This window comes from Humulus lupulus, chromosome 3, assembly GCF_963169125.1.
Source record: "Humulus lupulus chromosome 3, drHumLupu1.1, whole genome shotgun sequence".
Classification (NCBI taxonomy): Eukaryota; Viridiplantae; Streptophyta; class Magnoliopsida; order Rosales; family Cannabaceae; genus Humulus; species Humulus lupulus.
In genome coordinates, this window is record NC_084795.1 from 260,935,138 (window position 1) to 261,007,226 (window position 72,089).

The 72,089-nt window shown below is 37.2% G+C and overlaps 1 protein-coding gene and 2 non-coding genes across 3 annotated transcripts; 1 reads left to right on the plus strand and 2 right to left on the minus strand.

Moving 5' to 3' along the window:
* Positions 1 to 8,586: 8,586 nt before the first annotated feature.
* LOC133828142 (small nucleolar RNA R71) lies at positions 8,587 to 8,694 on the minus strand. Its single transcript, XR_009890780.1, has one exon. It is a non-coding gene; the product is annotated as a small nucleolar RNA R71 (small nucleolar RNA).
* Positions 8,695 to 23,884: 15,190 nt separating this feature from the next.
* Positions 23,885 to 23,991, minus strand: LOC133827695 (small nucleolar RNA R71). The gene has a single exon (XR_009890346.1). It is a non-coding gene; the product is annotated as a small nucleolar RNA R71 (small nucleolar RNA).
* A 16,441-nt stretch (positions 23,992 to 40,432) lies between these two features.
* LOC133823869 (vacuolar protein sorting-associated protein 55 homolog) lies at positions 40,433 to 43,434 on the plus strand. Its single transcript, XM_062256720.1, has 5 exons — positions 40,433 to 40,656; positions 41,662 to 41,713; positions 42,247 to 42,286; positions 42,370 to 42,454; positions 42,993 to 43,434. Exons 2-5 carry the CDS (start codon positions 41,681 to 41,683, stop codon positions 43,174 to 43,176), a joined length of 342 nt encoding a protein of 113 aa, XP_062112704.1. The 5' UTR covers positions 40,433 to 40,656; positions 41,662 to 41,680; the 3' UTR covers positions 43,177 to 43,434.
* The last annotated feature ends 28,655 nt before the right edge of the window (positions 43,435 to 72,089 follow it).

Consider the following 72,089-nt stretch of genomic DNA (forward strand, 5'->3'; position numbering starts at 1 on the left):
CCTCTTCCTCGTCAGTGTCCTCAGTGGCTGGCAAGGCCTCTTGAGAAGAGGGAGGTTCGAGGATAACTGGGAGTGGAGCTCGGGTCTTCAGTGCTACTATTTGACCCTCACTGATCAAATTACATGCTAGGATCGTGACATCATTCACAACCTGGCAATAATCTTTTTCCCCAGGGTAAAGACTGGACTGTTTCTTGTTCTGACCCCCGAGGGTCACAAATTTGCCTGCCCTTGCAAATATAGTTGCACGAGGAACAAACTCAATCAGAGCCTAAAAAAAGAATATTTTTTAAAGGGACAAATTCACGTGTTGAAATTACAAAGATAGAGGAATTACGAGGATGGTAGAAGTACCGATATTTGCAGTTCTTGAATCCATTTCACATAAAGAATAAATTCTTATAGTCATTTGGATGGTTGGGGAGCTCGATGACAGAGGTGGAATTTGGAAACCTCGTAAGGTAGTAGAACCCATCACCTCGCCCTTTCTGGTCGGGGCTTGCTTTGTGGCAAAAAAAGTACAAAATATCTGTCGGAGTAGGGACCTCCCACTCATGCCTCAGAAACAAGTACTTTAGTCCCGCCAGAAGTCTGTGGTATTTCGGGGGGAGCTGGAAGGGAGCCAATTTTACGTAGTTTAAAAAATCTACGAAATATTGGTCCAGGGGAAGAAAAGCACCAGCCTTTACGTGCTCGTTTCTCCAAGCCCCATAATTGTCTTGAAAGGGGGCACAGCTCCGCTCTCCTTCAAAGGTAGGTCGTGCGAGGAGACCGTCAGTTCCTAGCTCAATGTTATGACCCAGTAGAATTTTGTTTACTCTCCCCTGAGTCGTTATCTTAGAGACTATGTGTTCAGCCTCGAAGAAAGCATTGGGATCGATGATGACCTCCCTCTCCACAACGAGACCAAAATGTGGGATAGGAGATTCGGAGGTGATCTGTTTGCCTTTGTGCTTGCGCTAGGTAAAGAGCTCGCGGCGATCTTATTTGGAGGCACCATAATTTAGATTGTTTGACGATAAAGCGGCCTAGTTATTATGAGACCTAAGATGGTCTATAACTATGTCATAAAGGTACGAGGGATGAAATGGATTATTTTCGTTATACGAGCTAGAATTAGCCTTAGCCTCATCGCGTGATGCCACGTGGTATCCTAGGCTACGCGCCTCGGTTTCTTAACAATCCCTAGATACTTCGGGATCCGCGTGTCAGAAATGTTAGACCCACTACTTTCCTTGGGAAAGCGATTTAGCGCAAAACCGCCTAAGAAAGCGTAACCCCTAAGCTACCTGGTATTAAAGCTAAAAACCCTTCAGTGTCTATACCCCGAATGGGAATTCTTTAAACCAATTTTCCATTAGGGTTACCCAAGATTAACCCAGAAATTTGCCAAGTTTTAGGATGCCTTATTTCTAAAACATGTTTGGGTTCACTCTTTGAGCCTAAACCAAAACCAATTTCCTATGAGCATTTAGAAATAGCCTAACGGTAACAAACAATGAGCGTTGTTAATGAACATTGTTGAGAACAGAAATCTCATTGGATAATGACGAACAAAAAAAAAAGAAAACTTTTCAAACCAGGGGATAAGGAACTTACAGGAAATATGTTCGTTTCGTAAAAAATGTAATTGCGGCCACAAGAAGCTCCTGGAAAGCTTCTGAAGGTCTGGAACACGATGAAAGTTCTAGGATTTTTGGAGAAGAAGAATGGGAGGTTTAGTGTTTAAAAAGGGGAAATTTTTTAATACAAAGTTGGTGAGGTTTGAAGACTGATCACCCTATTTATAAGTATACTATAGAAATTAATCTGGGCCATCCAATTGGGTTAGCTCGAGATCCAAGGGCTAAGATTAAATAGACCAGATGGCGGTAGAAAGTTGACAAGACAATTATTTCAGTCCTCGAAACCCGAACAGACGCCAATCGCAGAAGGCCACGTGTCCAGTACTCGAGTAATAGGCAGGTACGATTTTATATGACAGAAGTCTAAAAGCCCCTACTATGTATGTAAGAAGATGAAGATGTCAAACACGAGCAGAAACTTGGGGGGCAAATGTTTTACCCTAATTTTAGCACGAGTTCACTCACTCAGATTGGATACAGCTGGCAGGTAAATATGTAGAAAAGATAACCAAGTAGAATATCTAATCATTAACCACTTGAGTAACTCGAGGTTCATGTTGGTCAGACCCAATATTGGGCGTCCTGGATCATTACGAGCTAGGAGTCAGATAGCTGTCAAGTTTGAGCTCGTATGAGATATTCAGCTCGTGAGGACCCAGATATAATGCATACTAAATGATCCTAAGAGACTCGGGGATTCGTTATACGTTCATTAATGATTAGGCTGCATTATATTTATGTCACTTATTACCCAAATAGCGGGAACATTTTTATTATGTTATCTGATCATATCCCAGTGTAAATGGGAATAATTTGTATTAATTATATACCATATATGTAATTAAGTAGTTTGTTTACACGGTTACCCAAACCTGTCCATGGAATTCCTCTATAAATACTGGGAATGTTGGACAGGAAAGGGGACCATTATTATGTATTACTAAAACTCTGCCAAAATAGAGAGAGAAATAGTAATAATATTGACTCGTGGACTAGGTGGATTTTAACCACTGAACCACGTAAAAGTTTGGTGCTTTTGAGTGAGTTCTTGTTATTTCATTACAGTTTAAAACTAAGCACTAATCAGCCATTTTAACTTCTTAATTTCTCGTTGGTGAAAAACTGCGTCAACAATTATCATTTATACTCATTGATGAAATAATTGGAACAAGTATATTTAAAAAATAACAATTGAATTTATTATTCAAATAAATACTAACATGTTCATTCATCAAATAAAGGAATCTAAAAACATAGTTTCTAGAAAGAATTCTAAAACTACTTTAAAGAAAAAGAACTTATTACAAAGTTGAAAATGAAAAAAACTGATTTTCATGTCAGTTATCTCTTGGTCTACCAATATGCAATTCTTTTCTTGTTTTTCTTTTGCATTCTTTTCTTTGCTTGAATAATGCATTCCTGAAAACAAGACAAAAATATGGTGGCATAAAAAATTTGAATCAACTATTGAAATATATTAAAAGGAGATGAGCAAATCATATTTACCATTTCTTCTTGCAAACCTCTTAAGTGATCAAAAGAATCTCTTTTGATCATTTCCCATATCTCGTATGTAGATCCAAGGTTCTCATATCTCGATTTAATATCGTCAGGTATAGTCTTTAGTATACAATGACGAACCAAATAATAATATCTCATACAATCCACATATTTTTTATGACTACCATAATCAAATAAAGTTGATGACTCATCTGGATGCCCATCAATGATTGCATCATACACTTTTAGTTCACTCAGAATTATGTTTATGTACCAAACATCTAGATTGTTGAAGTCTAAATGAAAAGTACTTAGGTGGCCATCATGAGGATTCACTGGTTTTTTCTCATTTTGAGGCTCATGATTAAGAGAATTAACCATTGTTGCTGGAAATAAATAAATAAAATATAATTAATTAATACATATAATAAATATCATATTTTATTTAGAAAAGTAAACATGATGCATGAATGCAACATATAAAAAACACATAAAATATATACTAATCCACAATAAATTAATTTGAAAATTAATGGACCGCCTTGGGGTAGGTCAGACTAACTCCAAATTAATTTTGAGACAAATCTCAATTTCATAAGTGAAAACTTAAAAACGCACTTTTCTCTTTTGACTTATGAACTACCGCTAGTTTGGTTAAAATGCACTAGTCGTGCTAGAAAGCCTAGATACATCTTTGGAGTGTAATCCATTATTTTCAATCAATGACTTAACTCAAGAGTGTACCTTAGGGTCAGTCAAACTTGAAATACATCACTAATTATATTCTCATAAGAGAAGTCAACCTTGAGATAAAATAAACATATTCGGAAGCCTTTCCTTAGGGAGGCCGCAAACGAAGGCGACACGAGGCCCTTACTATGCCTCTCGGTGTTCAACTAATAATGGAGATCATGAGACTTATTGTCATAACTCCCTCTCCCACTCACTATTTTGGAAAAGTATGTTTTTCACAAAATCAATATTTTTTTAATTTAGTTGTAAAAATAAATTTAATTATTTTTACCAAATGATATTCTAATAATAACTAATCCAATTAAGCAAAACAAAATTGTGCCCTTAATTCTAATTTTGCTTTAATTTAGAGAATATCATTTTTTTTATTTTAATAAAACATTTTTCATTAAAACAACAAATTAAACAACTTTAATTTTGATTTACCATTTTGAATAATTAAGACTAAATTTATTATTATATGAATTATCATTTATAAACATATAACAAAAATTATCTATATCGGACGTTCCTAATAGCATGTTTCTACACGAATGTAATACATGTTAGTTGCATACTGTGTGGGTATATGAATGGCATGTTATAGTGCATGACAAAATATTAAACACTTTAATCACATTCAGACATTTATAATAAGTAAATAAAAGCGGGTATGATAACTTTTGGGTATTTCTAGAAAAATTACAACATTTGCAAAAATATACATGAAAATGTAACCTAGACTAACTAAGGTTTGATTAAGAGCACTTTGATCTTCAACCTTGAGATGTAGTCTTGTTGAGCCAATGCCACTCTTTTCCATATCCATTTTAAATTATACAACTTTTTAATTATTTTAAACAAACTTTTTAAAATAATTAAATTTTGGGTTTTAACACCCAAAAGTTTCTAAGGGCCCAATTTGAATTTGGGTAATACAATAAAATTAAACAATTTAATTTTAATAAATTAAAATTCAAGATAATTTTGATTTTGGATATTTTTAATTATGGAAGATAACAATTAAAACATTTTTAATTAAGGAAAATAATCAACATTATTTCAATTAAAGAAATTTCCAAATTAAAACCATTTTAATTTAATTTTTTACTTTTTAATTAAATGAATAATTAAAAAATAATTATGGTAACAACACATTAGGGTTTGTAAACCCTAGGTTGTACCAAGTAAGGGGCAGCGACAGGAGGAGGCTCGGCTAGGTGCAGGGGCACAGGTTGGGAGGCACTAGGGCGCGGATCTGGGCGTGCGTGGCTAGCAGGGGCGCGGGCAAGCCCACAGGGTCATTGGCTAGCATGCAGGGGGTCGCGTAGGGGCATGAACATGCGTGCAGGTAGATGCGTGGCTGGCTGGCGCACGTTGGCTGGGTAGCAGCTCGGGGCTTGGGCTCCATCAAAATTTTTAACCCAAAATTTTAAAACAAAAAATTACAAAAATCCTATGCCCCAAAATGACTTACATATTACATCTAGAAATTTTTAGAACAATTCCTAAACCCAAAAACACTATTATAAAACAACCCTTAAGAATCTATCATCATGAAAATAAACATCCATCCATTCAAACATATATTGCATATAATATAAAAATACAATAATCTCACACAGCAATTAATAATATGTATAGATTAATGACCTGCTCCGGTACCAATTGTTGGAAAAACATTCAGAGCACGCAGTGAAATGAGTCTGGTGGGCCCATTGTTTAGGAACAACAACAATCAAACTGTATTTTGACATCAAAGAAACTTATATGTTGAAAAATCAAAGAAATGAGAAATTCCTAAACATTCAATGCACTTAATTCCTATATTACTAAGCATAAGCCAAATATAATATTTCTTTCAGAAAGTAAACTTCTCAATTTTCAAACTGAGAGTATTCGTGATTGTCTAGAGTTTGCCAATATCTTTGTTGTTGATAGAATTGGTCGAAGTGGAAGTCTATTGTTAATGTGAGATGAAAACTTTTAAGTATCTATCAAATCCACATCTCAATTTCATATTGATACGATGGTGTTGGGTTTCCACTATTTTCACATGAACAATACTAGATTGTGCAAACATCTCGATTATAGTCAAAGGATGCTTTTATGGGAGCTCCTAAGGAGAATTAGTAAGTCCATTAATGGGCATATGGATAACTTTATTCTAGAGAAATCAATCTGCTATTTGGGAAATGTTGATTGATTGAATACTGAAAAATATTATTTTATTAGTTTTAAAGTTTGAAATTAATTAATTTTTAATTAATAGTTTCATAAATTTATTGTAATATATTTTATATTGAAAAATATTAATTTGTATTCAATTTTTAAGAAATAAAATATATTTTGACACAAAGAAAAAGAAAGAAGAAAGAAAGAATTATAATTGAAGAAATGATAAAAAAGTGGTATTTTTGAAGGTGAACCAGACCTAAACCGAGCCCAAATAGCCCAAGCCCAAAAGCCACATGTAGCTGACACGTGTCTACATCAGATTCATCAAGCCAAGTCTAGCCGCCTACAACCTCCTGACGCATGTTGCCACTCGCTTGACGAAGCTCCTGCCGAGGTGACACGTGTCCACGCGGGTCCCAGCTGCTCCCTGCCGCACCTAACCGAGCCATCCTGCGCGCAACACATTGCCTATCGGTGTCTCCCTACTCACCAGCAAACAATGCCACTCCCCTGTGCACCCTCTCTAATCGCGCCACATGTCCCAACTTGTCTCTCACTTGTCCCATTTTCCATCATATTTTTTAGTCATTCTTCCACTTCTTTTGTACATGATTTTGTCACATTTTGGGTCTTATCTTCACTATAAATAGAGACCCAAATCTAGTGAAAATGACATGAGATCGTAGAGAGCAGATTAGAGAATAGAGTTAGAGATAAATACAATCATTCTCTTATTTTTCTTTTATTTCTTTTATATTTTTTTTAGTGAAAGCAATGTCTATTTATATTTTTTTTTAGTGAAAGCAATGCCTATTTTAGGCTGAATTCTCTTGTGGAAAAGCTAGAGTGGAGTTCATGTTTCACATTATATATATTTTTTAATATTGATTCTTTTTGTTCTTAATTTTTATATATTGTTACAATTAAATTTCTTTTCTTCTAATTTTTATTCTAAGTTTATTTGTGTCTTTTACATAAGTCTAGTCATACTCTTCTTATGTAATTTAGGGTATTGATTTAATTTAGGATATTTGTTATGTTATATGCTTTTTACTGTATTTTGTCATTGGTATTTTGTCGCTCTGCGGTATATAATATGATATATTTTTAAATTAGAAGTTAGTGTAAATTTAAATAAGAACATATTTTTAGGTAAGCTTTATTATATATATTTTCCAACTATAATTAATGGCGTAAAATTATAGTTGAGTAGAATGAATCAATTTTATTAAAATATATATGTTTGCATGAATGAAACTTGTGTCTTCCATGTTCTCTTTATGATTCTAATTCTTCTTAATTTAGTGTTTAATTTTACAAAATCATTTTTTTTCCTCAAAGTTACAATAGTTTCAAGTTTCTTACTTTTAATTTACTAATCTTTCTTTTTACTTGTATTTTGCCTCTCTGTGGATACAACATAGCCCATTTACTACTGTGACCACAAGGTGAATTATTGGGCAATATCAATTTTTGGCGCCGTTGTCGGGGAGGTAACTTTACAATTAAAGATTTGCATAGTGAATTATTTTTCTTTTAGAAAAAAAGAGTGTAATTTTTTTAAGTTCTCTTTTAATTTTTTTCTAAGTAATTTTTATTTTTAGTTTCTTTTTATATATTCATTTTTGTTATTTTATTTATTTATTTTCTTACTTTTAGGTTTAGAAATTTATTTTCTAAATTTAGGTTTTTTACGAAAAAAAAAAAAAGCATAAAGCTTTGAATCATAAAATTTTAAAGCATAAAACTTAAAAAAAAAAGTATTGAGAACATTTGTGTAATTTTGGGAATCAGTACAAACCAAACTTGTTCTGTCTTAGAAAAATTGGTTGTTAAATAAGGTATGTGTTAGCGTTACCCTCCAACATTTTCTAAGAAACTTGGGGAGTTCTAGAAAAGCTCTTGGGCCTAAAGTGGTACCTTAGCAGCCTTCCCAATTGGCCTGAGAATATTTTTGGTGTATACTTATTACACTATTACACACTTGCGCTTATAATACTTCTGAAAAATAGAGATATAAAAAAATATCAAAAAAGTTAATGTCACGAAATAAAGATGCACTAGGGAGATTCATGAGACAACTAGTAGAAGCTTTAGAGAACTCTCCTAACTCCTCATCTTCTTCTATTCATTCTCATTTACCCAATTCACCAAGACTTTCTGAACCATCCACGATGGCTCTTAAAGATGAAGTCCAACCAAGAATGCTACATGATTATTTACATCCTACGCGTACCACACCTTCATGCATAATGTATCCCAACAATATGCCAAATTTCAATTCCAAACCCAAAATGATTCAACTTTTACCAACCTTCCATCGCTTGGAAAATGAGAGTTCGTATGTGCACATTCAGGAATTCAAAAAGGTGGCAGCTACATTCAACAACTGAGTTGATGTCACCAACATTGCGAGATTGAAGTTCTTTCCCTTCTCTCTCAAAGACAAAGCTAAAAGTTGGTTGTATTCTTTAAGGCCTAGATCTATTGGAACTTGGGACGAAATGACATCTACTTTCTTTGCCAAATACTTTCCACACCATAAGACTAATATCCCTAAAATAAAAATTTCTACCTTTACTCAAAAATAACATGAAACTCTTTACCAATCATGGGAAAGGTTCAAAGATTTGCTCAATCAATGTCCCCACGACGAATATGAAAGTTGGCACCTATTCAGCTACTTCTACAATGGCCTCACATATCATGAGCATAAATTCATGGAGATGATGTGCAATGGCGAGTTCCTCCAAAAAGATCCTGAGGAAGCTTTCGAGTATCTAAACACTATCGCTGATAGAGCCCGCACATGGACTGGACCAAGTGCTACTAAAAGCACAAGTAGATCTCGACAAGCTGGAGTCTATAACTTAGGGAAGAGGAAATCCTTAAAGCCCAAATTCAATCTCTAACAAGACAAGTTGAGGCTCTTACAACCAAAGAAGGTAGAGGAATCCACATGGTTTCCAAAGTTGAGTCATGAGAGCCTTGTTTTGTTTGCGGTTGAACTGAACATCAAGCACCAGATTGTCCTACCTTTAGCGAAATGAAAGGTGTGTACGAGTAGCAATGTAATTCTTTATACAATAAGACTTACACTCCATACTCAAACTCTTACAACCCTGGTTGGAGAAACCACCCAAACTTCAACTAGAATGACTCAAACCAAGCATCTGGAAGTCAATGGAGACCAAAACCACAAAATAACTCATTCTCAAGGAACTCTGTTGAAAACACTCTGCATCTATTTATGGAGGCACAACATAAGACGAACCAACAAATGGTAGAGGAAATCAAAGACATGGAAAGCTAAATAGCACTTTGGCTATTCAAGAGCGCGGTAGACTTATCGCTCAACCTCTAGGGAAACACATGGCACAAACCTCCACCTCTACAGATACAAATCTCAAAGAGGTTAATTCCATCACTACTCAAAGTGTTCAAAGTATGGTTTCACCATTCACTAAGACAACGAGTATGTCAATGCCCGCTCCAAATGTTAATGTGTCAATAAGGATTCCAGTAAATGTGCCATTTCCTCAAGCTTTGAAATGTAGGGGATTTGTGAACCGTCAAAATAAAGCAACATGTCAAGAAAACTGCATTCTTGACAGAAAAGCTAGTGCGGTAATTAATTGCAAGACACTGCCTAAGTACAAAGATCCTGGTAGTCCCACCATTTCTTGTCAAATTGGGGAATAGGAATTTGGCCAAGCTCTTCTAGACTTAGGAGCAAGTGTAAATCTCATGCCATATTCAATACACTTGCAATTAGGGCTAGGAGAACTCAAGCCCACATCTATGGTGCTACAACTGGCCGATCGATCAGTCAAGAAACCTCGGGGAATAGTTGAAGACGTCTTAATTCAAATTGAAAAATTCTATTACCTCGCTGATTTTCTCATCTTTGACACACAATCTAAAGTGAGTATAGAGTCCAAAATTCCCATCGTTCTCGGAAGACCTTCTCTCGCAATAGAAAATGCACTCATTAACTGTAGGAATGGTCTCATGAAAATCTCTTTCCAGAACATGACTCTAGAAGTGAATGTTTTCCACATTGGCAAACAACCACCTGATAACGATGAGTGTTTCCGATCATATCTGATCAATACACTTGTTGTGGAAGAGGTCGAATCGAAATACACTTCATTTTAATCACCACTTCCGCATTTCTGAAAGTTCTGAGCACAATGATTTTGAAATCAACCATGAAATCATCAAACACTCACAGGCTAAAAGAACCATGTTTTGGAATCCAATCTTTTAGGAATTCCCTCAAGATCGAGAAACACCAAAAACCCTTCATTGAAAAAGCTCATCAACTAAAGTTGGCTCAACTTCTTGAGGGCTTAAAACATGTCGTCCTAGGAACCGATAACATTTTTCTAGTCATAATATCCTCCAAGATTAATGCAAAACAAGAGCAACAATTAATCAACGTGTTGCAAGAACAAAGAGATGCATTAGGATGGACGAGAGTTGACATCAAAGGTATTAGTCCTTTGATTTGCTCCAATCACATTCAATTGGAAGACGGAGCTACAACCCATTGTGACCCTCAAAGAAGATTAAACCTAACAATGAATGAAGCGGTTAAGACTGAAGTCTTGAAACTTCTAGATTCTTGGATGATCTATCATGTTGCTGACAATAAGTGGGTTAGCCCAACTCAGGTTGTTCCCAAGAAATCGAGAGTAACAGTGTTACAAAATGAAAAGGGGGCACTTGTGCCTACCAAGGTCACTACTGAGTGGCGCATGTGCATTGATTATAGAAAATTAAATGCAGCCACCCGCAAAGACCAGTTTCCACTTCCATTCATCGATCAAATATTGGAACGTGTGGCAGATCATCATTTCTATAGCTTTCTCAATGGTTATTTATGGTATTACCAAATCAAGATTGCCTTAGAAGATCAGGATAAGACCACATTCACTTGTCCTTTTGGTACTTATGCTTTTCGGCGTATGCCATTTGGATTGTCCATTGCTCCAGCCACTTTCCAGCTCTGCATGATGAGCACATTTAGTTATATGATGATAAATGCATGGAAGATTTCATGGATGATTTGATAGTCTTCAAAGATTCCTTCAAATCAAGCCTTCTAAATTTAGAATATGTGCTTAAACGATGTAAAGAGAAAAGCTTAATACTCAACTGGGAGAAATGTCATTTCATGGTGCCATCTGGCATAGTCTTGGGTCATGTCGTGTCGGAATGAGGAATTGAATTCAATCAATCAAAGAATGAACTCATATCAAAGCTTCCCACTCACAAAACTGTTAAAGACATTTAATCTTTCCTTGGGCATGCAAGATTCTATAGGATATTCATACAAAATTTCTCAACAATCGCTCACCTTTTGTCAAACCTCATAGAAAAAGACATCGTGTTCAACTGGACACCCGAGTGTGAAGAATATTTCCCAACACTCATTGCAAAACTCAATTCTGCCCTTATCACTCAGCCACTAGATTGGAACCTACCGTTCGAAATCATGTGTGATGCTAACAATTATGCTATAGGGGTCGTCCTAGGTCAAAGAAGGGAAAAGAAGCCCTTTGTTGTCTATTATGCAAGTAGAACTCTTAACAGTGCTCAAATCACCTGATCAAGATGACCAACTAATTTTAGGAAGTTGAACTACATGGAGCAATAATAGATGAGGAGACTCAAGTCAGCTTAATCCTCAACAGTCTTTCTCCAGCTTTCCTGGCGATCACCACAAACTATGCGATGAACAAACTCAACTATGGTGATGCAACTCATGAACGAGCTTCAGACTTTCAAGTCAATCATGGGTGAACCAAGTAAGGAAGGAGAAAAGAAGACTATTGTTGCTGCTGCTGATCCAGCTAAGGTTGAAGCTAACCTAGCTTCATCTTCGAAAGCTGGAAACAAGAAGAAAGGTGGACAAAACACCAACCCCAGGCCTGCAAAGGCTGCAAAGAAAAAAAAAAGGTAAAGGTAAGTTCTTTCACTGCAATGAGAATGTGCATTGGAAACAGGATTGCCCCAAGTTTCTAGTAGTGAAAAACAAAGTTAATGATTATAGCTCATTTATCTTAGAAATATGTGTTTTAGAGAATGATAAATCTATTTGGATTATTGATTTTGGATCTACTAACCATGTTTGTAACTCTTTATAGCTTCTTGAATCGTGGGAGGAAGTGGACGAAGGCGGCTTAAAGCTTAGAGTTGGGAACAGAGTGTTCGCTGCGGTCTAAGCTAGAGGAAGAGCTCGCCTGGAGTTCATAAATAAATATTCAATTTTGAAAGATGTATTTTTTATTTAGGATTTTAGTAGAAATTTAATTTCAGTTTCCATGTTACAATTAGAATGATTTATTATGACTTTTACAAGTTCTAATATATATATTTCTTTCAATGGATCATAGTTGTGTATTGCATGTTTTGAAAATGGGCTTTATATTCTGCGACCTAAAGAACCCCTCGTGCTTAATAACGATTTATTCAAAGTAGCTAAACCTAGGACCAATAAACATCAAAAGATCGATAGCGATAACATGACATATTTATGGAATTTGAGACTAGGTCACATTGGCTATGATAGGATTCAAAGACGTGCTAAGGATGGGCCTTTGAGGGAACTCACCTTAGGTGAATTACCTGTCTGTGAATCTTGTATAGAAGGCAAGCTGACCAAGCATCCATACTCTTCAAATGATGATAGGGCCAAAGGACTTGTTCATTCAAATGTTTGAGGACCTTTGAATGTCAAAGTCAGGGGTGGTATTTCGTCACTTTCATTGACAATTACTCTAGATACTCATGTCTTTTACCTAATGCATAGGAAATCAGAAAAAAAATTCAAAGTTTAAGGAATTCCTAGCTATGCCTTAGAACTAATTAGGTAAAATGTTAAAGATTTTGCAATATGATAGGGATAGAGAATATTTGGATATGCAGTGTCAAGATCATTTAACTGAACTTGAGATTTTATCACAACTTACGGCCTCGGATACTCTGTAACAAAATGGTGTAGCGGAAAGCCAGAACAGAACTTTATTGGAAATCGTTAGATGCATGCTTAGTTACTCAACTCTGCCAACTTCATTACGGGGACATGAAATTAAAATTGCGAATGACATTCTAAATTTTGTACCATCCAAATCAATCTCCAAAACGCCTTTAGAACGTGGAATGGTCGTGAACCTAGTATATGTCATTATAGAGTTTGGAGGTGTCCCACCCGCGTCCTGAGGAAAAAGGAAGGAAAGATAGAACCATGAACTGAAGTTACCATGTTTGTTGGATATCCCAAAGGCACTCAGAGTGGAATTCTCTATAGTCATTCAGAAAAGAAAGTGTTTACTTCTAAGAATGCTACTTTTCTAGAAAATGACTATGTCCAAAATTTCAAACCGCGCAGCAAATTATTTTTAGAGGAGATGGTTGAAGAATTTTGTAATGACCCAAAATTACTAATAAGGCTTAAGGGCCTTGATTATTGTGTCGGGAGGGCACAATTGGAAGTTATATGAATTAATGGTGAAAAAGCATGCTTGTATGATTATTTGGATAAATGTGATGCATGACTATGTGTATTAGTATGCATGTAGGCCCTGATTAGGTTATAAGGGTAAATTCATAATTTAGGCCCTTTGAGGGCATAAATGTAAATATTTGTGATAAAATGTTGAGACCACATTATTATGTGGATATATTTGTAGCTTGTGACTTGAGGTGATCCTAGTGAGCGGTTTAGCGGAAAAGTCACGGCAGGGATTTATAATCGGCTCGTGGGAGTCTGGGGGTATTTATGGGAATTTGAGAAGTATATTGGAGATTATTTGATATTAAGGAATATAATTGGTGATTAATTAGGTGTCGGGATGTAAGTGGTAAATATTAGAGACACTCGAGGAATTAGCGGGAATTGAGAACAAATGACCAAAATGCCCTTGGAGGGATTAAGGGCTTAGATTTAATGGGAGGGTAATATGGTCATTTTGTCTAAGAAGAGGATAAGTCATACTCATCCTTTATGGACTTCGTGGAATGTGTAGAATGAAATAGAAGCTGAAAGAAACAGAAGGAGGAAAGAAAGAAAGAAAAACTGAAAACTTAACCTCTTCCTTTTTCTCTCATTCGGTTCCCTCTTGATTCACCATCTCTTGAGGAATTTTGGAGCTTTAACTCAGGAAAGCTTAGGCTGAAGCTTAGGGTTAGGATATTTGGTGAAGCTAAAGGTTTAGCAGAAGTTAGTCACACAATTGAGTTAAGTTTCAAGGTTTTCTTCAATTTCTGGTTTTGGTGTTGAAATGGATTTCTGAGCTGAGTTTTAATGGGAATTCTAGGGAATTAAGGTTGAGGTTTTGAGGAGTGAAAGATAAGGAGGTGTGGAGGATAGCCTAAGGTCGAATTTCCCCATTGAAGGTAAGAAACTCTAGACTTGGTCACTTGAATTCTGGACTGCTATGGTTTCTGTTGTGTTTTTGAGCTTCAAGCTCAATCATGGTGGTTTCTTTATTTTGGGGTGAATGTGGTTGAGTTTTGTGTCGTTGGGTCATATGGGGTGAGTTATACATGTTGGTAGGCTTGTTTTGGTGTTTGGTTGAAGTTTGGAAGGATTGGTAGAGGTTTGGCTCGGGGAAAATCGAAGGAAGAAAAAACAGGGTTGGTTGTGCTATGACTAGCGCTGTAGCGCTAGCCTTTGGGTGCTACAGCGCTAGGCCTAGTTGTCTGGGAGATTTTTGGCTCTTCTTGTAGTGCTATAGCTCCTTCTTTGTAGTGCTGTAGCGCTACCCTATTTCCAGAAAAGGATTTTTAAGTTATTTCTTAGGGTTTTTGCCCGGGGGCTCGGGGTTTGATTCCACCACCCCGTATGGAGGAATTAGGGCTTCACGAGGGCTCGAGATTGGTCTTGAGGCTAGGGTTTGGAATTGAAGTTTAGTATGGTTCTAATTTGTGGCTGTGACTAGGTGTATGCTAGGGCTCGGATGAGATCGTGCTTGAGAGTTGATTTCATTGAACAAAGCTAGTAGAATCAAATGTAAGAAAACTAGACCCGGTTATGTGATTTTATTGGGACTAAGAGCTCCCTATATCTGTATGATGTCATAGATGGTATTATGCCATGGGACATGTGATAAACGGTCTAAGAGTGCCGAATTCAATATTTGCGCACAGGGCGCGGCTCGACCACTGGTAGCTGAGGATAGCTTGATATTCACTGAGCTCAGTTTAAGCGGGCCGGAGTCAGTGGGATAAATAGGGGGTGCGACCTAAGGGCGTCGACCCTGGTTATTATATGTGAACTGGTTATTATATGTGAATTGGTTATTAATGTGAGTTGATGAGCTTAGTATGTTGAATGCATAGTTATGTGAAAAGTTTGGATTGTTGAGTATATGGTTATACTGTACGAGTTATCTGATTGTTTGATTGTTGATTATGCTCTGTTATTGTGTTTTCTTGCTGGGCCTTGGCTCACGGGTGCTACATGGTGCAGGTAAAGGCAAGGATAAGGTGGACATGCCTTGAGTTGGAGAGCTTTGGGCTGAATGTACATAGCCAGCTAATCGGCCGCCACGGCCGAGGAGTGGTTCAGGACGGGAAAAGCCTAAATGTCTGTTTTTCTTTTGGAGTGGCTAGTAGCTGTACTTTTAACCTGAAATTTTGTAAACTGTCTTTTAAACGTTATTACTTTTGGGATCCCATGTAAAAGAATGTTTGAATATATGAAATGTAACTTTTGTGACCGAAATATTTTTACCCTAGTTCAACTATAGTCTCAGTAACACGTTTCTAACTAAATGACTTGATTAGCAAGTCTTGCACCTTTATAAACACACAGTGTAATGGTCTTGGTTATCCAGGGTGTTACAACTTGGTATCAGAGCGTCCTAGGTTTAAGGGTTCCTGAAGACTGGCTGGACATGTACATTAGCCGCGAAAGACAAGCTTGACTCAGAGTTGGGTAATTGTGTATACATGATTACATGCTTAAATGATTGGAAATGAATATGAATGCTGATATATGTATGATTAATAGGAAGCATGAGATAATGATAGAGTCTGGTCCTTGACTATTGTGTGATGAGATTGAAGTGTGCTAATTAGCATTGCTATTGTATGTGAATGAATATATGGATAATGGTTTGCATACTAAGTGTATGTGGTTAACTGCCTGAATTGAATTCATATATCGTATCTGTTTATTGGCTTGTAGGAAGCATGATAAAGTATGAGTATACTTGGTTGTAATAAAAATTTGGTAGCTAAATGTATAGTATTGTGGATCTGTGTTTAATATGCTTTATGTGTGCATAATAAATGTGGTTATTTGAACCTGGCTGTGGAATGGTTCTGAGTGTGAACCTCAGGGCTGAGGAGTTTAGTCAGCAGTGGCGAATGAACTCAAATTGTTTGTGCCCAAAATGGTTAAGTGGACTTGGCGTTGCTTTATAAGGGGTTACAGATGATAGTTGGAGTTGGAAACCTCCATCTACCCCTGAAAGCCGCAACATATGTTTGCTAGTATGTGAGTAAGTTGTGGGGTTTAATAGTTGAGACTAGATGGAGAAACAGTAAACTTCTCTGGGGAAAGAGCTGCTTTGCATGCTTTGATAGTGAGGTAACCAGTGTTGGTTTAATGTAAGGGTATAGACAGATAAGGGTATTATATGGAAGGCCTAAAAGGCGTTATCCTCTGGTTTTGAGGAAAGTTTAGATTGCCTAAGAATTGGTCGGTGGATGGGCAAAGTTAATTCCATCCTTGGTTATATGAAGATGAGAGGTCATGACTAAGGGGTTGTGCTAAGTATTTGTGGCAGAAGGATGCCTGGAAATGGTACTCGGGTCGAGACATTAGCGTGATGGGTTGGAAAGAACTCAGATAGTGAATTGATGAAAGAGGTTATAAAGACATAGTTTAAGCTGCGAAGACTGGTAGGCTCATAAGCTTGATTTGGAATGATAAGGTAACAGCAGTGTATGTCAATGATTTTTGTGAGTTGGGTAATTCATTTTAGAAAAATTGATACAAATGGATGTAGCTGGAAGTGATGACCCATTTAAGGATTAAACTCTAGAATAGTCCAGAGCATTTGGGTCGCTCCGATGTAAAAAAATCATCATCTGTGTTTAGGTAGCAGAGAGGGCCATGTTATTTAAGATCTGTGAAATGAGGTATAGAGCATGAGTGCCGGAGATGCAAATGATAGTATTTCCATTGGTGGAATTTAGTAAGGATAAATTCTCGGTAATCGAAGCAGAAGAACCTTGGACAGTTCTATGGCTCCTGGTCTGGTCAGAAAGGGGAATCTGATTTACAAGATAGCCGTCAGGATAGTGATGAGAACCAATGAGGTTATTTATTATGCACCAGAGGTAGGAGATGCCACCTGGGGGAAATGTCAGGTGAGGGCACGACTTCTACATGGAATGATTCGATATGTTAGGATGAATTTCCCATGGTTAGGGGATGGAAGGCTGGAATGCCTTGTTACATTTGAAGCCCGAGGCTAGTTCCTTGGAGCTGATCAGTTAACTGAATAGCTCACATTTTTGGTTATATAACGGACTGGAAGAGTTTGGTGTTGAGAATGTCCCAAGAAATATTCAAACATAAAGAATATGCCTCATGGTATTTTGTGAGGGGCTGGAAATACTAAGAGGAATTAGAAACTTTTGGAAGAGGAACTGGGACACAAGTAATAGAGAGGTTCGTGGTGAGAGCAATAAAGCTCGTCATATGGAAGCCTCGATATGAGTCAGAGTGAGAGTTAATTTGTTAAGAAACAACCATAGATTGTAGGGAATATCATTTAGAGTACTTTAGTTGGACTGAATGGAAACTAAGCTTACTAGTAGGGATTCAGATAGGTATACAAGGAAAGATTGGGTACGCTTCATAACTCGGCTACAGATAGGTTCGGTATCAGGGACATTATGGAAGATGATAATGGTTTGACCAACTCAGGTAAGTTCTACAGGCAGAAGATATAGGAATGGTATGGACAAGTCTTCTTCAGGGTTTATTGCCGGTATATTGGGCTACTTTCCAGTTAGAAGTGGAATGTGAACAATTACTATGATGATGATGTTAGTACTAAGGAAGCAGGGTCTTAGGTAAAGCTCTATGAAGTGTCAGTTTGGTCTTGCCAGGGGTATTCAGAATAATGCTACAAGAAGAATAGAGAACAGGTATGAAGAGGTTTGATCTGAAGCCACAGAGAAGCTACTGAAGAACGTCTAATAGATAGGGAGCACAACAAGACCGGTAAATGCGTCATCTGCTACAAAAGTATCTTTGCAAGCAGCTACACCAAAGATTAAAAGGACAGTAAAAATTGAAGTTAGACCGAATGAATAGTGTCAGATTGGAAGTGCAAAAGACAGAGTAAGAATTGATTAGCGCTTGGTGAGGTAAGGTTATGCGTGTATGGGTGAATACAGAAGGGAGGCATAAAGGACCTAACTTTTGATAAAGATATGAAACTGTGAAGGTTGCATCACAGGTTGGGGCACGCCCAGGCTCAGACTGATGAGAGAATAGTTCGAGCCTCGCGGGAGGTGAAAGAATGGGAACATGGTCGATATACATAGTACGTTTAGTTGGCAGTGTATGCATAGTGTAACGTATTTGAGCGTTTGATCATTCGTAAGAAAGGTAACCTTGAGACCAGGATTTAGTGAAACATAATGAATGGATGCATGGTTGGTGTTAGAAATCCTCGACTGTACGAGGAAAGGATCTAAATGGAGGCAGATCTCTTACTTGAAAGGTGTGTGTCAATTAAAAGAACGCCATAGATTGCAATGGAGTGGACAAGGTAACGACTGGGATTGGTATAATGTTAATGTGTGGTGATGAACAGGTATGTATTCTTTGGACAATGGAATCCAAATTGTTGGTATTAGTGGAGACAGGCAAGAACCCTGTAAAGGTAGCACAAGTTAGGGCACAAGGATCAGATGAGAGGTCCGATAGAAACTTGGCGTGGAGGTGGGAATTCTAAATGGATATCGACCCACCCCCCAGGGTATGTTGTATCGGGAAGTTTGAGCGGGTGACAGAATCTAGTATACTTGGATATTCAAAGGTAAAGTGATATGGTGGTGGGTCATAGGAATGGACCACATTAGATTATAAGTAAGCTAATTGGACAGGGAAAGTTATAACTCAGCTGAATGAGTTAATGTAATTAGTTTAGGTGAACTGGTAATGGGGCAGAACAAAGATGGTGCTGAGTTGAGACCCTATAGTTTTCCGAGTTTTAGAAAGGAACTAGAGAACGAAGAGAACAGAGTGGGAACCTGGAATTATCGGTTGATTGCAGATGGAATGGCAATCTAAAAGCTTAACAGTTATTTTAAGGAATTAAGCGTTGAGTATGCGAATACTTGAGATATTAAGGAAAGTGTATCTCACATCCCAAATTTCCTAATGTGGTTTAGTGCCTCGATTAGGGGGTCGGGAGGCAATAGTTGAGCTATTATGTGAATTATATTATAATATAATTATGCTTGCATGTTAGAAATATTAAGTATGTGTATGTGGGCCCGTTTCTTATAAGAAGGGTATTCTAGTAATTTGACCCATTCGGGGTATAAATGCAAATATGTGTGTTTGTGTGATTGAGACCACATTACTATGTGGATATACTTGGGTTACTCGACGCGAGGCGATCCCGAAGAGCAAGTTAGCGGAAAAGTCACAACGAGGTTTTATACCCTGCTTGGGGTGAGCTTGGGGGTATTTTAGTAATTTAGTACATTACCGGGAATTAGTGGGTAATGGGAAATTATTGGTAATCATGTGGGATTATTGGAAGTAACGAGAATCAAAGGACGTAAATTGTGGATAGCGGGGCTGAGGCAAAGGACAAAATTGCCCTTGAGAGCATTTGATGAATAAGCTAATGGAAAAGGTTAATTTAGTCATTTTTGTCCAAGTTTTTGGACTCAATTGGCTGGGAACTCCTTAGATGATTTAGGAACCTAAAGGAAAGAAAAGAAATTCTCATCAACTCTTATTTTCCCTCTCACAATCTGTTGTTCACCCTTGGAGCTTTGGTGGGTTGAGTCAACTTGGAGGAGAATTAGCTTGAAAGGGAGGCTTGAAACCAGGGATTTTTTGGGAGATGATTAAACCTTGGGTCATATTGTTGAGGTAAGGGTTTTAATTGAGGTTATTATGCTAGTTCTGATGTTTCTTTTATGAGCTATGGTGTTTTGCATGTTTGATGGTTGGGAAGTTGAGTTTTGAGATTTTTGATGAGTTTTAATCTAGTATTTAGCCGGGTTAGGTTAGTGAGAAGGAGTATATTGATTATGGGAATTGAGTTGGAAGGTTGGGATGAAATAAGGTGGTTTTTAGTTGGGTTCGAGAAGGGAAAAACCCAAAAAATCTGGGTTCAAAGGGCTGGGTCGTAGCCTTGTTCTTAGTATGTCGCGGCCCTATGGAGCTAGAAGGAGCCAGGAGGGCTCGAAGGCAGAGGTGGGCCACGGTGCCTCAGGGGAGCGCCACAGCGCGTGTTGTTTTTCCAGAGAGGTCGAGCCTCTGACTTAGAGGCTGGCCGCAGCATGGGTCTCTAGGACCACGGCCCTTAAGGGAATTTTTGGCCTTAATGAGGTTTTTAGATCGGGAACTTAACCATTTGGGCTCGGGGTCGGTTCTACTTCCTTGTGGAGTGGAATTTGACATCCCGGAGGCTAGGATTTGGTCTGGAAACTCTTATTCTCCAATTGTTGATGGAATTCTTAATTATGGTTGTGACTAGGGCTACGCTAAAGGCTCGAATCGGGGATCGTACGCAAAGGGCGTCGCTAGTAACTTGCATTCGAATTGAAGGTAAGAAAACTGCACCCATTACGTGGATGTGTGATTAGAGTTTAGTCAATGATGAACACATACATGATTAAGGCTTGGGCGATGTTGATTAATATCGTTACAATTATGCTTGTGGATAGCTGATTAGGCACACTGGAATGCGCATAATTATGATTATGCCTATGACTACTGTTTGGATGTATTATGATGCATGGTAATCATTGATATGTATGTTTTATGAGTTATGTGATTGTCTGTTGTGACTGGGAAGCTTGGTTTATAAAACAGAGGGTTATTAGGATGTTAAACGGGGATCGACTTATTAGTCAAGGCTTTATTGGACTTCGCAAGGCTCGTCTTATAAGTCGAGGGTCCTAAAGCTTCGACTTATAGGTCGGGGGCATGTGAGGCTTGACTTATAAGTCAAGGACTCAGTTTATACCTGAGATTGGCATTGTGCACGTGGAGTGCAGGCCACCATGGCTGGGCCACCCTGGCAGTGCAACATGCACTTGACTGGCTCAGATGCCAACAAATTGAAAGGAAGTGCGACACACACTTGCGTGACCCCATGGTTGCCAATTTGTATAATGGATACGCCAATTTCAGTTATTACTATTTGATAGTTATATTACACTGTGAACTGTTCAATATGTTTTCTTGCTGAGTCTTTTGGCTCATAGGTGGTGCAACTAAAGGTAAGGAGAAGCTCAGCTAGCCATGAGTCGGAGGGCAATAGCAGTGACATGTACATATGCAGTCCGCTCGACCACCACGGCTGAGATGTTTATGGGAACTAGGTGTTAGGGTCATTTTAGGTTTGTTTTAGGGATCATTTTAGGTTGTGTTTTTAGTTATTTAGGATTGTTTAGTGCAGATTTACGCTTGTTTTCTTTTTGTTTCAGGTTTTAATAGTCAAGTGCATATTATGGCATGAGATGAGAAGAAACATGTTAAAAAGGATGAATAAGATGGATTGAGTGTTGATTGTGGAGTTTCAAGACATCATGTGTGGAAGATACAACATTAAAGAGGCTTAGTACATGTCGTTTATATTCTATAACGCAAGTCTGAGACTTTATGCCACATTTTGACAACGATTTAATCACTTTCTGGAAACATGTCTAGAAAAAGAAGTTGCAGATATTTCTCTTAGCTTTCCACATATTTTTGAATCATTCAATTCGGAGTTATATTGAAGGAGTTATGATCAAAATACGATGAGCTGACGCTGCAAGCTGTTCAAAACGAGTCAGTTTTATTCTGTGCAAAGTAGCGCCCCAGCGCTGCCGAGAAACAGAGAGCACATTTTGATGCAGGTTATAGCGCCTAGGCGCTACGTTTCAGCGCCCCAGCGCCATCAATTTTCCAGAAACGTGTTTTGAGACTTATTTACAGCGCCTCAGCGCTATCCCGTAGCGCCCCAGCGCTAGGGTCCGTACGGAAACACAATTTAGGGGAATTTTCAAGGGTAATCTTGTATCTTCATGCAAAAATGAATTAGGGTCTATAAAATCTTCTTTATTGACGTTTTTAGAGGGGGAGAGAAAAGGGATTAAGCAAGGGAGGCTAGAGAAGAAACAACAAGAAAACTCAGAGTTCTTTTTCTTTTTCTTTATCTTTTGATTCTATGTTTATGTTTGATTTAGTCATGTTTATGAACTAATTTCTGTTTACATTTTCTAATTGACTCTCTTGAAACTCTATTATGATTTAATGCATCTATCTATTTCTTCTTCATCTGAAATCTATTCAATTTGTGTTTATTGTGTATGTAATTGACTACGCATCTTTTACATATGATTTACGAATTTGAATCAAAATCTGAAAAGTGAGATTTGAATATGCTAAAATTGAATAGACATAGATTTCAATTTAGAACGAGAGTATCAAATTGATTTATGTGATTGAGGGTTGTATTCATTGCTTCCTATTGTTTGAATTTACCATAGAAATATAGGGAATTCACACTAGGTCGAGTTTTCTATTTCTTAACTCGAATAGTTAACACTTTTGCAAACCTATCATTTCAATGAGAAGAGTTTCAGTAGTAATTGCATTAAAGATTAATAAAGTGGATAGTAGAGAAGATTAGGATTCCTAATTGTTTTACAGTGAATTCAATCCAAGGTTTTGTTATTATTTGTTATTTTATTTTTAATTATTGTTTCTGAATATTACAGTTTCTTTTGTTGTGTCTAAAAAAATCAAGAATTCTAATTGATCAAATAGAAAAGAGAAATTAATTGACTGGTAATTGAGAATTCAGTCCTTGAGGATGATACTTGGTTTTTACCATATTATTACAAATTGCGACTGTGTGCACTTGCATAGCATATAATTTCGCAACAAGTTTTTGGCGCCGTTGCCGGGGACTGAAAATAATTGTCAATATCAGTCTGATTAATTTTTATTCTAATTTGATTTTAATTTCTCTTGTTTCTAATCTGTTTAGTTGCTTAATTTGTCTATCTCAGTTGAATTGTGTTATATGCATAGCAGAAGAGGAGCAGACAATCTTGTTCCTTTGAATCCTGAGATTGAAAAGTCTTGCAAGCAAAATAGAAAGAACAAGAGGGAGGCCCAGAAATCTGTGAAGATGGCACAGAATAATGGGGATGGCATGAATGTTTTAATTCCTGGAATTGTACAAGGGGGTCAGGCTCAGAACAATGCTGAGAGGAGCCTGAGAGACTATGTATTGCCCACTCTGACGGGAGTACAAAACAGTATACGCCCACCAGCTGTAGAGGCTAACAACTTTGAGATCAAGCCAGCTATTCTACAAATGGTGCAATCCTCTGTTCAATTTAATGGGTTGCCTTCTGAAGATCCTCACACCCATTTGTCTAATTTTCTGGAGCTATGTGGAACTTTCAGATACAATGGGGTGAGTGATGACGCTATTAAAATTAGGCTTTTCCCATTTTCTCTGAGGGATAGAGCTAAAAGTTGGCTGAACTCTTTGCAACCGAACTCTATATTTACCTGGCAATATTTGGCTCATAAGTTTTTGTCAAAATTCTTCCCTCCTTCCAAGGCTACTAAATTGAGGGGAGAAATCAATAATTTTTGCCAGAATGATGGAGAATCACTATATGAAGCTTGGGAACGGTTCAAGGAATTTTTGAGAAGATGTCCTCATCATGGCATTGAACAGTGGATGTTAGTGCAGAATTTTTATAATGGTCTATGTCCTACTACTAGAACCATTATTGATGTTGCAGCGGGTGGTACTTTTATGAGCAAGAGTGCAACTGGTGCTTATGAGCTATTGGAGGACATGGTCACAAATAATCATCAGTGGTCTGAGGAAAGATCATCAGGGGTCAGAAAGGTAGCTGGGGTGCATGAGCTGGATGCAATCACTGCTCTAACAGCACAAGTAGCCTCCTTGACAAAACAGTTACAACAGAGCACTATATCTGCTAATGCGGTTCAAATGGCAGTTAGGTGTGAAATTTGTGGTGGTTCTCACTCTATCGATCAGTGCCCTATCAATATGAATAATAACACTCTGATGGATCATGCTCAGGTTCAAGCGGTGGGAAACTTTCAGAGGTCATTCAATAATCCATTTGCCAATACTTACAATCCCGGGTGGCGAAAACATCCTAATTTTTCTCGGAGGAATAATCAGGGCCAGCAACCTCAGTTTCAGGGTCAATTTCAGAATAATATGCCTCAGCCACCAATGCATCAAGCCTCTTCATCACAACAGCCTAGGCCCCAACAATCAATGAATCAAGCTCCACCTGAAAGGCCTAATGAATTGCAAGCTGCATTATTGACCCTCACCAACACTCAAACTGAGTTTATGACAGAAACTCGCTCATCCATCAGGAATCTTGAGATGCAAGTTGGTCAATTGGCAAATATGTTACAAAGTAGGCCTCAAGGAATTTTTCCAAGTAATATAGAGGTGAATCCTAAAGAGCAGTGCAATGCAATCTCTTTGAGGAGTGGGAAGAAGTTGGAAGAGCCAGTCAAGAAGTCTATAACTGCACCAAAAGTTGAAGTTGAGAATGAGGGTAAGGTAGAAGAAGAGGGTATTGAAGACCTTGAGAAGAATCAGTCACCAGTGAGTTATGAGCACCACATCAAGATTCCATATCCTCAACGACTTCAAAAGAAGACTCTTGACAAACAATTTTCGAAGTTTCTAGATATTTTTTGAAAACTTCACATTAACATACCTTTTGCCAAGGAACTTGAACAAATGCTAAGTTATGTGAAGTTTATGAAGGAAATACTGTCCAAGAAGAGGAAGATGGAGGATTATGAGATGGTGGCGCTCACTGAAGAGTGCAGTGCCATTCTGCAAAGGAAGCTTCCTCAGAAACTGAGAGATCCTGGGAGTTTCACAATACCCTGCACTATTGGGAATTTTGAGAGTATGAATGCTCTATGTGATTTGGGGGCGAGCATTAATCTAATGCCTCTTTCTGAGTTCAGAAGATTGAAGCTTGGGGAAGCAAGACCTACAGCAGTGACTCTTTAGTTGGCAGACAGATCAATAGCACATCCTCGGGGTATTTTGAAGATGTTTTGGTAAAAGTGGACAAGTTCATCTTCCCAGCATATTTTATTGTACTTGATATGGAGGAGGATGCCAACGTCCCAATCATTCTTGGAAGACCATTCTTAGCCACAGGACGAGCTTTAATCGACGTACAAAAGGGGGAGTTAAGGTGGCGAGTCCAAAATGAGGAAATAAGTTTTAATGTTTTTGCAGCAACTGAAATTCCTACCTGTTGTAGAGTTGATGTGGTGAATGATTGTCAAGATTCAATTGGTAAAAAGAAGAAGAAGACCAAAGAACGATTTCGAACAGTTCAACGTCGTATGAAAAGATTATTGTGTGGCAAGTTTGAAGGTTTCGATGACATTGGGGATAATTTCAATATTCTCAACAGTGGAAGGGAATTCTCCTCGTATGACATGATGGCTCTCAAGGATGCAAGGGGTGGACTTGACCCAAGTTAAAGATGTAGAGAGTTCAGCGTCCGGCTAAATGACGTTAACGACAGCGCTTTTGGGAGGCATCCCATTCTTTTAGTTGTTTTGTTTTAGTTTTGAACAATTTAAAGTGTTGTTTTGGTTTTTATTTTGGACAATTTTTGGATTATTTTTGCAAGTTAAACCGTGAAAAGCGTGAAAATAATAATAATAAATAAATAAAAAAAGAAGAAGAGGATTTGTTTCAGGAGGCAGCGCCTAGGCGCCATAAGGTAGCGCCCCAGCGCTGCTCAACTCAGAAAGTGCCCAGAATTTTTTTTTTCTTATCCTCCACCATATCCTCCATCTCCAGCTCCTCCACCGCCTCCTCCCTTTTGACGCACGTGTTGTCGTCCTGGTAAGTTTCTTCTCTTTTCTTATATTTGTACATTGGGGACAATGTATTCTATAAGTTTGGGGGAAGAGCTTTGTTGCGTTTTTATTGCGTTTGTTTTCTGTAATAGTCTTTGTTTTTTTTATTATGTGGTTTTTCTTATAGGATGTGTTGTGTCTAGGGTGTTTAGAATGTTTGATCAGTCGAGTTGATAATAATTAGCTGATGATAATGAATGAATGAATTGCTCATATAGTTGATGAAATGAAAGCCATAAAAACTGAACCAAATCTGTGTGCTTGGTTGAATATTTCTTTGAGTTACTTGGGTCCATGTAAATATGTGAGAGCTTGATCATGATTTTTAGATAAATTTTGTGCATTTGATGATATTTATGTTTGCTAAATTTTGGCTCAAGGAAAGATGGATGATTATGCTTAGAACTTGCTTGCTTGCTACTTGAGACGAAATCCTAGATAATGCATGTGTTAGGAAGGTGATTTAGGCCATTTTTGGAACGATTGAGCCTTTCAAGCCAACATTGATTAATTTAATCCCTAGTGTCCTTCTTTTTGAGCCTTACATTAAATTTTTTGTTGTGACACCTATTTCGAGCCTACTTGAAAGACGTTATAATGTTTCTTTCCCAAGAATAATTACCATGAGCATATAAGTGAATGATGATTGGGGAGTGGTTTTGTAATGGTATGTATTGTGGATTGGGTGTTATCAAAGAAAAAAAAAAGAATTTGAAGAAAAATAGATTGAGAAAATATTCTAAAAAAAAAAAGAAAAAAAAATATATCTTGAAAGTAGATTACACTCTTTTTGAACATGCACTGGAAAAAAATTTGGGGGAGTGTAATTTAAAAAAAAAATTGAAATGTAAGTGTGAATTTTCTCAATCTAAGAAGAAAAATATATATATATATATTGGGATTGTCTTTGGGCTGTAATGTGGATATCAAGTTTGGTTTGTATGGTTTGTATGCTTATGGTAATTTTGAACTTAAATGACATTTCATCTACCTATGCCTAAGCCCATTGTTATAAGCTATAAAAGTCCTATTGATTCTTGGGCTTGTGTTGTCTATATTAGTGGAGAGTAGTCGGTGAAGCAAGCATATGAGATAATAAGATTTGATGGTTTGTGGTGAGAAATTTGGTAAGTTTAAATGGATTCAAATGCATGTTATTTATCTATCATGATTAGGAGAGCATATATTTGTTGTGATTTGAGTGAGTTGAAGAAATATTTTGATCAAAATTCTAGATTATCATTATGGTTGTATTCTTTTTTCTGAAAACTATACGAGCAAGACATACATAATTTGGAAGCTTAATTTGTTGTTGTCAACTTGATTTGTTTTTGTTTGGTTGTTTAGGGTTTTTAGGATTGTTTGGAGTTCTTTACTCGAGGGTGAGTAAAGGTTAAGTTTGGGGGAATTTGTTAAGGTCATTTTAGGTTTGTTTTAGGGATCGTTTTAGGTTGTGTTTTTAGTTATTTAGGATTGTTTAGTGCAGATTTACGCTTGTTTTCTTTTTGTTTCAGGTTTTAATGGTCAAGTGCATATTATGGCATGAGATGAGAAGAAACATGTTAAAAAGGATGAATAAGATGGATTGAGTGTTGATTGTGGAGTTTCAAGACATCATGTGTGGAAGATACAACATTAAAGAGGCTTAGTACATGTCGTTTATGTTCTATAACGCAAGTCTTAGACTTTATACCACATTTTGACAAGGATTTAATCACTTTCTGGAAACATGTCTAGAAAAAGAAGTTGCAGACATTTCTCTTAGCTTTCCACATATTTTTGAATCACTCAATTTGGAGTTATATTGAAGGAGTTATGATCAAAATACGATGAGCTGACGCTGCAAGCTGTTCAAAACGAGTCAGTTTTATTCTGTGCAAAGTAGCGCCCCAGCGCTGCCGAGAAACAGAGAGCACATTTTGATGCAGGTTATAGCGCCTAGGCGCTACGTTTCAGCGCCCCAGCGCCATCAATTTTCCAGAAACGTGTTTTGAGACTTATTTACAGCGCCTCAGCGCTATCCCGTAGTGCCCCAGCGTTAGGGTCCGTACGGAAATACAATTTAGAGGAATTTTCAGGGGTAATCTTGTCTTTTCATGCAAAAATGAATTAGGGTCTATAAAAACTTCTTTATTGATGTTTTTAGAGGGGGAGAGAAAAGGGATTAAGCAAGGGAGGCTAGAGAAGAAACAACAAGAAAACTCAGAGTTCTTTTTCTTTTTCTTTATCTTTTGATTCTATGTTTATGTTTGATTTAGTCATGTTTATGAACTAATTTCTGTTTACGTTTTCTAATTGACTCTCTTGAAACTCTATTATGATTTAATGCATCTATCTATTTCTTCTTCATCTGAAATCTATTCAGTTTGTGTTTATTGTGTATGTAATTGACTGCGCATCTTTTACATATGATTTACGAATTTGAATCAAAATCTGAAAAGTGAGATTTGAATATGTTAAAATTGAATAGACATAGATTTCAATTTAGAACGAGAGTATCAAATTGATTTATGTGATTGAGGGTTGTATTCATTGCTTCTTATTGTTTGAATTTACCATAGAAATATAGGGAATTCACACTAGGTCGAGTTTTCTATTTCTTAACTCGAATAGTTAACACTTTTGCAAACCTATCATTTCAATGAGAAGAGTTTCAGTAGTAATTGCATTAAATATTAATAGAGTGGATAGTAGAGAAGATTAGGATTCCTAATTGTTTTACAGTGAATTCAATCCAAGGTTTTGTTATTATTTGCTATTTTATTTTTAATTATTGTTTATGAATATTACAGTTTCTTTTGTTGTGTCTAAAAAAATCAAGAATTCTAATTGATCAAATAGAAAAGAGAAATTAATTGACTGGTAATTGAGAATTCAGTCCTTGAGGACGATACTTGGTTTTTACCATATTATTACAAATTGCGACTATGTGCACTTGCATAGCTTAAAAATTCGCAACACTAGGGTTAAACTCAACTTTTGCCGCTTAGGTCGCCTTATTTTGTAACTTGAGTGCTGTAATCAACCTTTAAATTGACGTTTTTGGGATCCCGTGTAAGGAACATGCTTTTAATATAATGAAAATACTTATGAGTTGACCAAAAGTTTTAATACCTAATCCTTTAGTGACTTAGTCACACGTTTAGTCCAAATGATTTGTTTAGCAAGTCCAGCACTGGTTTTAAACACACTTGGTGACGGACCCTAATTAGTAGGGCGTTACAGTGTAGTCCTTGATGAGATAGTCACGGTGATGAATACTGAAGTACAGTTAAGGTGACACGACATAGGACATGGTAAGATAAAAAGCAGGAAGTACTATGCGAAGTAAAGAATTGAAAGATAGTGGATACTACGGTTTAGTATTGGTTCAGGGGGAAAACCAAAGAGGTTGTTGGAATTCTTAAGGCTGGAGTGTCTACCTATCTGAAAGGACATAAGAACTTGTAAATTGTTAATTTTGGAATACAAAGTTCTGGGATGAGAGATTTGTATCTCTCCAAGTAAGTGCAAACAAGGAAAAGTATGATATTCAAATAAAGAAAGGGGGAAGTTCTGACTCCCGACCCGACAGAAATTCAAAAGTTCTACCAAGGGTTAGGCCGGGGGCCTATAAATTGATCTCACTGTGGTAGGGGTGATGACTCATAGGTATTTCTGGTATCAAGGATAAGACAATGAAGTGATCGTTGTGAACTAAGCAGACCCTGAAGTTTTAGCAGGTTTGTGGTGCAAGCGGGGGTTAACAAAAGTATGCCTATTAGACAAGATCTTATGGAACAAGATTGTTGCTCTTGTAAGAGTATTATCGAGGAGTAAAAGCAAAGGCGTTGGACCTTGGGAACTATGGTCAGAGGTACGAGGTTTACTATCTGATGTGTTCAAATAAATTTCGAGGATGAAATTATTATAAGGAGGGGATAGTCGTAACGACCCAAAATTACTAATAAGGCTTAAGGGCCTTGATTATTGTGACAGGAGGGCACAATTGGAAGTTATTTGAATTAATGGTGAAAAATCATGCTTCCTATATCTGTATGATGTCATAGATGGTATTATGCCATGGGACATGTGATAAACAACCTAAGAGTGCAGAAATTAATATTTGCGCACAGGGCGCGGCTCGGCCATTGGTAGCTGAGGACAGCTTGATATTCACTGAGCTCGGTTTAAGCGGGCCAGAGTCAGTGGGATAAATAGGGGTGCGACCTAAGGGCGTTGACCCTGGTTATTATATGTGAATTGGTTATTAATGTGAGTTGATGAGCTTAGTATGCTGAATGAATAGTTATATGAAAAGTTTGGATTGTTGAGTATATGGTTATACTGTATGAGTTATCTGATTGTTTGATTGTTGATTATGCTCTGTTATTGCGTTTTCTTATTGGGCCTTGGCTCATGGGTGCTACGTGGTGCAGGTAAAGGTAAGGGCAAGGTGGACCAGCTTGAGTTGGAGAGCTTTGGGCTTAATGTACATAGTCAGCTGATCGGCTGCCACGGCCGAGGAGTGGTACAGGACGGGAAAAGCCTAAATGTCTATTTTGCCCTTAGAGTGGCTAGTAGCTGTGCTTTTAACCTGAAATTTTGTAAACTGTCTTTTAAACGTTATTACTTTTGGGATCCCATGTAAAAGAATGTTTGAATATATGAAATGTAACTTTTGTGACCGAAATATTTTAGCCCTAGTTCAACTATAGTCTCAGTAACACGTTTCTAACTAAATGACTTGATTAGCAAGTCTTGCACCTTTATAAACACATAGTGTAACGGTCTTGGCTATCCATGGTTTTACAAATTTACTCCAACCAATGTTTCATTGTCATCAACTCAAGTTGATGATGAAATGCCCACTCTTCATGTCCAACCGACGCAAGTCGATTTAAATGAAGAAAGTACCACAGTTCCTGAGCAAACAGTCCCGGAGCCTCACCGTAGTGGGAGAGTTTCTAGGAACCCAATTCGCTATGGTTTGGATGGTGAAACCAATATGGTTGTTGGTGACACTGGTGATGATGATCTATTGTCTTTTAAACAGGCAATGACAAAGCCCTAAAAAGGAACTATGGCTCGAAGCCATGAAACAAGAAATGGATTCCATGTACTCAAATTTCGTCTGGGATCTATTGGAAGCACCTAATGACTTTAGGGCCATTGGGTGCAAGTGGATATATAAGAAGAAACGAGGTGTTGATGGAAAGATCGGAACTTATAAAGCTCGATTAGTGGCAAAGGGTTATACCCAAAGAGAAGGTGTGGACTATGAGGAAACTTTTAGTCTGGTATCCATGCTCAAGTCCATTCGCATCCTCCTATCCATAACAGCCGCTTTTGACTATGAGGTCTGGCAAATGGACGTCAAGACAGCTTTTCTTAACGGGATGCTTGATGAAGTCATTTATATGGATCAGACAGAAGGATTTAAAGTAGTTGGACAAGAAGGAAAAATTTACAAGTTGAATAGGTCCATTTATGGACTCAAGCAAGCCTCTCGTTCCTAGAACCTTAGGTTTGATGAAATAGTCAAAACCTATGACTTTGAACAAAATATTGACGAGCCTTGTATTTACCAACTGAAGGAAAATCAATTAGTGGTATTCCTAGTTCTTTATGTAGATGATATCTTACTCATTGGAAACAATGTTAAGAAATTATCAGATGTGAAGAATTAGCTGAGCACTCAATTCCAGATGATGGATTTGGATGAAGCGAGTTATGTTCTAGGTATCAATATCATTAGGGATAGAAAGAACAAACTCATACCTTTATCTCAAGCAGCTTTCATTGATAAAGTGCTTTAAAGTTTCTCAATGAAAAATTCAAAGAAAGGACGTCTACCGTCCCGCCATGGAATTCATCTTTCAAAGAAGCAGTCTCCCCAGACTCCTAAAGAGGAAGATGCAATGAGAAAAGTTCTCTACGCATCTACAATTGGAAGTCTGATGTATGCTATGTTGTGTACATGACCAGATATCTGCTATGCAGTGGGAGTAGTGAGCAGGTGTCAGTCGAACCCAGGATCGGAACATTGGATAATGATTAAGCATATTTTGAAGTATTTAAGGTGGACTAGGGATTATATGTTAGTCTACAAGGGTGGTGTTATGAACCCTGTAGGCTACACCGATTCAGATTTTCATACTGGTGTCGATAACAGAAAGTCTACTTCTGGAATGGTGTTTACTCTTGGGGGTGGAGTTGTGATATACAGAAGCGTAAAGTAGTCTGTGATCTCAGATTCCACCATGGAGGCTGAGTACATAGTTGTGTCTGAAGCAGCTAAGGAAATAGTCTGGCTAAAGAAGTTCTATTCAGATCTTGGTGTTATTCCAAATATGGATAAACTAATTGTGTTGTTTTGTGACAACACAGGAGCGATAGACAACTCGAAAGAACCTCGAAGTCACAAGAGGACTAAGCATATAGAAAGGAAGTATCATATAATTAGAGAATATGTGGCCAGGGGAGATGTGAAGGTTATGAAGATTGAATCTGAAGAAAATCTTGCGGATCCGTTTATAAAGACACTACCAAAAGCTACATTTCATAAGCATATCAAGGAAATGAGATTAGTAGAATTAAGGCATTAGTTTCAATTAGTGCAAGTGGGAGTTTGTTGGGGTTTTATGCCGTAATTAAAACCCAATTTCTTTGTAATATCATTTTATTATCATTAAAAGAATAGAAAGCATTTTTGACTTGGTCAATCACTTTGCTTACAAGTTTTATTTTCATGATTATTTGTTTATATAAATTTATATTAAATCTCAAGCATATAACTAATCATATTTATAGTGACGTAATCACAGTGGAATATAAATATGATTATATGTTCAAAAAGGAGTTAGTCCTAAGATTAGTCAGTGCACTGACTTGCTAATCTACGATATGATTTACTTACACATTGTAATGTTATATTCTTTCCAGAACATTAGTAAAGTAGATAAGATCGGATGTATTTGTTACATCGGGCAGGACCGATATTGGCAGTAGATAAGATAAGAAGAGATATTGTTATTATCTATTCTATTCATATCATATAGTTGACCATATGTCAATTCAATCTTAATTCCGAGTGGTTAGTATTCTAACTGATTGTATTATTTGAGTTCTTTAACTTGTTTGTTACCAGCTTACCCTACGGACTAGCCTATACTCACATATTGGGGAGTGTTATTCAGAGATATGAACATCTATAGCTTCTGATGAAGAAGTAAAATGATGGTTTCATTTTAGTTTGGTTTGAGGTGCTAAATGATCGAGATCTCATTTCAGTAATTAATATTAGTTTACTGAAATATCATTTACAAGGAACTAAGTATTTTAAGGATAAAATACAATGATGGGTAAAATAGTATTTTACTATCTCATTATAGAGCGTCTATAGAGGATTGAGTGATAATTATGGTTGTAACAATGGATAACTAATAACGTATATTGCTTATAGAGTGTTCTATGAATCCAAGAGTGCAATTCCGAGTTTTTAGTGGAGTCACGAGGAATTAATAAGTTAGTAACTTTATTTGTTAATTTCATGATAACTTATTGGAGTTTGATTTCATAGGCTCATGTTTCCCACAGTACATTGGATAAAATCATCTAGATAGTGTCAATTAACTAATTTAATCATTAATTATAATTATCAAAGTTGACCAGGTCAATTTTGGATAATTTCACAAAGTTATGCAATTTAGAGAAGAAAATAGATTTTAGGGAAAATTTATTAATTAAGACAAATTTATGTCTAAATTAATAAATAAGTTTAAATCAATGTTCAAATTATAAATAATTAATTTGATGAAGGATTTAAATAATTATTTAATTAATTAATCAATAGAAAATAATATGGGCCTTGAATTTAAGTCCAACGAGCTTATAATTAAATGGAAAATTTCACGGGCCTATAAACCATGATAATTTCAACTTAAGGGCTAATATTGCCTATTATTTTATTGGTTTTTTAATTAAATAAGTGACCTAATTGAGCTTTTAAAAGTAATGCTAAGTGGGAGTTGAAAAAGATGATTAGAAGATCTAGTTTTGATGCTTTAGGGCTTTAGACTCTCTCTACAACAAAAGTCTTTCTCTAAGCCTCTATATTCTCTTCTCTTCTTCTCTCTGTATCTATCTCATGTGTTGAGAATTTCCCACTCTAGTCTAGGTGATTCTAAGAATAATGTGAAAGGCTGTGAAGAAATTTGAAGATCGGTTTAGTTTTTTGGTGATACCATGCGACAGAAAGGATACAAGGGTTAGAAAAACTGAAGGAATGACTTATTCATTCTGCTGCATAGTGTTCTTATCATTATCTTTGTTTAAATTCAATTATAGAAACATGTTCTAGGTTTTCTTTTATTAATTTGTTTAATATATGATTTACATGAAAATAAATAAGATCATGTATAAGTATTCCCAACATGGATGATGTTTTAGAAATAATATTTTCTATAGAGAAATCTTATTAGATAGCCATTTTGTTATTTTTCTTTTGTTCTTCAAAAAAAAAAAAAAGAGCACAAGAGCAATAGTTCTATCATTTTCAATTATGTCTCTTATGTTCAAGAAAAAAAATTGTTTATTAATTACATATTTGTTTATTGCTCTTAGAATAAATGTAAAGATTGTCCATTTAACTTAGAAATCCCGAAAAACTGGTTTTGTGATACTCTTTATGGTGGTTTTCCAAATTGTTTATTTCCTATCTTTGTTTCAAAGATTATTTAAAAGTTTGTTCTAAAATATATCCATTTGATGAGTGCTCATTTCTTTATTTCCAACTCCATGAGTGAAACCCTTAACTTTAAATATTTTCAATTACATGAGAGGTTAATGGAGTTGAGACTTTTACTTGACATAATTTTCAAAGACTTTTATGTGCTATGGTTTGTGGTAAGAATGTTCAAGTTTGGTGCACATACTCATAGCTCTAGATTTATTTAAAGTAGATTTTATAACTCTTTATTAACTTGTTACTAACATTTTGTGTTAACACTTATGTTCTTTTAAATTTTGGCCTAAAATACACAATGTTGACAGTTATCATTTCGCTTGAATTGCTAGAGACTAGCAATAAGTTTGTTGGGGGTTGTGATTAGTACTCAAAAATATTATTTTATTAGTTTTAAAATTTAAAATTAATTAAGTTTTAATTAATATTTTCATGGATTTATTGTAATATATTTTATATTTGAAAATATTATTTTAATTTAATTTGTGTTCAATTTTCAGGAAGTAAAATGTATTTTGATGCAAAGAAAAAGAAAGAAGAAAGAAAGAATTATAATTGAAGAAATGATGAGAAAGTGGCTTTTTTTGAAGGTGAACCAGGCCCAAACCGAGCCCAAAAACCACCTGTAGCTGACACATGTCTGCATCGGATTCGTCAAGCTGAGCCAAGCCAAGTTGAGCCTCTCGATGCAAGCCAAGCCGCCTGATGCAAGTCGGGCCGCCAAACACGCATGCCACCTCTTGACGCACGCTGCCACTCCTGCCAAGGCGACATGTGTCCATGTGGGTCCCATTTGCTCCCTGCCACACCTGACCGAGCCCACCTGTGCGCGACACGTGGCCTGACGGTGTCTCCCCACTCGCCTGCAAACACTGCCACATCCTCTCTACTCGTGCCACGTGTCCCAACTTGTGCCCCACTTGTCCCATTTTCCATATGATTTTTGAGTCATTCTCCCACTTCTTTTGTACATGATTTTGTCACATTTTGGGTCTTATTTTCAATATAAATAGAGACCCAAATATAGTGAAAAGGACATGAGATTGTAGAGAGCAGATTAGACAATAGAATTAGAGAGAAATACATTTATTCTCTTATTTTTCTTTTATTTCTTTTATATTTGTTTTGAGTGAAAACAATGCATATTTTATGCTAAATTCTCTTGTGGATAGGCTAGAGTGAAGTTCATGTTTCACATTATATTTTTTAATATATTGATTCTTTTGTTCTTCATTTCTATATATTTTTTACAGTTAAATTTATTTTCTTCTGATTTTTATTCTAAGTTTATTTGTATCTTTTACATAAGTCTACTCATGCTCTTCTTATGTAATTTAGGCTATTGATTTAATTTACGATATCTGTTATATTATATGTTTTTTACTGCATTCCGCCATTGATATATTTTCACTCTAAGGTATATAATTAGAAGTTATTATAAATAATTAAGAACATATTTTTAGGTGAACTTTATTTTATGTATTTTCCAACTATAATTAATGGTGTAAAATTATAGTTGAGTCGAATGAATCAATTTTATTAAAATATATATGTTTGTATGAATGAAACTTGTGCCTTCCATGTTCTCTTTCTAATTCTAATTCTTCTTAATTCAGTGTTTAATTTTACAAAATCATTTTTTTCTCAAAGCTACAATAGTTTCAAGTTTCTTATTTTTAATTTACTAATATTTCTTTTTACATGTATTTTACCTTCTCTAGATACGACATAGATCGTTTACTACTGTGATCACAAGATGAATTATTACACGATATCAAATACATATCCTAATACAAAGGTTAAATATTTCAGTTTGTGGTATTATGATCATTCGACTTTCATTGTAGATTTTAACAATATTCTAGAAGGCAATATGAAGGGTAAGGAAAAAAAAATTCCATTTTATCTTGAGGAAGCATGGTGTAATGATGAGGTGTGTAAGCTAATTGTTAATGATGCTTGGGGTTTGAATGATAAAGAGTTACATAAGAAGATTGAAGAGGATAAAATGTAGTGATCGGTTGTCAAATACTATGAATGTAGATACATGACTATTGTCAATGTTATTTGGAAAGAGTGAAGTAGAATCATTCATGGCGCTCATGTTAGGGATTTTAGTGTTTTGTGCTCTTTCCACATCAACAGTGTAATGGAATGGAGTTCTTCCATCTCACTGTCGCCTGAGGAAGACATGAGGTGGGTTCCCCCACCACTGAGCTAGTTTTGTTTCATCATTGATGGGCCAATCTTGGGACATAGAGCCACGATTTCTGTGGTTTGTTGGGATTACCAGGGGTCTATACGAGAAGTGGTAGTGGTGAAGGTACCACAAACAGGCCCTATGGTCACAAAGGCTATGGCTATAGTTCTAGCAATAAAAAATGCTTAAAAAATGATGGTGCTGGTGGTGTTATTCTAGAGTGACTAAGCCTGGGTCATAAGTTCTCTTAATAAGAGTGGACCTATGCAAATAGTTGTTAGAAAATCTGTGTAATTCCTTCTTCATTATCTGCTTTAAGTTCACATTTTGGGAGCTAACCAAGATTCCTCCTAGAACTGTAAATTTTGCTGCTCACAACATGGTAATCTCGGGCCAATGGAATTACAAATAGGGTCAATTGGAGGAGTTTGGTCTCTAACATCTTCAGCGACTATAAGGCTTTCTACCCCCTTAAATGTCGATTGTTGTCCTTGTTTTGGTTATGGGTTGTCTTTCGTTTTGTTGGATTGTGCATGTCTATTTTTGTTTGCTGGTCCTCATGTTGATATGTGTAGGTTCTGTATATTTTTTAAGTGCTTGTATGTTAGTTCTCTTTTCCTTGGTCTGAGTTATTTTGTGCCTAATACCTTCTACTTTTTATGATTTCCTTGTAATGTGATCGTTGAATTATAGTACTCCATGTGTTGGATGGGATACCTTTCAAGAAAAATAAGAAAAAGGAAAAAGAAAAAAAAGAATCAAATTAATGTTATGTTGGAGAAAAATAGGGTTTATTAGAGACAACATAGCAGGGCCTTGTGGATGAATAATGGTGACTAGAACACAAGGTATTTTCATTATAAGGCTTCTACTAAAGAAAAGAAAAATCACAGTTTTAGACCAATGGTGTAAATGTCCCAAGCTCCTAATGAGGTTCAGTACCCTAAATAGCATGCTTTGAGGGCATGGATTGAATTATTGTGAATTATATTATTATATAATTGATTAAGCTTGATTATGTGTATTAAATGTGTTTAAAGACCCACTTTTGATAAAAAAAATGAGCATTTTTGTAATTTTGACCAGTTGATGGTATAATTGTAAATATTATGTGCTATGTGCATTGAGACCACATTATTATGTGGATATATATGTGATTTTCAACATGAGTGGGTCCTTTTGAGTGATTATAGCGGAAAAGTCACAACGTAGAAAAATGTCCGACTCAGGTTGAGCCTAGGGGTATTTTGGGATTTCTTTTCACATTTCGAGGTTATTGATGGTATATTTATGATTGATGGATATTAGTAGATAATTTGGAGAATAGTGACGTAAGTAGAGTTTTAAGTGAAATGACTAAACTACCCTTGGAGTTAAGTAAAGGGAGGGGCAACATGGTCATTTGACCACATAATTATAGAAAGAAAAAAAAAGGAAAACCAAGTGTTTAAGGTTTCCCTTACATGTTCAAGTCAGTCCCCATTTACCTTATTCTCTCTTCAACTCACCAAAACACAAAATAAAAAAAAACAAAAAAAAAACATCAAGGGCTAAGTTCAAGTCTTGCCATTTTGAGGATTCTAGAGGAGGTTCAAGCTATCAAGTGGAATTGAGAACTACTAAGGTCACCACTAACCTAAGGATTTCAAAAATTTAGAGAGGTAAGCACTTTTCTTTTTTGTTTTTTCATTAGGTTCATCATGTGTTCTTGGTAGAATTGGGGCTTTGCTTTAATTTTCAGAAATTGAAATTCTAGGATGTTTGTAGGTATTTGTTGATAATAGAAACTAGTTGAGAGTTGTTGTTGTGGCTTTAATGCAGATTAAAAGTAGATAATTGTTGGGATTGAATTGATTTTCGAATTGGTAAAAGTTTGGAGATTTTGGCTCTAATTTCTGAATTTTTAGTTTTAAGTTGTAAATGAGAGTTTTGATGCTGGTTTGATGTTGTATGTTAGCTGCATAGTTGATTTTGGGTCGAATTCTGCATAAAAATCTGTTGGAATATGCTTTTGGGTTGATTTGGGGTTTGAGAAATCTTAGGAATTTTGAAAATTTTGGGTTTGCGATAGGGTTTCCCAGCCACTAGTGCAACCGCGCTAGTGCCCCAGAAACCCCAAACTAACTGTGGGTGCAACCACGCCAAGTGCCTCGAAAATGAATTTTTCTTATTTTTGATAGATTAGTTCGAGATTCCTAGGTTCTCATTTGGGGACCCGCTTGGGGGCTCGGTGACGATTCCATTTACATGTCGAGTGGAATTATAGGTCTCGAGAGCGAGGGTTTAAGTTTTGAACCCGTTATTAGATTTAATTCCTAATGAGCGTATAATGAATGTTGTGACTAGGGTTTCCGAGAGGCTCGAGAGAGGATCGCAGTCGAGGTCGTATTTTAGTTAAACATTTTGGGATCCCATGTAAACTTTTAAAATTTTAATGGAGGAGTCTAATCTTTTGATCAAATTTTTAGGATTTTGACTTTTGTTTAACTTTAATTACACTTTTGAGTCCAAATTACTCACTTAACGAGTTAAGCACTATTTCAAACACACGATGTGACGGTCCTGAACTAGTAGGGTGTCACAAATGGAGAGTAAAGTAAATGACAAAATGAAGACAAGGAAGTGGAGAAGATTATTTGGCAATATTTTAAAGGCATCTTCACTTCAACTCTTCGTTAGAGAGGTGTGATGGAGGATGTTATCGATAAAATAAAGCCAAAGTCTCTTTTGATTTTATTTTTAATTACATAGGGGTAGGGAGAGGGATTGAATTTTTGATATCCTCTTTACAAAAATCATTGATCTTCTCAACAAAATGAGAGGTGTGGAATCAATTAGCTAAGGCTAAGACCACATCATATTATGTATATTGGGCACTATAGTACCCACAACAATATTATTGAATAATATAATATAAGTAGGGAAAGACATTAGTAAATACCCTTAAGAGACATAGTTGGTTTTTTTTTTTCTATTTTCGATATATAAATAAATCGTAAACCAAACTTTTTATATAACGATAAATAAATTTTTAGAAATTTATGAATAATTTAGAATGTTAAAATCATAACTCAAATAACATATTGTATTTGTACTTATTTTGGTTTTTATATGTATGTACCATATTGTTTGAATATTTATTTTAACATTTTAAATTATTCATAATTTAATGAGAATTAGAATGTGTAGGAAAAGCTTATAACTACTATATACTGTGTGATATAAAAAATTGGCATACAATTTATCCTTATGACAAGTGCCTTATGCAGAACTCCCCAATATAAATATAGAGATTCATATACTAAAACCATAGTAATATACTAAAACAAATAAAAAAGTGACTAATAAAAAAGAAAAGTAAATTAGTGTGCCGAAAGATGGCACGAAGGTCAGCTTAGTCAAAACGAGGACGAAGAGAAGTCATTTCTGAGATTGCTTGCTTTGGGGTTTCCTCTTCCTTCTTCTTCAATCAATTTGCTGAAAAATCCCCCATTTCAACAACCCATGGCGATGACTATTGAAGGTACCTTCTGAATCTACCGTTTTATTTATTTACAACGTTTTATTTTATTTGAAGGGGGTTCGTGTACAATTCATGGAAATATGCGGAAATAGTAGGGTTAATCTGGTTTTAGTTATTTATTTTATTCGTTTACGGATTGGTGAGTATCGAATTATAGTGGGTTCTACCTGATTTCGGAATTGAGATTGATTCGTCTTTGTTCAGTGTTGAGTTAGGGTTTTGATGTAGTTCCTAGCAGTTGGGTATTCTTTTGTTTGGTTATTGGGAAAATATTGAATAAAAAAAAAAGTTGAAATTGCTTCAAAATTAAAAACCCTGAGCGGGTAATTTTCAAAGACTAGAAAATGCGTGAAAAGGAAAATGAAGTGATTGTATGCTTACGTCTGGGGCAAAGATCGAAAAAAGAAAGAATAATAGGAACTTTGAAATAATTGGATGTCACAGTGGACTGAAATGATGTTTATAAATCTGAAGCAAGAGATGAATTTGGCAAATGAAAAGGCTAAATTTTGAACAAAAATAGTATTTCTCTGTAGAAATTTTGGCGTAAAATACTTTAAAATTAGGACAATTGGACTTTGAAAATTGTTAGTTTGGAGTAGATGTTAAACAGTGTCAAATTATCTGCATAATTGAACACATATATTTGAGTGGTTTAAGGTAAATTATATAGCTGATTGAAGTAGAAAATGGTTAATTGACTCAACTGTCTTTTCTTCTAATTGTATGTTCAAAGACCAATTCAATTACTACAGGCAAAGCTTTATCCTTTGCATTTTGGTCTATGACATTATTCTATTTCTATGTGCTATTTATTCTTTGCTGGTATTCTCATAATACATAATCACTAATTCTTTTTTTTCCCTTTTATGTACACTGTCCTGGAAAACATCTAATGGTTCTTTTGCAGTGTAAGTTAGGAATCTTAATTCTGTGATTTTAACCTTTGCAGCTCTTGCAAAAATGCTTCTAACCTGACCTTTTTTTTTAATTCAAATTGTGCAGTCTTGCTGGGCTTGCATTTATGTTTTCATCTAGCATCTTGCTACAGATCCTGGTAGGTTCTCATAGTTTGGCCTGTTTTAAACTTGTGATAGTTTTGGAATAACATTAATTTTGAAAGCCATGATTTAATATTCTATATCATTTATTCCACATGATGGATGCCGCATCTCAGTAAATTCTAGAAGAGTTTCAAATCAAATTTGTTTGAATGCAATTTTATAAAAAATATCTTTCAATTTTCACTACTTGTCTTGGTGTGTGACTGTATGGCAGCTATGAATGAAATATAGGGTTAGGGGAAGAGAAAAAAAAATAGCAGAGAGGTGTATTTATCTGTCTCGTGAGCACTAATATGAACAGCTATAACACAAACAGGTCTATACCACTATTTCTACTTTGAATCTTTGATAATCATGTTAGTGAGACGTCACACTGAAATTTGTGGTTGGTGGATATGATGAAAGGAGGGGCATTGCCTTTAAAGAATTTCTTTTTTACTTGATTTGGTTCATACATGGTCATTAGCTACTTGTTATTATCGTTATTCTTATTTTTTATGAGTTGTATATTTTTCCTGTGTGACAGGCTTGTGCATTATACAACAATTGGTGGCCAATGTTAGCAGGTTGATAAAAATACAACGTATATTTCATACTACTGTACTGTTTATTGCATTAAGCTGATATGGATATTTGATTACTTGTACAGCTCTCATGTACGTGCTGGTACCTATGCCTTGCTTATTCTTTGGTGGTGGGTCCTCTCAATTTTTGTTTAGCAGGGAAGGAGGGGGGTACGTATTCCTAGCTCCTATTGCTTGACTTGAACAAGGGTTTTTCTTTTGGTTTTATGTCTAAATTTCTTTCCCCATTATTTTAAAAATGACTCTGAAAGACCTGCGTTGTGACCAGGACTTGGCTAATTGTGACATTTATTTGTGACTGGCATTGTTGAATAATATCTAGGTATATCTTGCTTGAAGACATTGTTTTCATTTGGTATTACTATAAACGAGTTAACTCATAGAAAAATCCTAAATCTCTTTGGCATATTGAAATCTATATTCATGTTTTGAAATATTTTTTCCCCTCCAGGGGTTTTTCTTATTTGTATGGTGTTTGGAATACTCTTTTATTTTACTTATTTTGTTTTTCAGCTAAGTTGCTCTGTTATTAACTAGAACTTGTTCTTTTCCCAAGTCCTTTTATGATAAACTGTTAGGCACTATAAATTACACAAGCTATCCATCTCTTACCTCCCTCTATTAGTTTGCTCTATGCTCATGGTTTTTTAATATTTGTTTGTTTATCTTTTTTATTTGTATATTGCAGGTGGATTGGTGCGGCTAAATTTTTGACTGGAGCATCCAGTGTAGGGAGCATAGCTATTCCCATCATCCTTAGGCATGCTCATTTGATTTCTACAGGAGCAATGTTCATCGAGTTCGTCTCATTCATCATCTTCGTCTGTACCGTCTTGTGTTTTCACCATGCTAGCCTCGAAGATGATTGGTAACAAACTTCAACGGATTAAGTTCTTACTTTGGTTTTGCACCACCACAAAAAGAGAAATCTTATGTTGGGTGCTGAGGAAACAAGTGAATATTCTCCAACAGTGTACATCAGTTGTTTGTATATTATTTTAGATTACTGTTTGATAAATTTGTCTCAAAGAAAGACAACGTTCCTGTTTAACAGGCTAAACGCGGAAAGATTACATGTTGATAATCTCATTTGGATAATTAAGGCTGTGATAACAAAGGCTTTAGCCCCATTTCTTGGTGTTGCATTTATATTCTATTCATCCAACCAATGTTTAAAAAAGCATTTTTAAGCCTACAGGTGTTTTATTTGTATGAGGCGAAACTGAAGCCTAACTGAAGCCTCAAGGCTCGTTGAGGCGTAAGCTTTGAATAAATACCTAAATATATCAGATAATAATTCAAAGTTATAAACATAAATCATATAAACTTAGAGGGTTTTAATTGATATATTAAAATGGGAAATTTCCACATTTACGGTAAATAAGGAAAAAAATTCTAAAAATACGGTAAATAAAACTAATTACAAATTTACGTGAACTAACAATCCATTATCTTTTCAAAATTCATCCTCTATTATACGGTAACTCACAACCTATAGTATCCAAGACATTCTAAATTTAAGCCCAAATTAGTAACGTTACACAAGGTGATTGGAAAACTTGCAGAACTGATCGGAAAACAAATGACAAATCTCCATGACTGATTGGAAAATAAATTTGGGTTTACAACTACAATGACCCATGGAGAAAGCATCCAAAAATTTATCTGAAAAGAGGTACAAAATTCCAAAGAGTGAAAAATTGGAAAAATCTAAAAAAAAAAATGATCGAAAAGTTTCCAAATTCCTAAGAAATCTTGGACAAATTCAAATTTTTTCTACTTCAATCCCACAGTCAGATTTACAGAAGCATAATATGTGCTAACAAATAAACTTGAAACAGTTTTTTACATAACCATAACATGTGTTAACAAACTTGAAACATATCTTTACAAAACCACAACATGTGTTAACAAATTTGAAACAAATCGTTACGGATCCTAGAAACATCTATATACAAATATTTTAAGATTTAATATACTATAACTACACAACTATATAGAACACATTACCAAACTTGTAACAGATTTACAGAACCAGAAAATGTGTTAATAAACTTGTAACATATTATTGCAGAACGAGAATATGACTTTAAAAATATATATATAACATATAATTTAATCTCCTATCTCAGACAAGTAGAATCATAGTACCGTACCAACAAACAACTATTTCCAAAGGATTATATAATCAAAGTAAGGCATAAAAGCTCACAATCAAAGCAAGTCCACTCATAAGAGAGTAAATTACCTTGGGTTTAGTAAAAAATTGTAACATATAAATTCATCTCCTCTTCAATGGTGTTTGAGCAATAGACTTTATGGCAGGAAGCAAAAACAGAGGAATGAATATCTTTTAAAAATATATAAACTGTTTTAGAAATAACAGAGCAAAACGAAAATGAAAAGGAAAAAGCTTGAAACCCAATGAATCAAGCTCAAAAGCAACAAAAATGACATCTCAGATGAGTACAAAAGATTGGATCATTGGGAAATATGGAGAAATGAGGAAGATGCAAAGATTGAGAGAGTAAAGTAAGAGAGAAGGAATGAATTGATATCGTAAGAGAGGAGAGAGAGATATTAAAGAGTGAAGGTGCCCTTTTTTTTAGATTTAATTTTTATTTAGTTTAAAAATTATATTTATTTAAAGATGGTATAAAAAATAGATAAAATATTGTAAAAATGAAATAAGTAACCGTATAAATGTAAGATGCCGTATATTTCATATTTTTTTGGATTATAGGGTGCATTGTGTAATTTTCCCTATTAAAATTGGGCTTTAGTTTTGTATTTTAAGTCACTAAAAGCCTAAAAAAATAGGCCCACACCTGATTTATTAAAAAGCTTAGTGTTGGGCTTTAACAATTGGGCTGAAAAGCCCAAATTCACGTTAATTCTGAAGGCGCACGCCTCCTTCTTGGACTTGAGGCGCAGCATTAGTGCATTGCCTAACTGGCAAGAGGCGTAAGCCTCACTGAATGAATTCAAGGCGTAAAGCCTCGAGGAGTTTTTTTACTGCCTCAATTTAATGCGAGCCTCAAGGCGCGCCTCAACAACACTTTTTTAAACTATGCATCCAACTAAGTTTTTCATTTCTTAAAATATTTTCGACTAATCTATGACTTAAATATAATTGTTTAATTCATGTCCAATTTAGATCATCATGAACCAATCTTCAAAACATTAAGCTATTACATAAAATTAGTGTCTTACTGTTTGGTTTTCTGCGACTTATTATTTATTTGTGGTTATTTATTGTAATTTTTTCGAGTCGTTAAAAATTACCTTTGAATTATTTACAATATTGTAAAGTGAGACTTTTATTAAGTTTTATCTTATGTAACTAACGGATTGCTGACTTGTCATTGTCATGTCAGTATTATGTATATAATTTAAAATAAAAAATTATTTAAAATTAGAATATATATTTATTATAAAATATTAAAATTAAAAATATTTCAAAAACTCAAAAAAATATTTTTTTTCTTTTAAATTCTTAAGAGAATATTTTTTTTTGAATAAATTCTTAAAAGATTATTTAAATAAAATTTTCAAATATTAAAAAAATATACCGAAAATGATCTTTTTTTTACAAAACTTAAAATAATCTAATTTAAACTTTATTAATTCCATCATTATTAAAATAAATAATTAAATTTTTCCAAAAGAATTAGATGAGTTTCAGTTTATTTTTTTAATATTTGAAAATTTTATTTAAATAATCTTTTAAGAATTTATTTAAAAAAAATTAATCTTCTAAGAATTAAAAAGAAAAAAATATTTTTTTTAGTTTTTGAATTATTTTGAATTTTAATATTTTATAAGAAATATATATATTTTAATTTTAAATTATACACATGACGTTGACGTGACAATGACACGTCAACAACCCGTTAGCCATATAAGATAAAACTTAACATAAGTCCCACTTTACAACACTGTGAATAGTTAATGGGTAATTTTTAATGATTTGAAAAAATCAGGGGCACAATAATGTATTGGTCATAGATCGGGAGCTAAAAATCCTAAATAGTCTTTTTTTGTACAATTTTTTTATTATTATTGGAAGTTTTAATGCGAAACACTATTTATCATTTATTGGAATGTAAATGGGGCAGGTTATATCTACCCCACCCCGCTAGCTCTCCTACTCCTACGCGCCCTTGCTTGCTCTACTTGCCATTGAGACTCTTCTCCCTGCCCCAACTTCCTCCACTTGCTATTGAGGTGGGACGAATTTGACTCAACTCGTACTAGAAAAAGATAACAACCAAAAGTAGAATATATAGTTTTCATTGCCATTCAACTTACCATTTTTTTTTAAAGGCATTGAACTTACCATTAGTGTCTAAAGGGTAATGTATTAGTATGTTATAGCATATTTTTTAAAAAATATATATTATTTTAATAGTGTTCTAAAAAGTGTGTCAAATTCAATATACGTTAAAAGTTATGTTAAACTGATAAAAAAATATAATATGAGTCAAATTCGACATATTAATAAATTTCATATTTTTTATTTACCATATTATTACTAATTATTATGATTTATTAATAAAAAATTATAGAATAACTTTTTGAGTACATGTAATGGTATAAAATAAATTTGAGCTAATAATTTAGAATATAAAAAAAAAAATTTGTATTTTCTCAATAAATAATTTTTTTAGGAAAATTCTCAATCAATAGTTAAAAACTATTATTAATTATCACTGAGTTTTGTAATTAATTTACATCTTTTGTAATGGAGCACAATTAAATTGGGACAAATATAACATAAACTCATTTTTGGTGTCAAATTTGATACAAAATTTATACCATGTATTGGAAATAATCTTTTGTTATATATATATATATATATAGATGCATATTTAAAGTTAAGGAAATTGAAAACTTTATGTCAAGACATAGACATATAGAAAATATATACACATATATTAGTTTTACAATTCCCTTAATATGTCTATATGTCTATAAATTTTCTATATGTTGATTGATATAAAGTTTTCAATTTCCTTAACTTTAAATACGTATCTATATATGGGAAGATTGTGGTGGTGCACACTTTTTATGCATTATTGTGTTTTATTATACATTTTTACATAGGTGGAAAGTTATGACTCTAGTTGTTTTTACATGACGAAGTTCATAGAAGTCACAGTATATTTATTGTAAATTTTTGGGAAATTTTAAATAATTTAGGGGTGTCAAAAACAAGGTTCCAAACTTCCAATACTACCACCTACATAATATTATGCTTGGACCCTACTTTCAGCACCTTAAACTATTATGAATTTTTTGAAAACATGTAAGGAGTTTGTGGTAACTATTGAGATTGGTTAAATATAATGGTTAAGTAATCTTACACAAGGTGGTGTAAAACACTTAACAATTTTTTCTTAAGTTGAAGTAAAAATATGAGTTTTTGTTTTAGGCTTTACTAATTGAAGTTTATGGGTCCAAAGTGATACAATGAGGTATCTAAGCTTAGGCTAAGAGTTTGGAATCATTTGGAGGTAATTAAGGGTGATTTTGGGCATCCTAGGCAGTAGGGAGGCGATATGTCGCAACCCAGATGGCGACATGTCGCCTGTCTCACAATTTAGATTACGTTTTTTGGTTCCCAAATGATGTGTTTAAAATCTCTAATTTTATTAGTTGGACTCAATGACTGTGCTATACTATAAAATGGTTCATTTATAACGTTTTGATCACATTTTTCAACTCCCCCCTCCCCTCTAGCTCTCAGAGATCATAAATTTTCTCAAATAAATTTATCAAGAAAGTACTGATCTTGTGAATTTCAAAGGCTTGTTCAATCTTAATTCTCTTTTCTCTTAGGCAAAACATCAAGCACCAATGGTGGGCTAGAAAATAAATAATTTGGACAACAATACTCCTCATTTATGAGTCTATAGTGTTTCTCCCCCAACATTGAATTCATAAGTGGTGTGCTTCTTCTCCTCATAGATTGAATTTTAATTAATGGTTTGCACTTCTTTTCTTTCTGATTTTTTTTTTGGATCTCTATATTGTAAGTTTCATCATGAATCTATATAGAGAAGTGGTATAAGTTCACTCTCCCCCAACAATAACTATAATGAATATCGCCGTGTAAAAAAACCGAGGTTATAACTTGTCCACATTTGTGAACTAGAGTGTACTCTAAGGAGTTGATTCACTACCATATTCGTTTCCTATATATATATATACATATTCTTATATGTACTAAAATCTTCATTAAGAAAATAATACTAACAAATGATTAATTTGTTAAAGTTGATGCATATTGAATTGATATGTAATTGATTGGAAAATGATAAATAATTTTTTACAAAGTAAAAAAATAAAATAAAAAACTCCCCCTCTTTCTCTCAAAGGAAACCTAGATCTAGCTTTGTCTTCTTCTTTGTTGGAGTACCATTAATGAGTTCTTGCATGTTGGTGGTGCTCTGGCTAAAAGGATTTGCAGTTTGACGATTGATGTTGGTGTGGATGGCTTCTCTTCAATGGTTGCTTTCTCCTTTTCGTCTTATGTTAATGGTTTTGCTTCACATGGTGGTATGAAGCAGGTTGCTGGAACCACTTGTTCTCTCTCGATACTCGTGGGGTGGAGGCACGGGTGTTTGGGGTGGTGTTGTCGGTGGTCTTGCTATTCATTTGGAGTCAAGGTTCTATATGTAAGTTTTTTTATTCAAATGATGGTGCTTGTTCTCAATTTTTGTCCTATTGATGATTGTGCTGGCTTTTGCCACTTTTGAATTTGATCTTTAATCCTATTTATAAATATGGTTCGGTTTTTATCCTCATGGTGTGTTCACTAGCTTCACCAAAGTACGATATTTAAGAAAGGTGAACTCGCCAATCTGTATAAGGATACTGATTTGACTTTCAATTTTGGTTGTATTACTTATTATTGGCTTTGTTAACCTATATTTGAGTCATCTCTTGTTGAGCTTCAAACTTGGTTCGTAGTTTCCATTAATTAATTACCTTTAAAAGAAAAAAAATATTCGAACTGTTGTTTATGGCCTTTTTCGATGCCAAATTATTCTGAGAGATTAAAGGATAAACAAGAAAAGACATGATTTTACGTGGTTCGGGTTATAAAAGAACCCTAGTCCATGAGTCTCTATTATTTAGTGAGCTTGAAGCTTGTGATAGCAAGCTTCAATGGTGATTCACAGGCAGCGTATATATTGCACTCAGTACAAAGTTTATCTCTCTAAAAAACCGAACCCCTTACAAGGAGATACCCTAGCCTTATTTATAGAGGCTAGATCATTAGTGTTAATCTTCTCTCATAAATATTAGAATATTAATGGTAAGTTAATACACAAAGGGATGTGTTACAATAAAGACTATGACCCACGCAGATTCTACGGGGCTCATTACAAAAAGTCACACACCTCCTTTATGGGGAACATATCTGTGATTGTCAGGGCGCTACGCACATTTTCCCATGTCAGGCGACGTTATGGGAAATACTGATTGTTGAGTGTACGAACTTGACACCACTAATTGAGGATGAAAAGTTGTCAGATGATCCTTTCGAGGCCCACACCTACAGTGATTGACACCTGACATTACTCCTAGGCCCGAGGACTGGAGTCGTGGACTTGGAGAATGGCTAAGTGAGAAGGGTTCCTTGGGGTGTGACCTTACTTGGAGACATCCTCTCCCCGAGGCCAAGACCTCGGGTCGTGGCTTCACCTATGGGTATACTTACTTTGGAGAATGGCCTTAAACGTGGTCACTCTGGAAAACATCCTCGCTTGAGAGAAGATCTCGGGACATAGCCGCACCTGGAGATCTCCTCGATTCGGTTGGACTGGACTACATCAATGAACTCGCATTCTGAGGACTCCATGGCATGTCGCTAATTACTCTCAATTACCACGTGTCGGATGATCAAAACACGGACAACATTTGCTCCCCCAAGTCTTCACTCGTCCTCAGACAATGGAGACTTAGATTGAGGAGTAATCCAAAAAGGTCTTCGGGAGGTGACATTTGGGCTTCCTTTGACTTCTTTGAAAAGTTCGTGCCACATGTTGACTCCCTATTGCTGGGCCCATCAATCCGTGCAATTAATGAGAACTCCATTCCACTACTTAAAACGTCTACTCTATACCCTAGGCATCTTTTCGCTCCATACCCAAGACGTCGTTTCCCAAGGCCAATGATCATGATCCATGCCTTTTAGGATCTGACCGTTGGATTACTCTCGAGGGCCTATGTCGTGGGTAATCCGATGGTCGGAGTGCAGCTGCTTCCTCTCCAAGTTCTAAGTATAAAACTCGATAACCGCCTCTCAGCAAACACTCTTACCATCCGAAATTTGACCCCCAACACTTTCTCTTCTTCCTTAAATTTTCCAGTCCATTAACCGTTTCGGAGTTTCTTCTAAAATTCTGGGTGAACGACAAGCAATTCTTCAGACTCAGAACCCATTTCAACACTTACCGTCACTATATCTCGGGTAAGCATTTACTAGTTTTGTGTTTTCGTTGGGTTTAATTTCGGGAGTTTAGATGCATGCTTAGGAATGGGCTTCTTGTGATATTTTTTTTTTGGGGGGGGGGGGGGATTTTTGACCTTTTACCAATCTTTTTAGGTGAATTTTGGCGTTAGGAGTTGCCAAAATGGCCTATTGTCCATCTTGGGTAACTTTTGCCTTTCTGGACACTCGACCAGAATCTGGAAAATCCCTTGATTCTGACAGTGTTCATAATGTTAGAGAATATATGTTATTGCTCAATGGAAAAGTGGAAAAACCAAAATACAACTCTATGCAAAAATACAATAGACAAGGTAATTGATTAAATAAATATTACAACTCAATTGCTCAAAATACAAGTAAATAGAAATAAGAGAAGGAAGAGAATTATAAGAACTAAAACACTAAAAAAAAAGACACCAATAAATATGTAAATAGAAATAGAAGAAGAGGATTACAAACTCAATACAATAATGATACAAGAAAAACAACAGAATGAAAAGATCAATGGAAAAAACAAACTCTTACACAACCAAAGTGTACAGTAGTGGGGATCACCAACTTGAACAAGGTTCAAAACCTTTGTCCAAAAGCTTATTTCCCCCTATTCTCTAAGCACTAAGGGATCTCTCTAGGAAATAGCTCTCTGGAATTATCAAGCCTCTATGGTGTATTTTCCAGCCAAGTGCTTTGTGGATGGAAAATGGTGTGTTTTACAAGTGAGCATTAGGCTCCTATTTATAGAGTTTGAGATACCCTTTGGATTTCAAATTCCACCAATCCCCATGGCTGTTACCAAGGTTTAATTGGGTGTTTATGGAATTAAAATGGAGATTTGGGAGTTATTTGGGATGTTAGAACCGTTCAATTTGGAAAAAGCTGAAAATCCAAATAGGCTGTCAGCCTCACTGGCCGTGGCCAGGATCATCAGTGGTCGCGGCGAATGGCTTCTTTCCCCCAGGGCGCGGCCATAGGCCATTTTCAGCACAAAAAAGTCATTTTTCCAAAACGTTCCCAAATCTTTTCCCACATGATTTTGTAACCTCCAAACACCTATTGGGAGTTAAAAACATGTCTCCAACATCCATATTTCATCATGGCTTTGTGAAATCCAATCTCAAATGTGTAACATATAATATACACATTATTGGGTAATATTTGGGAGTTACAAATTTGTAATTGATTTTGTAACTCCAAAATATGTCACATTTGGGCACACACACGTGTCCAATTTTTGTGACTCTCGATAATATGTTACAAGGTGTGACAAATCACATTTTATCACATTATTTAATCTAAAATTATATTATATGAAATAATATAACACATAAGTTCTGATGGTGTTCTTCGGTGCTAAATTTTTGGCCTCCAGGACATCCCAAGCCTTTAGAAATTCTTTCTTCTCCTCCTCAAGCAGTAGTCTTAGGGACTCTTTCTTTGACCCATATTTCTTCAGGACAAGGTGCGAACTGCATGGTTTGTTGTTTCAGATGTTCGAGGAGCTTCACCAATTACATCAACAAGGATTTTATGCCTTTGACACCGAGATCCTCAAAATGGCCCGAGAAGCGGGGCAACACCTCGAGAAGGGGAAATAAGTATCTGGTAGCAGTCAAGCCCTCGTAGTACAAGAGGGCTTTGACTTGGGGGCGATGAGACCTCTTCGAGCCGGCCTCTCAAAGGAAGAGGCCAATGCCAGCCCGACGCCGTCAGACAACACCTACCCTGCCGGGGACATCCCCAACAAGCTACTATTGGGAGTATATGGCTTTACTCTTTGCAAATCAATAATGAATTATGACAATAATGCAATATTCCAAACCCTAGATGTTAATCAAGATTCAAATTCAAAGTATGAAGGCAATTCTTGATAATCAAAGAAACATGTTCATGATATGAATGTTAATCTTGAATATAATAAACTAAATGATTAAATGATGATAAGATGAATTTAGATACATTTAAACATCAGTACTAACAATGAATAACATAACATAATTACAAAATACAAGATTAGGGTTAGAGAGATACAACCTTTGTATTGAGTAACTTGAATCTTCAAACTTAAGGAACTTATAAGGCTTAGACACAATATGAATATTGTTGTCCGAAATCTCTATTCCAAGCCTTCCCAATAGCTTGAAGCTTCAACTAAGTAGAATGAGATTTGGGATTGAACAAGCCTTGAAACTTATGCAAGTCAAGCAAGCTTGATGAGTTTCTTGGAGAAAACTTTGGTCTTAGAAAACTAGAGAGAGAATGTGCTTTAGAGAGAGAGTTGGAAAGTGTGATCAATGTTTTTCAACTCTAATAACCCATATATATAGTGCAGGCATCAACATTAGTCTAACCATTAGGATTAGAGCATTTAAAACACATCATTTGGAGCATTTTATGTAAACAACCCTAAAGACCGCCCAGGCGATACGTCGGCTACTAGAAGGTGATGCATTGCCTGCTAGGGCTTTTGAAGCCTTTCGCATTTAGGCGATGCTACACCACTTAGGGGGCGACATATCGCCACCCACTCTGACTTGGGGCAATTCCAATGGTCCTAAAATTGCTCCAAATTCTACCAAACTTTTTGAGAATGTTTGGATACCTCATTATATCACTTTAGACCCATAAAAGTCATTTTAGATGCCTTCTACACAATCTTGTGTTTTCACTTCTCTTTAAGTGAAAATCGTTAAGTGTTTTGCACCTCAACGTGTAAACATATTAACCATTATATTTAACCAATGTCAATAATCCCCCACTTGGTTAAATATAATCCTCTCTTCTTAGCTTAACAGTTTTGGTGCATAAAATAAATTATCTTTTGATTTGAACTTTACCTTAGTTAAAGTAATTCAAAGCCTTATCAATGTCATTGATGTCTTAAATATTGAACCAAGTACTCCTTAATGATAAAACCGGTAACACCACACACATCACCACCTAACCATTCATTTTCCCACTTTTCTCACTTAACACTCATATGGCCATGTTCTCATCCATTTCATGAACTTTTCGGAGAGAAACTCCAACTCCCATGAGAGGTAGCACCACCTCTAAGTTCACATAGGTGAAGTTCTTATAGCATCTTTGCTACCGTTAGAGATGCTTGTTACACAAAACTGAACTTCATTAAAAGCCTTAGGCTTAACCCTCACTCGATAGCAACCAACACTAACCATCCTTGGATGGAACTTATGATTTTGTTTGTGTTGAAACAATTCACCCAATAACTTGTTCTTACCCATTGAACTCTTGCCCTTGATGTTCACAAGTTTGGAGTTGGGTTGCCATCATTGGTGAATATATTATTCTATGAGTTTTAGTCCCATCCCTTTTGAAGTAGAACTTACTAACCTCTTCGAAAGAGGTTTTGTAAATGAATCTGATAAGTTCTCACTTGTCTTCATACATGAGATTGATATTATTCCTCCTCAAATCAATTGTCTCATATACTCATGTCTTAGACTTATATGTCTAGACTTTTCATGCCATTATAAGCTCTAGCTAATATGACTTGTTTATCACCATTGGGATATTCTTCATGAAATCCTTAACCCACTTGGCCTCTTTGCCATTTTTCGCTAGAGTTATAAACTCATTCTCCATAGTTGAGTGAAATATATGTTTGCTTCTTTAACCCTAAGAAATGTCTCCTCTTTTGAGCATAAACACCCAACCACTTATGGAGAGATTATCTCCTACACTTGATATCCAACTCGCAATGTAATATCCTTCAAGTATCTTCACGAACTTTGAATATTGGAGGCCTAGCTGCTTGGTCCTTTTAAGGTACCCTAGAACTCTCTTAATCACTTTTCAATGTTCCATACATGGATTGCTAGTAAACCTACTTAGTTTAGTAATCGCTCTACCATTGTTCTTTTTAATCTTTATGCTTGAATCAAATGTTGTATTCACCTCTTTGATTTGAGATTACTAAAGTCAAGCACTTTCTCAACAAAATGAGCTTTACTTAAGGCATAACCCCCACTATTTCTTCTCACTTTTATACCAAAGAAGGTATCGACCTCTCAAAGGTTCTTCATTTAGAAAGTGAAAGATAGAAACCTCTTCATTTTTGTTATGCCTCTTATCTCACTACTCAAAATAAAAAATCATCAATATATAGACACATCAATATGACATAGTCATCACAAGTCTTAGAGAGTCTTAGAGTATAAGCACTTGTTCATTATTGTGTATACACCCATCCGAAACAATAGTTTTACCAAACTTCTCATGCCATTGTTTCAGTGCTTGTTTTAAACCATATAGTGATTTAACAAGACTACGCCTTTTATGTTCATTTCTCCTTAGAACAAAACCCTTCAGTTGTTCCATATAAATCACATCATCAAGATCTCCATTTAGGAATGTCGTTTTGACATTCATTTGATGAACATAAATGTTATATATGGATGATAAGGAAAATAAAACTATTTTTGTGGTTGTCCTAGCAACCGGTGCATACGTGTCAAAGTAATCAATTCATTCTTTTTGTTTGAACCATTAGCTACTCATCTAGCTTTGAAGGATTTTATGTGCCATCGGTGTGATATTTCCTCCGAAATACCCACTTGCACCCAATCGGTTTTGAACCTTGGGAAAGGTCTACCAATTCTCATGTGTGGTTTTACATAATTCAATCTATCTCATCATTTATTGCCTCCTTCCAAAAAACACAGTCTCACGAAGACGTTGCTTCTTGGTAGGTTTTGGGATCATCCTCAACTTGAAGAATCATAGGAAATTTCCATGTGACTTCTTCAAGTCTACTGTAGAGTATCTTTACTTGAGAACATTTTTCAATTGATCCCAACTCTTTAAGCCTTTGGCTTCTTCGAGGCAATAATGGTTGCTCATCAAACTTTGGATCTTTCTTTTTAAGAGATTCTCCAACACTTGTGGGTTCTTGAGAGTTGTTATCACAATATAACATATTCTCAAAGAACTCCACTTCTCTTGATTCAATTATCACATTAGACTCTAAGTCTAATAGCCTACATATAACGTCCCAAATTATTCAGAGGATAGGGAAATGGGCTCCAGGGTGACTTATTAGTCCCAGATCCTAGGGCGCTGAGCTCCGGTGTGATTTATTAGTCATGTACTTGGGAAACGGGCCTTAATATGATTCAATTAATAATTTAATTAGGGCATTTGGTCCCATATGACACTATACTCATTTATATGAATGGTATGCATGCATGTGTAGGGTTATTACTACTGGGCACAATTATTATGATTTGGAAATGTGTTATTCATTGCTTATGAGCATGTTTACATTTTCTTGCTGGGCCTTGGATCATGGGTGATATGTGGTGTAGGTAAGGGAAAAGGAAAGTTGGAGAGCTTAGGTGGCGACGTGTACATATGCGGCCGCTTGACCACCATGACCAAGGTTTCTCAGAAGGTCTAGGGTTAAACCCTATTTTTGCTGCTTAGGTTGGCAGATTGTAACTTTTGAGTTGTAATGACCATTTTGGAACTGTAAACAACTTTGTAAATGTTTATTATGAGATCCCATGTACAACTTAACTTTTCAATGAAATATCCATTCCTTTTGACTGAAACTTTTAACCCTGTATCGTTAATCACATTTAGATGCACATTTATGGCCTAATGACTCATTTAATGAGTTGAGCACTATTTAAAATACACAGTGTAACAGTCTTGGCTAACCAGTGCATTACACTATAGGCCTTGCTATTTGAGGCATATCCAATAAATGCACACTTTACGACCCTTGGACCAACTTGACCCTTTTAGGCTCCGTACTCTTGCAATAAGCAAGGAACCCCCACACTTTAAGATAGCCTAAGTTAGGATTCTTTCCTCTCCATAACTCATATGGAGACACATTGTTCTTTTTCATAGGAATTCGATTCAATATATGATACACAACAAGCAAAGATTCATCCCGCAAATTATAACATAATTTAGCATGTAAAAGCATAGAGTAAATCATCTCAAGATAAGTCCTATTCTTTCTTTCAACTATTCCATTTTGTTGTGAAGTGTATGGTACAGTGCATTCATGTATAATGCCATGTTGTTCACAAAACACATTGAAATCATTTGAAAAGTATTCACCACCTCTATCACTTCTAAGAGTCTTTATTTTCCTTTCCAATTGATTTTCTACTTCAACTTTATAGATTTTAAATGCATTAAATGCCTCATCCTTAATCTTAAGTAAATACACATAAGTATACCAAGAGCAATCATCTATAAAAGTTATGAAGTATCTATTCCCTCCTCTAGTCAACATGCCATTCAATCAACATAAATCACTATGTATTAAATCTAGCAAGTTTGAACATCTATCAACACTTGGAAAATGTTTCTTTACCATTTTAGATTTAACACATAATTCACATTTATCATGCTCATTCACATCACAATTAATTAATCCACATTTAACAATTCTTTTAATTGTGCTATAACCTATATGAGCAAGTCTATTATGCCACAAAGTAATGGAATTAGAATTAATCACATTGCAAGATTTAGATGCCATATCATTATTGTCACTATCAAGAGCTCAAATTTTGATCATTCCATCACATGTATAACCCTTTCCCACAAAAGTGCCCAACTTAGTGAAAGTGAGTTTATCGAATTCAAACTCCATTTTGATACCAGATTTATTCAATAGACTTCCACTCAAAAGGTCACAAAGATCTCATCATCAATTGTATTGACCTCAATCTCATTATGGTTAATTTTAAAATTTCCATATCTCACATGATGATCAATAAATTTACAAAAAAAAAAAAAAATTACAACAATAACCCTTGAATTGTTTATTAACATTCACCATTGTAATCTTAATATAAACAATAATCTCAAACTCACAAAAATATGGCAGCAAACATATTTTATTCAAATTCTTGAAATCTACACAATTAGAAATAATGAACTTGATGATACCAATCTCCTTAAGCATGTATTTCCATTGAGTTGTTTCATCCTTTATTGATGTAGACTTTGAATCCATATCCACATTAATGTAGAGCATTTCCAGATATAACTTTCTTTGATCTTTCATGGTTATGTGTCAAACACAAACCAAATCTTGAAACAAGGATTTGAAGGTTGTAGAAGATGAATTAATTTCCCTCATTGTTGATTATGAAAAACCCAAAATGAAAGTAATAAGAACTAGAGATTTTGATTGTTGGGAATATATGACTTTACTCTTTGAAAATCAACAATGAATTATGAAAATAATGCAATATTCCAAACCCTAGATGTTGATCAAGAATCAAATTCAAAGTATGAAGACAATTATTGATAGTCAAAGAAACATGTTCATGATATGAATGTTAATCTTGAATATAATGAACTAATTGATTAAATGATGATAAGATGAATTTAGATACATTTAATCATCAATACTAACAATAAGTAGCATAACATAATTACAAAATACAAGATTAGGGTTAGAGAGATACAACCTTTGTATTGAGCAACTTGAATCTTCAAACTTGGGGAACCTCTAAGGCTTATACACAATATGAATATTGTTGTCCAAAATCTCTATTCCAAGCCTTCCCAATTGCTTGAAGCTTCAATTAAGTCGAATGGGATTTGGGATTGAACAAGCCTTGAAACTTATGCAAGTCAAGCAAGCTTGATGAGTTTCTTGGAGAAAACTTTGGTCTTAGAAAACTAGAGAGAGAATGAGTTTGAGAGAGAGAGTTAGAAAGTGTGATCAAGGTTTTTCAACTCTAATAACCCATATAAATAGTGTAGGCATCATCATTAGTCTAACCATTAGGATTAGAGCATTTAAAACACATCATTTGGAGCATTTTACGTAAACTGTATGACCCTAAAAGACCGCCCAAGCGATACGTTGCCTACTAGTAGGCGATGCATCGCCTGTTGGGGCTTTTGAAGCCCTTCACATTTTGACGATGCTACGCCACTTAGGGGGCGAAGTATTGCCATCCTCTCTGTTTTTGGACCACTCCAATGGTCCTAAAATTACTCCAAATGCTACCAAACTTTTTAGGAATATTTGGATATCTCATTGTATCACTTTGGACCCATAAAAATCACTTTTAGATGCCTTCTCTCATGTTTTCACTTCTCTTTAAGTGAAAATCGTTAAGTGTTTTGCACCTCAACGTGTAAACATCTTAACCATTATATTTAACCAATGTCAACAGCTACGACACTGAGTTGCCTTGGAGAGGATTCTTGACCACTACGGGGTGGACGTCCGTGAGATGCTAGTGCGCCTGTCCTTGGAGAATGAGAGGGCACAAGAGAGCATTCACAGTCTCGGGCCCTGGAGTGCCCCCCATCTCCAGGCTGTGCAACCCTTCCATTGCACCAATACTATGTCAACTTCCTTAAGTTCGTCGGCATGGCTCCCTTCTAGTTGTCCCCGAAGGGATATTGGGTACTGGCTGGACTCTACATTTTGTACAAAAGGAAGAATTGGCCCACCTTGAATCCCGTTGAAGTCTTGTACGTCTACATTTTTCGATAGTGTTCAAGGAAGGGGGAAAAAGTTGGGTACTATACCCTGATGAAGCATACGATTCTTGGGAGAAGCTACAAAGCCCCGAGCGGCAACGAGAATCACGCTCAAAATTACAAGGATTAGTTCTTCTAGGAAAATGGGTTCCTGATGAGGACCAACCCCACCCTACTCCTAGAATTTGCACTAGTTGGTAAGAACCTTTGTCTTCGCATGACTTCGTCTGATAGTATTAGGCTTGTAACTGATCTTTGATTTTAAAAACATCTCCTGTCAAGTCCCTATCGTCACACACCTTTCGTTGACTCATTTGACGAAAGGCTTCGGGCGATGAACACCCTACGTGATGAGAAGTTGGAACTCCCATTCCTCGTCACCAATGCCCACCTCTGACAGTATGGGCTACTGCAGGTGGGGCAAAGCATAATCCTGGTGGTCCTTGTCGAATTCCAAGACTTGAAGCAATCTTAGCAGGAGTCGAGGCTCCACACAGACTATGTGGCGGCCAAGGTGCAATTTCAATATACGGAGCGCCTTCACGAGGAGCACGCAGAGAGAGTCCTCACCATCAAGGCAACCATAGGGGCGAAGGAAGACAAAGAGCTCAAGGTGGGGATTGAATCATCTCCCATGCCTCAAGGTAAATCCCCAATCATCCTTCATTATGCTAAGCATGTAGGGGAGGGAACTAGTCCCGACCATTCATCTTTTTTCTCCCTTGCTTCTTGAGTGCGGCCAAGTTTAGGGGTGTCATTGGTTCGAGGAGGAGTATCAAGACTACCAGGACCTCATCAACATGTTCCTCCACAATCAGAGAAGGAAGAGGTATCCTCAAGATCTCATGCATCTTGGAGAGATGACGACCATGCATGCCACGTGGTTTTGTCAGTACGAGATCATTCTGACGCAGAAGATGGGTCGACTCATCTGTGAATTCGCCCATTCTGTCCTCCACTCCATGGAGCTTGATCGCGATTTGGCTCTTGAGGATATTTATACTTGGTCTCACATGTATTTTTTTTTTTGGTTTTTCTTTCCTTCCTAGGGACTAACCGGTTTGTTTCCTTTTTGCAGAAAGCATGGGCCTATCCGATTTGGTCAGGTTGAAGCGTCAGAGGGTGTCGGGACCCTCTGAGATAGAAATCTTGATGGCATTGACCGTGGGGCCCACATCTGTGTTCTCTGTAGCCCTTGACCCAGTTGCCTAAGCATTCTCTATGGTTGCTCCACTAGTCCTTACCCCGAGGACGACGACTCCCGATGAGGTCATTGACCTCGAGGCTTCCTTCCCGTAAGATGGGGGATTCTTTGGGAAGGGTAAGGAAATCCCTTCTAATGCGCCTGTCTCCCCTTCAGTCAAGGTGCTTCAATTGATCGTCTTCTTGGAACACTATGACAGGGAGGACTCAGAGGTGTACAGGCAGGTCGTTGAGTACTACAACGCCTGCATCGAAGAGGGCAACAGGGACTTCAAACTCTTAGACAAATTTCTGCGCGAGGACAGGCTAAAGAATCCCATTATCCCTCCTTGCCATGAGGATCTAGAGTCTCTCCTCGTGGGGAGAATAGGAGATAGGGTTGTTCCGCTTGGCGTGGAGTTTCTACAAGGGTTAGCATTATCCCTATGCGAGATGCCCGCCGGTAGATTCGACTGTTGTGGTAGCGAAAAAAAAGTTTCACTAATAGCCACTAGCCGCCATTCTTCTTTGAGGGTAAGTCTCCTAATTTTTGCCTCAATTCATTATTTATTTCTCTATCTTTTTGGTTGATTTGATACTCTGATTTGACAGACTGTGACCCTCAACCAAAGGCTCGGGGGCCATGTACTGATGCGGTCCTTTGAGCTGAATAAGGCTCAGGAAGAGCTTGCCCTGGCTAAAAAAGAACTGGCTCAGCTTCAGGAGACCGCGGTCCCCTTGAAGGAACACTCGCGGTTCCAGAAATAAGTGGAGGACACAAGGGCCTGTGTCCGTGAGGTGGAGGATCTACTAGCCACTGAGTGGTCGAGGCTACCCACCTTGGAGGAAACTTCCTCTAAGTTGCTGGAAGATGCTGCAGGCCGTACCCGAGCTGTGGAGGAGGAGCATGAAAAAGCTCACGAAGAGCTCCGGTTGAGTTAGGTGGAGTCTTTATCCCGTGTCAAAGAGCTTGAGAAAACCAAGAAAGTTGTCGAGAAGCATCATCACTGAGCTGAAGAAATGGAGAAGGACCTCGATGTGATGGTCGATGATACACTCTTTGTTGCGTGGAAAAGCAATAGAGACATGGATCTCTCATTCATGGAGGATCCTGACATGAAGACAAATCTCGGGGCGCGTCTTGAGGTGGATGAGGCCCGTGCAGCCTAGGAGAAGGAGGCCTTGGTAGCGGGCCGCATTCCTAAAGACGATCCTGTGATTAAGGTGGTGGAGGAGGTGCCTCTAGACCTAGGGCCTTAGTAATTTTGTCATGTATTATTTTTTAGCTAAGTAGGCCTGTGTGCCATAGTTTGTTGGGGCATAGACAATCAACGCTCGAGCCCTAGAGCACTGTTGTAACTATTTTCTGTTTAAATTGATGTAGCTTGCACTAATTTATTGCCATGATTGCATTATTATTGCCAAATTTAACCTTTAAAAAATATGCAATGTGGACTTGGCTAACTCAGCCTACTATACTGTTGAGAGTCCCAAGACATCGAATCGGGTCTTGCGCTCGAGTCTTGAGACTCGAGTTTTTATCGACTTCTCTTAGTACTTGGGAAATTTTCATGCATTTAGTGTTGCTCTGTAGGCTCGCGGTCCTCGAGAGTAACTTTAACACTATGTCAAGTGGTTACTCGACGCGACCCTATGTCCCCGGGTTTCAACTACTCAGGATGGGGCCTGCCTATGGTACTTAAAGCTTGAGGATCTTTCTACCAATGTTTAGACACTTGCACATCTAGTGTTTCATCTTAGGCTCAAGGTCATAAGAGTAACTTTAACGCAGTGTCAAGTGAAGGCACTCGACTATCCCACACGCTCGAGTTCCAATAACTCGGGATTTGGAAGGTCTTATGCTGTAGGGTTTTACCTTAGCATTCGACACTTAAGACATTTAGCGTTACCTTCTAGGTTGAATGTCTTTAAAAGTAATTTTAATGTAATCCCACATCCCCGAGTCCTGATAACTCGAGGCTTTAAAGGGTCATTCAAGCTAAGTTATCTACCCTCAGGAACGTGGTCACCAGTGAATTAGCTCAGGATTCTTGATTTGCCCCCGAGTACACAGCTCAGAACCTAATCATTTGGAAGTCATGAACTCATTATCCCAGGCTTAGGAGGTTGAGTTCCCCGACCTATGACTAGGTCTATCGTCACTCAATTTTAAGCGCTTGAGGTCTAGCCTCGAGTTCCAACGACTTGGGCCTCTGTTCTTGGGAGGTAACTCTAGTCTTTAGGCGACTTCTTCTAGTGCCTGAGTACCAATGACTCAGGCATCCATTCACATCTTAAGGATTGGGATTTGTTCACTACTACCCAAGCGCACGCTGTCCTCGAGAGAATATGATCAATCCAATCTCGTGTTACTTGGATCTTTTCGGCATTGCGTTTGTCAGGCCATTTAGCTATGGGATCCCATGACACTAGAGGTGCTTCACTCGTTGACTAGCCAACCCCCCATGTCATGGACTTCTCGACGCTATAATATTCGAGGCGTATGGAGGACTTGGGCATAACTCCTCGGAAGCAATCTTCATGGGAGGCATCCCAAGTCTATCTTAGGACCAAGTACAGATTACTCGGTCTTTTGTTCGCATCTGGAGATCAGAGGACTTGATCAGAACTCCTCAGGTGCAATGTCCACGGGAGGTGATGCAGGTCCGTTCTTGCACTACTAAGATTCTTTGTCTAGTTTCTAGATGTTAAGCTCTATTCTGCTTGGAACATGCTTAGTCTCTTAGGCCAGAATCGACTAGTTTCCTAGGTTTTTCTATTCTCGGGGTGGCGACACTAGGCTTACTCCGCTTGACAAGCTTAGTTTCCTAGGTCGTTCCTCGTGAGGCATGATGCTGCCCTAACTCCATGCCCCCAAGTGATTAGAGACTAGTCTGCGTTCGCTTGTTCAGGCCAGCGAACGGGTGCTCTTATACATAGCACTAAAAAAATAAAGGAAACCAACAAATATAAGTAGACAAACATATTTCTTCTTTACTTTGTTTTATATATACATGGTTTCTATTAAATGTGCCTAGAGGATACTAGGGAGATTACAAAAATTAATAAAGTTCACTGCTCATACTATAGGTAATACCGGCAAAAATGCTCGGCATTCGAGGCATGGGATATAAATTCCAGACTTAGTTGGATCAATTTGTATGTCCTTGGACATACAATGCTCTCGATCTAGTACGGGCCCTCCCAGTTAGGTCCCAACACTCTTACACTAGGGTCTCGGGTGGCTAAAAAGACTTTTCGCAAGACCAGATCTCAAACCCCAAACTTTCTATCCTTCACTTTAGAGTTGAAATACCTGGCTACCTTCTGCTGGTAGTATGCTACTCGAAGCTGAGAAGCTTCACGGAGATCCTCCACGAGGTCCAGGGATTCTCGTAGTAAAGCATGGTTTGTGGTCGGGTCAGACGTATCCCGTCGGTGCGTGGATATTGCTCCTTCAACTAGGAGCATGGCTTCATACCCATAGGCCATTGAGAATGGCGAGTGGATGGTGGAGGCTCTGGCAGTGGTGCGGTAGCTCCACAATTACCTAGGAAACTCCTCGGGCCAGACGCCTTTCACCTGTTCAAGCCTTTTCTTTAAGGTGGCCTTGAGCGTCTTATGGATTGCTTCAACCTACCCGTTTGCCTACGAGTGGGCGCAGAAGAAATTTTTTTCATGACTTTGTGTCTCTGACAAAAATCTATGAACACCTCGCTATCAAACTGTAGACTATTGTCGGAGATTATCTTCCTTGGGAGCCCATAGCGGCAAACAATGTTCTTGATGATGAAATCTAGAGCCTTTTTGGAAGTGATAGTAGCGAGTGGCTCAGCCTCGACCCACTTTGTGAAGTAGTCGATCGCCACTTTCACATACTTCACTCCTCTTTTTCCAGTGGGCAGTGACCTGATAAGGTCAATGCTCCAGATTACGAAGGGCCAAGGACACGTTATCTGAGTGAGCTCATTCGGAGGAGATCGAGGTATGTTGGCAAAACATTGGCTCTTGTCACACTTCTTGACATAGTCCATTGCATCTCCATTCATGGTGGGCCAGAATTATCCCTGCCTCAAGATTTTCATGGCAAGGCTCTGCCCCTGGCATGGTCCCTGCAAAAGCCCTCATGCACTTCTCCGAGTATCATGCTGGCTTCTTGCTTGGACATGCACCGTAACAGAGGCAACAAATATCCCTGCTGTACAACTTGCTGTCCATGATAATATACTGAGGCTCCTAGTAAAGTTTCTTGAGCTAATTTTTTTATCCTGTGGAAACTCCCTTGAAATGAGATATTTAATTATGGGTTCCATCCACCCGCCTTGGGCTGGATCGCCTCCACCTCCTCGGGCGCTGAGATACTTGGAGAAGACAAGTAGTCAATGGGGATCAGTTCAATGTCCTTGGTGGTTGTGAGCTTGGCTAGGGCATCAACGTTCAAGTTTTGTTTCCGTCGCACTTGTCAAATTGTAAATTTTTAGAAGCCATGTAGCATCTCCTGGGTCTTTGCTAGGTAAGCAACCATTTTCATCCCCCAGGCCTGGTACTCCCCGAGTACTTGATTAACTACCAGCTGTGAATCACTAATAATCTTAAGGCCCTCAGTCTTCAGCTCAAGCGCAACTCGAAGTCCAACAATCATGCCTCATACTCTCCTTCATTTTTGGAGGTGTTGAACCCAAATCTTAGGGCGCTGTGGACCTTGTTCCCTTTTTGGGGATACTAAAATGAGACCTTCCCTGAACCCATTTTCATCCGATGACCCATCTACATACAACTTCCATGTGGGCCCTTCTATCGGGTGTTCGCAGGTTCCTCATGATTTCTCGTGCACTCGACGATGAAATCTGCTAGAGCTTGCCTCTTTATGGCTGTCCTCGGGAGGTAAGCGATGTAATACTGGCTGCGTTTGACAACCCACTTCAGAAGTCTCCCAGATGACTCCGACTTTTGAAGGATTTGTTGCAAGCGGTGGTTCGTGAGGACTTTGATGGGATGCGCCTGGAAGTAGGGCCTTAGCTTCCAAGAAGCCACCATCAAGTAGAAGTTAGCATTTCCATGAGCAGGTATCTGGACTCTACTCTGAGGAGCCTCTTTCTCACATAATATACTGAATGCTAGAAATGGCCATCCTCGTGGACTAAGGCGACACTTATGGCATTCTCAGATACAACCATGTAAAGTAAGGGGGGGTTCCTTTTACATTGGTTTTGACAGGATAGGAGGGTTTTCCATATGAGCCTTTAGTTGCTGGAAAAACTACTCACATTCCTCTGTCCATTTAAACCTCTGTCCTCCTCAGAGGATGTTAAAGAACAAGATGCACTTGTCCGTTGCCTTGGAGACAAAATGACCTAGTGCAGTGATCCTTCCAGTGAGGCTTTGGATATCCTTATGATTTCGGGGGGGTGTCATGTCGATTAGGGCTTTAATCTTTTTGGGGTTTGAATATATTCCTCGAGCACTGGTGATGAAGCCTAGGAATTTTCTTGAGGCGATGCCAAACATGTACTTTTAGGGATTTAGCTTCATCCCGAACTTGTGAAGGACCGAGAATACCTCTGCGAGGTCCCTCACATGGCCGGGGGCTGTTCGGGACTTCACCAGCATGTCATCCACATACACCTCCATATTCTGCCCCAACTGCTCCTTGAACATTTAGTTCATGATCTTTTCGTAACTGGCCCTGACATTCTTTAGCCTGAAGGGCATCACCTTATAGCAGTAAACTCTCTTGTCTGTTCAGAAGCTTGTGTGCTCTTGGTCTGCAACATGCATGGAAATCTGGTTATATTCTGAGTATGCGTCCATGAAGGACAAAACCTCATACTCGAAGTTGGCATCAACCATTTGATCGATCTTCAGGAGTGGGAAGCATTCCTTAGGGAAAACCTTATTTAGGTCAGAGAAGTCTATGCAGGTCATCCAGGTGTCATTTGGCTTAGGCACGAGGATCGGATTGGATACCCACTTGGGATATTGTGCTCTCCAGATGAAACCGTTCGCAAGCAGTTTGTCCACCTTGGCCTTTAGGGCTTTCGCTCTAGGCTGGTCAAACGTCCTTCGCTTCTGTTGGATTGGAGCAACGTCTTGATCAACAGTCAAGGCAAGGAAAATGATATTTGGGTCAATGCCTGTCATGTCGGAATGAGACCGGGCAAGACATCTTGATTCTCTCGGAGGAAGGCTAGGAGAAAGTTTCGGACTTTCTCCTCCAGATTTTTTTTCCAATCTTGGTTCTCCAATCAAGAGTGGCTGCATTGAGAGCCACCTCCTTGACTTCCTCCATAGGTTCGACTGCCATTTCTTCTTGAACCCGTTGATCTAGCTCGTCTGCTTCTTCAGCCAATACCACTATCATTTTTGCATTATCGGAAGAGAATGCTCGTGGTCCCTTGTCTCGACTACCATTACTGGTTGCCAGAGGGAGACATTATAGCATTGCCTTACCTCCTTCTAGTCTCCTCAGACTGTACCAATCCCTGACTTTGTGGGAAATTTCAGGCACAGATGTCGAATTGAGGTGACGACTTCGAATTCCACCAAGGCTGGATGCCCTAAAATGGCGTTATATGTGGAGGGACAATCGACCACCATGAAAGTGCAATACTTGAAGACCTGGCGAGGCTCTTCCCCCAATGTCACGGGTAACTTGATTTGGTCCATCGGTATGAGACCCTCTCTCGAGAATCCGTAAAGAGTCGAGGTCCATGGGGACAAGTCGCTTATGGTCAGATCGATCTTCTCGAAAGCGCACTTAAAGAGGAGATTCACTGAACTCCTATTGTCCACCAGGATTATAGCCACCATCTTGTTGGACACCTGGCTCTCGATCACTAAAGGATCATGATGCGGGAAGTGAACTCTCCGAGCATCGTCCTCGGAGAATGTGATGACTTGGTCAGTCATCCGCGACATCTGGGTTGGAAGTTGAGTCAACGCTAGCACCTCATTATTGTGATTTAAGGCCTGCGCATATCTGTTTTACGAGCCTCTAGAAGTTCCCCCAAGATCGGGTCCTCCCGAAATGGTCTCCACTCTGCCATTTACTAGAGGGGGCCTGTTTGCTATTGCTTGTGACAGAGCTATGGGCACTGGGCTCGAAAATATAGGAGTAGTAGGTTGCGCATGTATTCCTACTGCTAAGGCGAATGGCTGGCGAGGCCCGCTTCCAGCGTATTGGTGGAGGTGTCCCAACTTGATGAGGTTCTCGATCTCATCCTTTAGCTGGCGACATTCATTGGTGTGGTGCCGTATAACGTTATGAAAACAACAAAACTTGTCGGGATCTCGCCTTTCCCTGTCCCTCTGGATGGGTTGTGCTTTCGATAATGAACATGTTGTTTCATAGCGATAAAGATATTCTCCTGGGCCTTCACCTACGCTAGTTGGCCTAGGGACCTACTGGTCTTTGAGGTTCCCACATGCCTTCTTCGATTTTGGAGCAGGGTTATCGTTAACCTTACCTTTTCTAGGGTCTTATGGCGTAGGTGGGGTTCCATCTCCAGCTGGGTGCTCGGAAGGCACGTCAACTGACAGATCTTGCGCCAACCCAGCTGAGTGATCGGGAGGCACACCGGCTGGAGCGATAGGTGGCATTCCAGCTGGGGGCACAGGCCCAGGTGGTAATCCACCATTAGGGTCCACTCGTAACCCTTGGGCAGCTAGAGTAGCTCTCATGGCGTTAACCATCTCATGCAGGGTGGTGATATTACTCTCTTGGGTATCAATCTTTTGCTGTTGAGTGGCCACCTGCTCATGGAGCGCAACCACTTTTGGTGTCTCCTTCGCATCGATGGGATGAGGATATTCTTCATCATAGTATTCATTGTCGCCCTCGTCATCCATGCCATCGTCCATGCCATCATATTCTACATTTTCATCGTAGTCCTCTAACGCGTCAGGGTGGTCTTGCGGCGACATGTGACTGGTTTCTCCTCCCTCAGTTGTGATGTGAGGGGCAGTATCGTTTGGAGCATTCCTTCGAGTGGTCATCATGACTATTTTCCAAGTTTCCTTCAAGCTCTCAACGAAAGCACCAAAATGTTGACTGCCTTTTTCTTTGCCAACTTAATCTGAGAGATTAAAGGATAAACAAGGAAAGGCACAAGGTTTTACGTGGTTCAGGTTATAAAAGAACCCTAGTCCACGAGTCTCTATTATTTAGTGAGCTTGAATCTTGTGATAGCAAGCTTCAATGGTGATTATTGATTGCATTAAGTACAGAGTTTTTATATCTAAAAAACTGAACCCCTTATAAGGAGATACCCCCGCCCTATTTATAGAGGCTGGGTCATTAGTGCTAATCATCTCTCATAAATATTAGGGTATTAATTTTAAGTTAATACACAAGGGCTTGTGTTACAATAAAGACTATGACCCACGCAGATTCTACGGGGGCCATTGTAGAAAGTCACACACCACCTTTATGGGGAATATATCTGTGATTGTTAGGGAGCGGTGCACGTTTGCCCATGTCAGGTGGCGTTATGGGAAATGCTGATTGTCAAGTGTAAGAAATCGACACCACTAATCGATGATCACCAAAAGTTTTCAGACGATCCTTTTGAGGCCCACACCTATAGTGATTGATACCTGGCATTACTCCTCGGCTCGAGGACCGGAGTCGTGGACTTGGAGAATGGCTAAGTGAGAAAAGGCTCTCGGGGCGTGACCTCACTTGGAAACATCCTTTCCCCGAGGCCAAAACCTCGGGTCGTGGCCTCACCTATGGGTATTCATACTTTAGAGACTGGCCTGAAACATGGTCTCCCTGGAAGACATCCTCGCTTGAGAGAAGATCTTGGGACATAGCCTCACCTAGATACCTCCTCGATTTGGCCGAACTGGACTACATTATGAACTCGCATCCCGAGGACTCCATGCCCTGTAGCTAATTACTCTCAATTTCCACATTTCAGATGATCAAAACACGGACAACAACTATAATTAATACATATCAAGAAAAAGAAGCTATAACAAGCTCAAGGTAAAAATATTCATAAAATAAAGGCTTATTTGCGTGGCAAGTCGCCCAACTATACATAGTTTGGCAAGTTGGTCCCCATACATTTTTTATTGGTGGTCCCCCAACTTTGATTTCTGGGCAGCATTAGTCCTCCACCGTTAGTGATTAATGATGGAGGACTACTGTTGTCTAGAAAATCAAAGTTAGGGGATCAATTCATAAAAAAAAAGTTTAGGGGACCAATTTGGCAAAAAAAAAAAGTTCGGGTACCAACTTGCTAAATAAAATTATTTTGACGTATGTGTTGAGATATGGTTCAAAATTTATACAGTTATAAAAATCATTATATGGACTTATGTGTTGAGATATTTAATATTTGATGCCAAAAATATAGTTGTAAAAAGCTTATTTTAATACCAATATGTTATACCCAAATTTCAAGGATGAATAAATGAGCCTTGAAATGTAGGCTCATAAAGCGTAAGCTCGAAAATAACAAGCATTGGCTAAACACTTGTATAAATATGCATGATTCTTAACCTGTTGTTGTTGGCGACCGAGCACAAGTTGAAAGGCTCGAGCTTAAGTTTCAAGCTCGAAAGAAAGAATTTTCTCCAAAGCATATGGGCATTATTCAAGACTTAGTTGCAGGCTCGAGGGCGTTGGTCTTCGAAGACTGAGTTTGATGAAACCACTAGCTGAGGAGGAGGCTGACTGGAATAACAAGCTTGAAATTATGTCGATCTCGAAAGCGCGTTAACCTTGCATTTGAGATCAGCAACGCGTTTTGCACACAACAGCTGTTGGGAAATCCGTATTACATAGGGATTTGTTGTTATCTGATATTAAATCTCAATTATCATGGGATATTATGTAATTAATGTATTTATTTAAATTTATTCAAAATTTGAATAATTGAGAGTAACTTTCCTAAATTAGGGGAAGATATTCCCATAACCAGGCCTATAAATAGTTTGGTAATTTTCATTTCTATTCACGCACAAAATTTTACTGAGAATACTGTGTCGAATTGCTCTGAGAAAGCTTTGAGAGAGTATCAAGATCAATAATATTGACTCATGGACTAGGTAGATTTTAACTGCTGAACCACGTAAAAGTTCTTCTGTTATTTTATTATTTCTGAAATATTGTTTAGTGCTCTTCAAATTTAAGTTGACGGAAAAGGGCGTCAACTGTTTGGTGCTTTCGTTGAGAGCATTAAGCAAATCTCTGTATTGTTTGATCAGAAACCTCCTGCATTGCATCAATGGCTGCCATGAACAACCCAGGAGTTGGTGGGCGACCATTGCCCCAAATCTCCGAGGAACAAACTCCTTAAACTGAGAACTATCCACGAAGACCTGGGAAGCAATCTATGGTAGATCATGACCTGGGCGAGGGGAGTGCATCATCTGAATCTAGGGGGCCACCTGCTCCAACCCCTAGGTCCGACAAGGACCTTTAGTATAATCCTGAGAGGTACATACCCATTGTGGAACTGGAGAATCGCCAGGTGCACCAACAATTGGCCGAAGCCACAAAACGTAATGAAGAATTGGCTAGTGTAATGACCCACTACTCTAGACTTTTTGGACCATTAACGAAACTATACATAAAACTTACATTTTTGCGAAAATACCATAATTTATCAGAAACTTGTAGAAACAAAGTTTACTTTCATAAAATAAGTAGGATATGGGTACCCATTGTCTTTAAAACAAAAATAACTTAAAAACTAAAAAGAGTTACATAGAAAATGCGGAAAGTACATTTAAAACCATAAAAAACATAAACAAGACTACATCCTCGAATCGAATAACGCTCGGCCCCTTGACTCCATTCACCATCGATACACATCCTCTAAGCGTCACGAATCTTTCCACCTCTAAAGCTTATTTCCTGCACATAAACAGAAAGGAATGAGCCTAATGCCCAGCAAGGAAAAATCTAACACATAATCATAAACATAAACATAATTTCATAATAACGTAAAGACATATCATAACACATAATTCACTTATTATAATGGCCATTATTACTTGGGGTCCCATAGACTAAACAAGCTTATGCCCATGAGATTAGTGGGGTCCTACCAGCTAAATAGGCTTATGCCCACAATCTTTTTGGGGTCTTGTTAGTCAAATAGGGCATATGCCCAAGCCTACAACATACACATGCACAACATATTCATAACATACCCATATCATATCATAACACAAAAGATAACATAAACATAAACATATATATTGTAGCCTATTTTCCTTACCAAAGTTACCGGGATATAATGGACTGAGTTGGGACTTTTGGAACACTCCTAAAACCATAATGAACAAGAGTGAGTTGAAAGAAGGAAAGAGATGAAATGAAAGAGATGGAAAGACTAAACCATAGAAAACATACTTACCGACTTATATGCTTAAAAGCTTGGATTCCCTAACCAAAATAAGAATAAGGTTAGGGGACTGAGTAGAAGGTTTTGAGAAAGGAAATAACATAAAATACAGAAAGGAACTAGAGTTTTGGGTTTACCTCAAAGATTGCAAGATCAATCTATCATCCACTGAAATACTATAGCACTCACTTCCCAAAGTGTTTGATAAGCTTATGATGTTTAAGCTTATAGTTTTTCCCCAAACCAAGTGTTT

Bases quoted from the DNA above. Each gene is read 5' to 3' on its own strand.
- LOC133823869 (XM_062256720.1), top strand. From the start codon at position 41,681: ATGTTTTCATCTAGCATCTTGCTACAGATCCTG. The intron at 41,714-42,246 runs GTAGGTTCTCAT...CCTGTGTGACAG, and splicing joins GCATCTTGCTACAGATCCTG to GCTTGTGCATTATACAACAA. The intron at 42,287-42,369 runs GTTGATAAAAAT...TTACTTGTACAG, and splicing joins TTGGTGGCCAATGTTAGCAG to CTCTCATGTACGTGCTGGTA.